Source organism: Nicotiana attenuata, unplaced genomic scaffold, assembly GCF_001879085.1.
Source record: "Nicotiana attenuata strain UT unplaced genomic scaffold, NIATTr2, whole genome shotgun sequence".
NCBI classification, from domain to species: Eukaryota; Viridiplantae; Streptophyta; class Magnoliopsida; order Solanales; family Solanaceae; genus Nicotiana; species Nicotiana attenuata.
In genome coordinates, this window is record NW_017671138.1 from 271,238 (window position 1) to 343,326 (window position 72,089).

A 72,089-nucleotide genomic window follows, 5' to 3' on the forward strand; every position below is an offset into this window, starting at 1 on the left:
AGGAACTCACACATAAGAAGAAACAAAACAACAAGGAAGTCAATAACTTCAACTAAGGCAAATAAGGCCAAACAACGAGCAATAGGTAAATAAATGCTAACAACATCATATAGAGCATGTAAGTGTAGGCTAACAACAAGTTACACATATTATGACTATTTGATTAAAGGCATGGAAAAAAACTAGGCAATCTAACCGGTCAACACCACATATAAACTGTGTACCCACTCATCATCTTGCGTACACGGCTTTCCTATATCGAGATAGCACAATTGACTCAATTCCTATGGGGTGGTCTCCCCTACATAAGGTTAGGCAAGATACTTACCTGAATTCGGCCAATTCAATACTCAATTTAGCTTTTCCTTTACCAATTCATCAACGCTTGTCTCAATCTAGCCAAAAACGACATAAATACATCAAACAATGCAAGAGAAAATAATTTCAATTAACAAAGCTATGATTCTTATACAATTTGCAAAAATTCAACAAAAGTCAACTCCCCGGGCCCGTACCTCGGAACCCGACAAAATTTACAAGACCCGAACACCCATTCCGATACGAGTTCAACCATACAAAAATTATCAAGTTCCGATACCAATTCGTCCTTCAAATTATCATTTTTTATTTTTTGAAAGATTTTGCAATTTTCCCTAAATTTTCCTTTAGATTCTCATGAATTTGATGTTATTTCCAAGATATAATCACAAAATATAGTTGGAAATTGATTAGAGATACTTACCCAATGCTTTGGTATGAAAATCTTCTCTCAAAGTAGCCCACTCTCGGACTTAGGGTTCGAATTATGGTAAAAAATGAAGCTAAGATTCGGAACGCCCAGCTTTTAGTAGGCTGCAGATGTCGCATTTGCGACACTGGGTTCGCAAATGCGAAAAATTCTTCGCAAAAGCGAAGCCTGGACTATCCTGTCTCTATTGCAACTGCACGAGACACTTCGCAAATGCGAAGTAGGGCCTTCGCAAAAATGGCCCAAATGTCCGCAAATGCGTACTTCCCTTGCCCAACCCATCTTCGCAAATGCGATAATTATCTAGCAAATTCGGTCATCGTAAATGCGATCAAATCCTCGCAAATGCGAGAACAGAAACACTAGCACAACTGAACCTTCTTTCAAACACCCCGAAATGCGTACAAAACTCATCCTAGCCCTCGGGGATCTAAACCAAACACTCTCACAAGTCTGAAAACATAACACGAACTCTCTCGCGCGATCGGAATAACAAAATAACCACTAAAATTACGAATCGGACGCCAAAAAACATGAAAATCACATTGAACTTCAAGAACCTCTATAATCGCAATCGAGGTTCCGAACCATATCAAATCAACTCCAAACGACACCAAATTTTGCAGACAAGTCCCAAATAACAAGACAGAGCTGTTCCAACTATCGAAATCGCATTCCGACCCTGATATCACAAAAGTCAACTATGGGTCAAACTTCTCCATTTTCAAAAACTTCAACTTTCCAATTTTCACCAAAATGCTTCAAATTGCCCTACGGACCTCCAAATCCAAATACGGATGTACGTCTAAGTCCAAAACCACCAGCCAAACCTTTAGGAACCATCAAAACCCCAATCCGTTCTCAAATACTCAAAAGTCAAATGTTGGTTAATTCTTTCAACTTCAAGCTTCTCAAATGAAAGCCACTTCTAAAAATCCTTTCCGAACTTCTCAAAAACCCGAACCAATGATGCACGCAAGTCATTATACACTTTGTGAAGCTAGTCGTGGCGTCAAACTGCCGAACCGGACGCAATTGCTCAAAATGACCAGTCGGGTCGTTATAATAGATGTCACTATACAAAATATATACGAAAAAGACTGCCACTATACAAAAAATATACAAAATAGATGTCACTATACAAAACAGACCGTTACTGTACAATTTATATACAATAGACTGTCACTATGCAAATAATATACTAAATAGGTTGTCACTATACAAAAAAAATACAAAATAGGCTATCACTATATAAAAAATATATAAAATAGACTCTCACTATACAAAATAGACATTTCGGGATATTAGATGTAATATGTTTGGGCCGGAGGTCATTTCGTGTCAATGGGAAAAAATATGGGCTATTAAAATTTTGAGGGGCTATAGAGTGTCATTGTTTCTTTAGTTTTTCCAACCTCCTATTTTTAGGCCCATCGGTTATTTTTACTTATTTTATTTAGGTGAAAGGGCCATAGTTTATACTTCTACTCTCGGATATTGTCTACATTTAACCTTTGTTATGCTATTTGGCCAAATTTACCCATGATATTAACAATGTTTTTTACATTGCCCCAACCCTAATGGAACCCCACCGGATTAATTAAAGTGTCCATTTTCTTTTAATTAACCTGTAATCCATAACCCCACCATATAAATACAAGGAACCTTTTATTTTTATTCCCCATCCCATTTACATATCCCATATGTATCAAACATGTATCCTCTATATATCCCTATTATATTCATGTATACTGTGTATGAGATACATATTAGATACATGCGTCATAGAGAATTTTAAATTTGATATAAACTACGTATGTTGACTCCAAATCAGTCCAAATCGCCTATATTTTTCTTAAATTAGATATTTTACCTCATCTATATATTTTCAATAAATTTCAAGCATACTCATTCAAAAAAATCTTGTATACCTAAGTTTTTTGAATAATGTATAACATTATAACAAATTTTGACTCCAAATTACCTCTAAGTTTCCTCAAATTTTATGTATTGTCTCTCATCTATGTGTTTCTAGTGAATTTCAATCATAGCCATTGAAGAAATCCTCTTTAACTAATTATTTTTAATGTTGTATATGTGGAAATTGTTATAGCTATTTTTGGTAGCATGAGTTAATGGTTAATTATTGGTAAGTAAACCCTATTTGTGACTTACTAAATTTTTCGGGGCCTGAGGATAAAATTGAAATAGAGGGAGCATAAGATGCAACAGCCCTGGGCCAGGGCCAATGACAGGGTCCAAATTAGCGAAAAATCTACAAATAGCCATTTTTACGCCCGGTCAATCAAATTTAGCCACATAATCAAACGTCAACTATATTTAGCCACTAAGTTAGCACACGAATAATTTGTTGACTAAAATACCCGTACTCTCTTTATAAAATTTACGCGACTTGACCTCATATTTTAATTTAGCAGAATCTTGCGGCGTCAATCTACAGATCGAAGTAAGCTCTCTCAATTATTTTTTTGATTATTTGAATTTTCTGGTTTGATCTTTGTATTCTTCTATGATCACAGACTCCAACATGATAATCTACCATTCTACTCATTTGTAATTCAAACATGAAAATTTAAAGAATCAGTAAAAAAATTGAGTGAAGTAAGGTCTCAATTATTCTTTTGATTCCTTGAATTTTCCGGTTTGATCTCAATGCTTTAATCTGTGCTAATCTCGAATTTTCTCAATGCGTTAATCTGTGCTTAATTGTATTATATATCTTCTTGTTTGTAATTCAGATCGTAACTAATAAAATTTGCATTGTTCTGATATTATTATTAATTTTATATGAAAAACTACACAGTCTCCAGCATATAGTATTGGAGGTATACTGGAATATCTATGCATAGATTATACTGGAAGTATCTGTGATTACACATCTAAAATTTTTAAGGTTCGACTGATGTTAAATGCTATAGTGCTGGAGGTATGATTACAGTGCTTGATTCAAAACCCGAACAAAACACAAGTACAATACGCCGGAGCTTTATGAATTAATATGTAGAACTTATACAACTCCAATGTATTATACTAAAAGTATCTTTCATTCAAACTACTATAAATAATTATAAATAAAATGGTATAGAATAAAACACCAGTATAAATATTGCACTTTTCTTAATTAAATATGTAAAACTCAGAAAATTCAAGTAGATTATACTGGAAGTATCTGTGATTCAAACCAGAAGAAATACATCTAAATTTTTCTGGTTTCCCTGATGTTGTGAATAAAATGTTAAGTTTTTGTGATTACATATGTGAAAGATACAAACTGTGCAGCCTATAATACTGGAGGGATCTTTAATTAAAAATCAGAAAAAATAATACATAAAATGGTACAAAAGATAACCCCAATATAATATGCCGGACTTTTTTTAATTAATGTCGAAAACTCAGATTCTTCCAGCTTATTATACTGGAAGTATCTGTGATTCAAATAAGAAGAACACATCTAACTTTTTAAGGTTCCCCTACTTTCTTGAATAAAATGCTAGACTTTTATGATTATATATGTGAAAACTATAAAGTCTGCAACACAAAATGGTGTTACAGTGCTTGATTCAAAACCAGAACAAAACACAAGTATAATATGCTGGAGTTTTCTGGATTAATATGTAAACTCATAAAACTCCAATATATTATACTGAAAGTTTCTTTCATTCAAACTACTATAAAAAATTAAAAATAAAATGGTATAGAACAAAACACCAGTATAAAATACTGCACTTCTTTAATTTAATATGTAAAACTCAGAAAATTCCAGTAGATTATACTGGGAGTATCTGTGATTCAAACCAGAAGAAACACATCTAAATTTTTAAGGTTTCCCTAATGTTGTGAATAAAATGCTAAACTTTTATGATTACATATGTGAAAGATAAAAACTCTGCAACATATAATACTGGAGGGATGTTTAATTATGTCACGACCCAAAATTCACTAGTCGTGATGGCACCTAACCCAATCCGCTAGTAAGCCAACTATGCTATCCAATTCCCATAATATTAATAAGGCAGTTTAAACAAGAGAAATTATCTAAATTATATACACTTTCCCAAGGACTGGTACTACAAATCATGAGCTTCTAAGAATAGAGTTTACAAAGCTGATATGAAGAAAATACATCTTCTGTTGAAAAGTACATAAATAGAATTTTGTAATCTAAGGCTACCGTGAACAAGAGGCAGCTATAGCAGGAACGCAGGTACGCCTTCAAATCTAGCAACCCTCGAACGCAGCAACATCGGCATCCGGGATCTGCACGCAATGTGCAGGAAGTGCAGTATGAGTACAAGCGACCCCATGTACTCAAAAGTAACAAACCTTACCTTAGGTTGAAAGCGGTGACGAGCTGGAACATAGGTCGGGTCCAACACCAATAACCCATAGCAGTTCATAGTAGTGTAAAGCAAGTACGTAAAGAAGTAGCTCAGAGATAGAATGCTTAGACTGTTCATATTTTTCCAAAAATAGCCCGCCTTTCAAGAATATCAGTGAAAAATCCAAATTCTTTACCAAAAACGTCATGAAATATGAGATAGTTTGAAAACTGTAATTTTTCTAACGAAGTTCCTTTCACAATAAATAAGATGTTTTATTTTCTTTCCAAATAACAAGTGTAAAATACCTCTCGATGCCACATATCAATGTGTGTAAAAGTCATGAATGACGTGATGCCGTACAACATGAGAGAAAAATGCATCTCTATGCCTGTATGTCTTGTATGCATGCCAATGCCATGTATCCCAGAGATGAATCATGTACTCACACTCTCAGAGTACTCAACCTCACTGTATCACACTTTCCACTCATCACACTCAACCACTCGGTACAATATATGGCCCACACGGCCCAGGAAAATCCATCCCAGAACATATACAACACTGACTATAAGCCACCCAGTACCCAGGAAAGGCCATTTAAATATACATATATATATATATATATATATATATATATATATATATATATATTCTCAACCACTCGCAACTGTATATGGCTCATACGGCCCAAGGAATATCCATCCCGGAATACATACATCACTGACCATCAGTCTCCAGTACCGAGGAAATAGGCCAATCCAGCCTCATGGAGAAGATCCATCTCCATACTAAGGGAAGATCCATCCCTGAATATAATCAACCGTGCTCACTGGGAGTGTGTAGACTCCGGAGAGGCTCCTTCAGCCCAAGTGATAACTAGGGATTATGATGCATTTTACACTCCTTCTTACTTGAGTTTTGATTAGAAAGGTGTACGAAATTGTCCCAAAGGCTCACATGTTGTACATGATTGAAGGGTTTGGTCAACGAGGTGACAATTCATCAAAACTAGCTCAAAAAGGAGTGAAACATGCACAAGTACCAAGAACAAGTCCAAGCTCAGTATAACAGGACCAATACGGACGCACTCCATTCTGTGCGGTCCGCAAAGAGGAGGTTCAGAGAGTGCTCATTTCAGGCAGCCAAGCAATGCGGCTGCAAAATATTTCATGCGGACCGCATTGACTTCATTGCGGCCGCACTCGATTTTGTGTGGTCCGCAAAGCTCAAGTTCAGAAGTTTCCAAGTTGGAGGAACATTGCCAATGCGGTCCGCGGTCCATTTTGTGCGGATCTCAACAAAAGCCACCGCGGTCGCGGTGCATTTTGTGCGGCCCGCGGTGGCCAAGTTCAGAGAGCAGAAATTTCAGCCAAGATCCTTAGTGCGACCGCACTCGATTTTGTGCGGTCCGCACTAGCCCCGCGGGGTATTTTTGTCCAGAGTTTTCGGCCTAGTATAAATAGTTTCTTTTCCCATTTTTAGGTCATCAGTTATAGTTTTAAGCTGAGCTGTGCTCGTGAATAGTGTCCTTTTTCCATTTTGAGTAATTTTACAATAGTTTTATCATTGAATCTTCAAATTTTAGTTAGTAATTAAATATTATGGGTTTTTCTTCATCTATTTCTTTGTTTTCCTCTATTATCATGAGTAGCTAGACCCGTCAGCTAGGGTTGTGGCTCAACCCTGGTGTGGGTAATTGATGGGTCTTGTGTTTTAAGGCTTGAATGTTTATGGGTGTTTGATATTTGGACTAATTTATGATTTTAATGTTGAATTGGTGGTTGCAAACACTAGTTTATGCCCAGTTGACTTGGGCTCTTCTTGAGAAAGAGTGCCTAAGTCTATAAAAATTAGTCCAACAAGGAATTGGGGCGTACTCAAGAGATTGATAGCCCCAATTAAATGGTTAAACCTAGAGATAGTAATACCCAACTTGAACCTCAATTACTTGCACAAATGATCATACCCAATTGATCTTGAGAAAGTCAATTAGGGCAAAATCACTCGAACTACCGAGAGGTATAGAGTGAGTAGAATCGTGCAATGGTTATATCGTAATACCCAAATATGACAACCTAGCCTTAGACACGAGAACCCGTCAAGTATCCACCTAGGAGAAAGTCACTCCCCTAGCGCCTTTTAACTAATTAGACAACCTTCAATAGTCTACTCTTAGCTTAACTTAGCTTAATTTAGCATCTTAGTACTATAAACATAGAAGTAATATCAAAACCAAATATGTTTAGAAGTGCAATTAGAAACAATTACGCAACTCCAATTTAGATAGAAACTCAATTCCCATCTCTAGCTTCTTGTGGAAATCGATCCCGACCTTCTCGGGTAAAAGCTGCTTCGACCACTCTTGCTACTTTATAGTAGTACAGGGTTGGCCTCGATCACTTTTTGGCACAGTTGCCTGGGAGCTAACGGTTTTGGCTATCTATCTATATAGTTTTATGTATTGTTCTTCTTTCCTTCTATGTTACTAATTTGTGTGTGTCATAACTTCAGGTACAAATGGCAGCAAACAACAATGACCCTCTTGGAAATGTGATTACGGGGGATGAGGTGGATGATGTCGGAGATGATGAGGTGCCTCTTGTACCTCAAGGACAACGTAGAGGCCGCCAGGCCAATGCAAATGAAAATATTCAAGACCCTCCTCCGCCACCTCCAAGGGTGGCTCCTCGAGTACTTCCTAAACAAGGCTATGCTAGTGTAATTGTCCCGCCCCGGATCTGGGCGGGCAATTTTCAAATTACTAATGTGATGCTAACATTGTTGGAGCAGCGAGGGTATTTCACGGGTGCTCCCACTCAGAATGCTTACAAACATCTCAAGGGTTTCGTGGATACCTGTTGGGGGAGCAAGCAAACTAATGTGTCCGAGGATGCACTTCGGTTGAGACTCTTCCCATTTTCACTTAGAGGGAAGGCATTAGATTGGCTTGAGCGACTTCCCAACCATTCCATCACTACTTGGGATGAGTTGGCGGATAAGTTCATTGCAAAAGTTTTCTCACCGGGGCACATGGCAGCATTGAGGGATGAGATCTTAGCTTTCAAGTAGGAGCCTACCGAACCATTACATGAATTTGGGAGAGATATAGAACCATGGTGAAGGAATGCCCCAACAATGATATGACTGAGGCGATGATTCAACAGACCTTCTACCGGGGCATCAAGACAACAAATCGATGCATAGAGAATCAACTTGCTGTGGGTAATTTCATGAAGCTGCCTTATGATGAGGCTTGTGCCATTCTTGACAAGATGGCTGACACGTCCTCCGCTTGGCAAAGTAGAGCCAATGTGCCCCAGGGTGACCCCACGGTCACTCACTTGTACAAAGAGCTACATGACCATGGGCAGGCTATAGCAGAACTGACGACAACAACGAACTAACTAGCAAAGGCACAGTTGCAACAAGTTCAAAATCTTCGCCAAGTGAATGCCATGGAGCGTGTCAACATGCTAGCGAACAATAGAAGACAATGAGGTTAACAGAACCAAGGGAGTTTGGATCAATTTGACAATGATTGTGGTAGATTCCAAGATGATGGTTATGATGGGTAGAATGAAGAGGTACAATACGTGAACAACTATCAAGGCCAAAGGGGCAATTCTTCTAACCAACAGCAATAATGGAGATCCCAAGGAAATTGGGGTAACCAACAACAAGGCAACCACAATTGGAATAATCAACAACAAGGGAACAACAATTGGGGCAACAATAATCAAAATCCGAATTGGGGCAATCAAAACAACAATCGGAACAATCAAGGACTGGGGTAACAACAACAATTGGGGTGGAAACAACAACCAGGGTGGATGGAACAACAACAACCAGGGAAATCAGGGGCAAGGCTTTCAAAGGCCCCCAATGTATCAACAGCCGAGCAACCCACCGCCTTTTCTATCCCAAGGACCTAGTTCATCCAACAATGACATGGGGAAATTAAAATGATGTTTGAACAGATGATGAAGAAGAATGCTGACTTCGATGCGTAGTTGGCATCTCACAACACTTCAATCAGAAATTTGGAGGTTCAGCTAGGCCAAATCTCACAGTCCTTGAATACTCGCCCTAAGGGGGCTCTACCGAGTGATACGGTAGTTAACCCAAAGGGTGGGAACATTCATGTTATGGCGGTAACTACAAGGAGTGGACGAGGCGGTGATGTGAATGCCTCCAAACAAAAGCAAATTTTGAGTGATGAAGTTGAGTTGCAAGAAGATGAAGTTCCTTTGGTGGTTAAAAATGTGATTGATGAAAATGTGAATGAAGAAGTGAGGATTGATATTCAAGATGCCGAGGTGGAAACACAGAATGACGTGAACCCGTCTAGGGAACACGAAATAGACATGCCAGAGCCGGTTGTGCCAAAAGCCAAGGCACCCTTGCCTAGGCCACCTCCACCTTATCCTCAGAGGCTAGCAAAGCAGAAAAATGAGAATCAGTTCAAAAAGTACATTGACATGATGAAGAGCTTATCCATTAATGTGCCTTTGGTGGAGGCTTTGGAGCAAATGCCTGGCTATGCTAAATTCATGAAAGATTTGGTGACGAAGAAAAGATCCATGGAATATGAAACCATCAAGATGACCCACCAAGTTAGTGCTATAGTACATTTAATGGCTCCAAAGTTGGAGGATCCCGGTGCTTTCACTATTCCTTGCACTATTGGGAGTGCAGACTTTGCCAAAGCTCTATGTGATTTGGGGGCGAGTATCAACTTGATTGCCTACTCAGTTTTCAAGACTTTGGGTATTGGGCAACCGAGGTCGACTTCCATGAGATTGCAAATGGCGGATAGATCGATGAAGAGACCATTGGGTATTATTGATGATGTGCTTGTCCGGGTGGACAAATTTATCTTGCTAGCTGATTTTGTGATCTTGGATTGTGAGGTAGATTATGAAGTTCCGATCATATTGGGGAGACTGCTACGGGGAAGGCCTTAGTTGATGTGGAAGCAGGGGAATTCACCTTCCGGGTGGGTGATGAAAAAGTGTTCTTTCATGTGTGCAAGTCAATGAAGCAGCCCAATTGTACCGAAGTGTGCTCATTTGTGGATCTTGTCACGGCTGTGATAATGGATGATACTAGTGCAGTGATCAATGTGGAGGACCCTCTGGATGCCGTATTGTTGAATCTTGATGTCAATGATGATGAGGGCCGAGTGGAGTGCGTGAATGCTTTACATGGAATGGGCTCTTATTCTTATGAGCCTAGGAAACTCTCTTTGGATCTTGAAAATAGAAAAACTCCTCCAACAAAGCCTTCAATCGAGGAACCTCCGGTGTTGGAGTTGAAGCCATTGCCTCCACACCTCAGGTATGAATTCTTAGGACCTAGTTCAACTTTGCCAGTTATTCTTTCCTCTTGTCTTACTAACATGTAGGTAGATGCCGCATTGGCAGTGCTCAAAAAGCGGAAGAAGGCAATTGGATGGACTTCAGCTGATATTCGGGGAATAAGCCCTGCATTCTGTATGCATAAGATTATTCTTGAAGATTATCTGGAACATCAAAGGAGGTTGAACGAGGCAATGCAAGAAGTTGTGAAAAAGGAGGTGATCAAGTGGTTAGATGCCGGGGTTGTGTACCCCATCTCTGACAGCTCGTGGACTTCGCCGCTGCAGTGTGTACCGAAGAAGGGTGGTATGACCGTGGTGACCGATGCTCAAAATGAACTAATTCCAACCCGGACAATTACCAGATGGAGGGTGTGCATGGACTACCGCAAGTTGAACAAGGTGACCCGCAAGGATAACTTCCCATTGCCTTTCCTTGACCAGATGCTTGACCGTCTTGCTGGGCGTGCCTTCTACTGTTTCTTGGACGGATATTCTGGGTATAACCAAATCTTGATTGCTCCAGAGGATCACGAGAAGACCATGTTTACTTGTCCATATGGCACCTTTGCCTTTTCTCAGATTCCTTTTTGGTTGTGTAATGCTCCGGCGACATTCCAACGGTGTATGATGGCCATTTTCACCGATATGGTGGAAGATATTTTGGAGGTGTTCATGGACGATTTTAGTGTTGTGGGTGATTCATTTGATGAAATTTGAAAAATCTGGATAGAGTGTTGGCCTATTGTGAAGACACCAATCTTGTGCTCAATTGGGAAAAATGCCACTTCATGGTTGAGGAGGGCATAGTGCTCGGTCATAAAATTTCAAAGCATGGCATAGAGGTGGACAATGCTAAAATAGAGGTGATTTCAAGGCTTCCTCCCCACTTCTATCAAGGGGTTTAGAAGTTTTCTTGGGTATGCGGGGTTCTACCAGAGATTTATCAAGGACTTTTCGAAGGTAGTGAATCCTTTGTGCAAGCTACTAGAAAAGGATGCCAAGTTCGTGTTCGATGAGGGATGTATGCAAGCGTTTGAACTTCTCAAGTATATGTTGACCACCACCCCTATCATTACTGCACCCAATTGGAGCTTGCCTTTCGAGCTCATGTGCGACGCGAGTGATGTGGCAGTTGGGGCAGTTTTGGGTCAAAGAGTGAGCAAAATGTTTCATCCGGCATACTACGCGAGCAAGACAATGAATGAGGCTCAAAGGAACTGCACGGTAACTGAGAAAGAGTTGTTGGCTATTGTGTTCGCAATGGAAAAATTTCGACCTCTATCTCATGGGATCCAAGGTCATAGTGCACACCGATCATGCATCTCTTAGGTATTTGATGAGGAAGAAAGACTCCAAAGCTAGGCTGATGCGATGGGTCTTATTGCTTCAAGAGTTTGTTTTGGAAATTGTGGACTGGAAAGGTAGTGAAAACCAAGTGGCGGACCACATGTTCCGCTTGGAGGAGGAAGTGACGCCGTGTGATGGCCTAGAGATCAATGGTGCATTTCCTGATGAGCAACTACTTTCTGTGTCAATGAATGATATGCCATGGTTTGCAGATGTTGCTAACTACCCTGTGACTGGTATAATCCTGTGTGAGCTCTCTTCTAACCAAAGGAAGAAGCTCAAACGGGATAGTTTGGATTTCTATTGGGATGAGTCGTACTTATTCAAGATTTGCACCGACGGAGTGATCCGGAGGTGTGTCCCTGAGGAGGAGCAGTTGAGTATCTTAGAGGCTTGTCATTCCTCTCCCTATGGTGGCCTTCATGGCGGGGCGAGGACAGCTTCGAAGGTACTTAGTTGTGGGTTTTACTGGCCAACATTGTATAATGATGCAAGTGATCTTGTGAAGAGGTGTGACAAATTTCAAAAAGCGGGTGGTATTTCGAAGAAAGATGAGATGCCTCTCAAAACCATTGTAGAAGTGGATATTTTTGATGTGTAGGGTATTGATTTCATGGGCATATTTGTAAGCTCATGTGGGAACACCTACCTTCTAGTGGCGGTTGGGTATGTTTCAAAGTGGGTAGAGGCCGTGGCTTTGCCCAACAATGAAGCTCAGAGTGGTTGCGTTTCTCAAAAAGAGCATTTTTACAAAGTTTGGCACTCCTCGTGCAATCATAAGTGATGGGGGGTCGCACTTTTGCAATAGAGCTTTTGACACCTTGCTTGCAAAGTATGGTGTCAATCACAATGTTTCTACTCCTTATCATCCTCAAGCGAGTGGCCAAGTTGAAGTCTCAAACAGGGAAATCAAGAGTATACTGTCTAAAACAGTTGATGCAAATAGGACCGATTGGTCTAAGAAGTTAGATGATTCTCTATGGGCTTACAGGACTGCTTACAAGACTCGGATTGGTATGTCTCTGTACCTGTTGGTGTTTGGGAAAGCTTGCCATCTACCGATTGAGTTAGAGAACAAGGCCATGTGGGCTTTGAGGAAACTGAATCTTGCATGGGATGTGGCAGCAAATCTTCGTGTGGAGCAGCTTAATGAACTTGATGAATTCCGATTCCATGCCTACTCCAGTTCATCCTTGTACAAGGACAAGATGAAGTACCTTCATGATAAATATGCTCGTGGCAAGGAGTTCAAAGTGGGTGATTTGGTTCTCTTGTTCAACTCTCGGTTACGTCTGTTTCCGGGAAAGCTTTAGTCAAAATGGAGTGGACCTTTTGAAGTGGTATTTGTGACTCCGTTTGGTGCACTTGACTTGAAGAACAAAAATGGGGAGGTTTTCAGAGTTAATGGGCACAGGGTCAAGCACTACTTGGGAAAAATTGATGAAAGCCACGTGGTGGCACTTCTTCATCTAAAGTGATTTGATGGTAACCTGCATCGTGCCGCAACGTTAAATCAGGCGCTTCTTGGGAGGCAACCCATGTATTTTTCTTTTCATTTTTCTTTGATTTTATTCGTAGTATAGGATGTGTTTTTGGACTGACTGGTTGTGAGATGCTGTAGGATTGTGTTGATGCAGTGCAGGACCAAGTTGAAAAATTGATCACTCTCGGAAGTTTGCAATGCGGACCGCATTACATTTTGTGCGGCCGCAAAGGACTTAGTGCGGGGGCACAAAATCAGTGCGGACCGCAATGATGATTGATGTTAAAAAATGGTTCTCTGAAGTTTGCCACCACAGTCGCATTGCATTTTGTGCGATCCGCGGTGGACCACTGCGACCGCGAAGCATTTTATGCGGTCCACAGTGGTTGCCTTCTCAAATCTTCATGTGTTTTGAGTAATGCGGACCACGGTGCCATTTTGTGCGGTTCGCGGTGGGTAGGTGAGCTGGGGCCCAGGACCTTTTTCTATCAATAGGACCTGAGGCCCTCCATTTGAACTTTTTAATCTTTTTACTCTCAGAAGCCAAAAAAAATTACTGTTCACTCTCTAAAATTGCACGAATTCACTTGATTTGTCTCGATTAATCATCAGTGCATCTCATTTCTGGTAACTTTATTTCCTTTTTAGTTGTTTAATTTTGCTAGTTTCTTTTGACTTTCATTTTTCTCTTAGTTTTTCTTCTTTTCTTCCCGTTTTTCTTTTAATTTAGTAGCATAGGTTAGTTAATCCTATTTTAGTTAGGCATAATTAGTTACACCAGTGAGGCAACACCTAGGGAATCACTAATAGGTAAAAATTTGGACTAAAAATGGACAAAACATTGAACCCTAGGTTGGTGTTGCTGCTGGGCACTCAATGCGGACTGCGGTGGATTTTGTGCGGTCCGTGGTGCCTTTGTGCGGTCCGCAATACTATTTTGTGCGGACCGCGGTGGAATAAGTTCTGAAGCTAAAACTTGAGGACCGCGGCCACAAAGGATTTTGTGCGGTCTGCGGTGCCTCAATGTGGACCGCAATGCATTTTGTGCGGTCCACGGTGCACAGATTCAGAGCGTGGGTAGTCTGAAGCCCACCTCTGTGCAGACCACAATGGATTTTGTTTGGTTAGCAGTAGCTTCTTTGCGGCCGCAATTCATTTTGTGCGGTCCGCATTCTGCAATTTTTTTTTAAAGAAACTGTCTGCAACAATTTTCCTGCAACTTTGAATTTCATTGATTCTATTGATACTAACAAAGCATAACTGAATGTTGCTTGCAGACATGGTGAGATCACGAGGCAAAGGTGATAAACAACCAGGACGAGGAGAGTCCTCCCGGGGGAGGGGACGTGGAAAAATAAAGTTGATCCCCCAAGTTTGGGAAGCAATAAAAGCAACAAGAAAGGCAATCCGGGCTGCTGATAGAGCTGCTTCCCATTCATCGGGAAGTGAGTGTGAGCCTTCCCGGGAGGCGTCTGATTCTGACTCCGTCCCGGAGTATATAGATGACTTCCCAGACAGGTTTAGACTGACAGATGACTCTACTCCTCCAGGCCCTCATATTGCCCAAGCATCAGTGCGTGTATCTTCTGAGTCGTCTGAGGTCCCAGCCGCTGGCAGTGGCAATGAATATTCCACCTCTCCTACAGCTTCACTATCCGGAGAGGGTCTCGTTGCAGAAGTAGGGGAAGAAGTAGAAGGGGGTGAGCCCCAAGTAGGTGGGGGTAGATAGGACTAGAAATTCGGAGGCATTGCAGGACCGGTTTGTGAGTGAGGTTGCCTATCATAAGTTCAGAGAGTGGTGGCCCGAGAGGAAGCTAATACCCGAGCGTAAATTCATTATACAAGACCTCAGCCTCACAACCCCAATGTGTTGAGGCAGTTCAGAGTGAGAGCTGGATGGGATTATTTCATAGGCCAGGTGGAGGAGGCCAATGAGCACTTGGTGAAGGAGTTCTACACAAATGTGGCCCACATCAAAAAGGGCACCACATTCACCAAAGTGCGTAACTTGACGGAAAAAGTGATCGAGGCCAACCCTGTACTACTATAAAGTAGCAAGAGTGGTCGAAGCAGCTTTTACCCGAGAAGGTCGGGATCGATTTCCACAGGGAGCTAGAGATGGGAATTGAGTTTCTATCTAAAGTTGCGTAATTGTTCCTAATTGCACTTCTAAACATATTTGGTTTTGATATTACTTCTAAATTTTTACTGCTAAGATGCTAAATTAAGCTAAGTTAAGCTAAGAGTAGACTTTGAAGGTTGTCTAATTAGTTAAAAGGCACTAGGGGAGTGACTTTCACCTAGGTGGATACTTGATGGGTTCTCGTGTCTAAGGCTAGGTTGTCATATTTGGGATTACGATATAACCATTGCACGATTCTACTCACTCTATACCTGTCGGTAGTTTGAGTGATTTTGCCCTAATTGACTTTCTCAAGATCAATTGGGTATGAGCATTTGTGCAAGCAATTGAGGTTCAAGTCGGGTATTACTATCTCTAGGTTTAACCCTTTAAATGGGGCTATCAATCTCTTGAGTACGCCCCCAACTCCTTGTTGGACTAATTTTTATAGACTTAGGCTCTCTTTCTCAAGAAGAGCCCAAGTCAACTAGGCATAAACTAGTGTTTGCAACCACTAATTCAACATTAAAACCATAAATTACTCCAAATATCAAACACCCATAGACATTCAAGCCTTAAAACACAAGACCCATAAATTACCACACTAGGGTTGAGCCACAACCCTAGATGATGGGTCTAGCTACTCATGATAATAGAGGAAAACAAAGAAATAGATGAAGAAAAACCCATAATATTTAATTACTAACTAAAACTTGAAGATTCAATGATAAAACTATTGTAAAATTACTCAAAATGGTAAAAGGACACTATTCAAGAGCGCAGCTCAGCTTAAAATTATAACTGATGACCTAAAAATGGGAAAAGAAACTATTTATACTAGGCCAAAAATTCTGGACAAAAATACCCCTGCTGGGCTAGTGCGGACCGCACAAAATCGAGTGCGGCAGCACTAAGGCTCTTGGCTGAAATTTCTGCTCTCTGAACTTGGCCATCGCGGGCCGCACAAAATGCACCGCGGCCGCGGTAGCTTCTGTTGCGGTCCGCACAAAATGGACCGCGGACCGCATTGGCAATGTTCCTCCAACTTGGCAACTCTGTGAACTTGAGCTTTGCGGACAGCACAAAATCGAATGTAGCTGCCATGAAGTCAATACGGTCCGCATGAAATGTTTTACGGCCGCATTGCTTGGCTGCCTGAAATGAGCACTCTCTGAACCTCCTCTTTGCAGACCGCACAGAATAGAGTGCGGCCGCATTGGTCCTGTTATACTGAGCTTGGACTTGTTCTTGGTACTTGTGCATGTTTCACTCCTTTTTGAGCTGGTTTTGACGAATTGTCACCTCGTTGACCAAACCCTGCAATCAAGTACAACATGTGAGCCTTTGGGACTATTTTGTACACCTTTATAATCAAAACTCAAGTAAGAAGGAGTGTAAAATGCATCATAATCCCTAGTTATCCACTCCCCTAAACTTAAGCTTTTGCTTGTCCCCCAGCAAACAAAATCAGACCCACCCCTTAAGAGTACATCCAAGAAAATTCAGCTGACCTAAAGTAACCTCAACTAGCATCAATTGGACTAACAATTGACCTCAATTCAAATGAATCATTAACAACATTCACTCTTTTAAACACCATGGATTTAGTGCGACACAGGAGCATCAAGAGTTGGCTCAACACATCAAAGAAATTCTTTCTATTACTTTGGTCCTTGTGGAACCCAAACTCACACATCCTCGACTATCCCTAAGCAAACCTCACCTTTAGGATAGTAGCACTCAGAACGAGGTTAATGGAAATACACTCATCTCTCTCAAGGAAAAGTCACAAGTCCGGCACTAGGTACCATATGCTTTCCCCTTATGTGAGTCACCACTAATGTAAGGTTCATTCAAATCAAGATCATATAGGGCTTTTGTAGAGACATAGTGAAGGCTTTTGGTTTAGGGTAGGAAATGTTTGGTCTAAGTAGGTTCCATCATCCCTTTAGCACTTCTTTTGCTTTATTTTGGCACATATTCACTTGACTTTTTAAGTCATTTCACTTCTTTCTATGGGGTTAGAGAGACACACTGTCACTCTTTCTTGTTCATTTCAAATCTTTTCTCCTTTCTAAACTTTCCGCACCTTTCATCTTTGCTTTTATTGAATCCCTTCATTATTTTCTACATTGAACATTCTTTTTGTCTTTTTGATTTTCTTTCTTTTTCATTGCCTTTCCTTTTCTTCATTTTGTACCTTTTTCCACTTTGTTGCAATCCTCATCTCTCCCCCAAAACTTATACTTGTGCCATGTGATAAGGAAAGATCGGGTGCCAAGAGAGGGTATCTTTAGAACGGGTAAAGGCTTGTATCGTGGTTCTTGAAGGAAAAAGGTCTAAGGCTCAAAATGGCTGACTAGGGATTTTATCATTGGTAGGCTATGGAGGTGTTCAAGGTATCATTCGGATCAAGGAGAGCCTACAATCACGTCTCAGGTCAAATTACACTTACGATTTCGCCTAGACAAACATTTAGGGCAAGGTCTAGACCAATGGCTCGGGAATTGGACTTGCAATTCAAATTCTCACCATACAAGCTTTGGGATTGCTAAAGACACGGAGTCGGGGGCCCACAACAACCTTAGATAAGATTTGAGCAACACAATGGTCCCGAAAAACCACTTGATGATTATCGGCCAACACAAGAGTCTCAAGGTCACAACTTTCACCATCCTACACACACCGTTTTGTTTTTGACCATGGGATCAAAGGAAAATGTGTTAGGCCCAAGTGAAGCTTTGCTTGAGGCACCCTTACCAACTAACTACTAAAAAGCAAAAAGAAAACAGACTCAAACCCTTAAGAAGGTTGTCATGCCATCCATCATCGGGACGAGCCACCCGGTTCACACAAATTCCACCTTTGGAAAGAACCGTGGCATTAAGAAAACCAAAAGCTTATTGCAAAAACTCAAAACAAGAAGCTACGAAGATAAAATAAGAAGCTAAGAAAGGAAAGTACGGAAAGTAAAATGAATATGTACAAGAGGGGATTTAGACGAATATACAGTAGGGAGAATGAATATATACATAAGAACGTAACTTTATATACAGACCCAAAGTAAAAAGTACGAAAAGTGTAATGAAAATGATAAAATTATATACATACCAAAGATAAAAAGAAAGAAAGCATAGAATACTATCATATATACAGTCATCCATATATCCAAATAGGGCTACCCCCTCAAATGAAAGCTGGCATTGTCCTTAATGCCAACCAACCAAAATAAGCACAAAATAAAGAGGAGAGGAAAAAGAAACTCCCTATAGGTCCTCCGTCTGCATAGGATCCTGAGTCTGGGTCCCTGGGTCCTCTGTCTGCTCGGGAACCTGTGACTGGCTCCCTGTGGTCTGTGGAATTTTGTGCGGTCCGCATTCTACAAGGGAAAAGCCACTGCTTCAACTGGCCAGTCTGAAGAGCCAGTAGTGGTAGTGGCTCCTACTCAGCCTCCTTTCACCTCAGCAGACATGGCCCCAGGTCCATCCACTTCTACAGTTCCAGAGATACCCTCCACCACGGCATACCCATTGACTGCCCACCGTCTGAGTTAGGCCCTCGCCAGTCACAGGTTCCCGGCTGCGATTGCCAAGTTCAGAGAGCAGAAATTTCAGACAGGAGCCTTAGTGCGGCCGCACTCGATTTTGTGCGGTCCGCACTAGCCCGCAGGGGTATTTTTGTCCAGAATTTTTGGCCTAGTATAAATAGTTTCTTTTCCCATTTTTAGGTCATCAGTTATAATTTTAAGCTGAGCTACGCTCGTGAATAGTGTCCTTTTACCATTTGAGTAATTTTACAATAGTTTTATCATTGAATCTTCAAGTTTTAGTTAGTAATTAAATATTATGGGTTTTTCTTCATCTATTTCTTTGTTTTCCTCTATTATCATGAGTAGCTAGACCCATCATCTAGGGTTGTGGCTCAACCCTAGTGTGGTAATTTATGAGTCTTGTGTTTTAAGGCTTGAATGTCTATGGGTGTTTGATATTTGGAGTAATTTATGGTTTTAATGTTGAATTAGTGGTTGCAAACACTAGTTTATGCCTAGTTGACTTGGGCTCTTCTTGAGAAAGAGAGCCTAAGTCTATAAAAATTAGTCCAACAAGGAGTTGGGGCGTATTCAAGAGATTGATAGCCCCATTTAAAGGGTTAAACCTAGAGATAGTAATACCCGACTTGAACCTCAATTGCTTGCACAAATGCTCATACCCAATTGATCTTGAGAAAGTCAATTAGGGCAAAATCACTCAAACTACCGACAGGTATAGAGTGAGTAGAATCGTGCAATGGTTATATCATAATCCCCAAATATGAAAACCTAGCCTTAGACACGATGCTCCATCTTCGATAACGAAGCACATCTGAGACACCAGAAAACCAGCAAACACAGCAAGGCAAAATGAAGGAAAAATGGCTCGAAATCAGTCCGAAACGCGCCCGGGCTCCCTTGGACCACGTCCAAGCATACCAACAAGTCCCATAACATAACACGGACCTACTTGAGGCCTCAAAACACACATAACAACATTGAAACGAAAAATCACACCTCAAATTCGAAATTATTGAACTTTGAAACTTCAACTTCCACAACCGATGCCGAAACCTATCAAATCACGTCCGATTGACCTCAAATTTTGCACACAAGTCACATTCAACATTACGGACCTGATCCAACTTTTAGAATAGAAAATCCGACCCTGATATCAAAAAGTCCACTCCCGGTCAAACTTTTCAAAATTCCAACTTTCGCCATTTCAAGCCAAATTCCACTACGGACTTCCAGATCACGATCCGGACACACTCCTAAGTCCAAAATCACCCAACGGAAGAATCGAAAATCTAATCCGAGGTCAAATACTAAAAAGTCAAAACTTGGTCAAACTTTTCAAATTTAAAGCTTCAAGCTGAGAAATATTCTTCCAAATCAATCTCGAATAACTTGAAAACCCAAACCGATGATTCACATAAGTCATAATACATCACACGGAGCTACTCATGCCCGAAAACTACTAAGCGAAGTGCAATTGCTCAAATCGACCGGTCGGGTCGTTACCATCCTCCCCCACTTAAACATACATTCGTCCTCGAACATGCCCAGAGTTGTTCCAAAAGCCAACAAATTGCTGTATTACTTTACCATGCACATACCCGGGGGTGATCCCAAATCAATCTATCCCATATAGGTCTGATAACACAACATGACTGAAATTTCTTAATCCAACCTAACCCATAAGTCTTAGAACCTAATTTCCAAATATCCGGAACTTTCTATAAGATCAGAATCTCGCATCTGCACACCGTATAAGTCTGAACAAGCTGTATCAAGCCATATCCATAACCCAAGATAGAATTATATGATATACCATATAACTCAAACACTTATAGCGATAACTTCTAATCACAGTAGCTGCTCAAAATAACCCAACACCGGTAACGAACCTCTTATCAAACAAAGCCTCATTCTAACACCTTCATATCCTGCCAATGATGAAAGAAACACACAGAAACTCATAACCATACATCACAATAACAAGTGGTGGTACTCCCTCTCCTTCGACAAGGACAATAGTAAATTTTTAATTCAACTTCCGATATTATTCTGCAACCATGCTGTAATCAATTCCGATAGTATTCATTCTAGGTTCAATGACCCCATCTCATCCAACACGATCACTCTAGTGACATGACACATCAATACAATCTAAAGCCGCCACTCGTGCAATCCGTGCACCAATAAGCAACATTCCAAATGTACTCAATCATGGAAAAATTATATCAAACAAGAGAACTGTCCCGCAAGCTCAATGGGTATCACCACAACGCAATGCTAAGAACTCATCACACACCGTAGAACCAAAACTCGTGAATCTAACACAAAGGGGAATACCTCTACATGACTCCGCTACAATGCGTGACCCCATCCAAACGCTAGTCCATATTATATACCTCCAGCCACCTGCTCAAAATCTATAGCCACTCGAAATTCGGCATCAAGTACCCAAAGTGCATTACCCTAACCACAGAGAGCAACTAGCATAATGCCGCCATACAGAAAGAACATAGCCAACACACAATCAATCACGCAATACCCGAATACTCATCTTGCTCAAATTTCTTCTATAAGCCTAAACAGAACCGCACCATGTGTGCATATAACCAACGATTCACAACTCTTCGTAACATAGAAGGGTAACTCATAGATCATTGCAGAACACGAATAAGCTCAACAAAAACTGAATGGCACATCCCTCAACAATAGCAGTTCGGAGTCAACAAATCCTACCCGGTGTAGAATGCACATTAATTTTGGCCTACCAATGAACCCCATATAAACTCTGGTCACCCACAATAGATAAATAACCCTTCGAAAGTCCACAATTCCTGAATCACAACACATACTATCCTCTGCCCAACCTTGGCTACATTTTCACAGTCCACAACCACGAAACAATCTACTCATAAGAACTCCCAGTCTCCAAATTCATAGAGCACACAAATCACCATATCTGATCTCAACTTCATTGCCTGAATGCCTAATGCTTCTCAAATTATACGGTCATCCCACGAGGAATACTTTTATAATTTTTGTGCCACAAAGGAAATTTGAACATCAGCAATCGATCAACTAGGAGAGCACCGCAATACCAATGAAGTATCCATAAATGAAAACACATCGCCCCTTCTGAAATGTATACTCTAATCACGCCATACCAAATAGTAACGCCATTTACCTAGTCATCTAGAACCGTCCAACTGCTTAAGAATTTATGACCTTCCTTTCAAAACTGAATCGTGACCTTGCACATGCAAATCTCAATCCTACACAACACACTGCATATAACATGCCATCCTATGATAGATATGAGAACTTCATAATCCACTCCGAGTCACAAGCAACTGCATACTTAATTAGCTAAGTGCTTTCCATTTGATTCCATCCAGGAGAAAATAACTACAAATCACATGCTCGTCGCGCCAGTAGGAAATATACATCTCTAATCGTGGTAAAAACCATCAAGAACTCTGCGAATCTATTTGCACAAAACCAAACTGTCAGGACTGAATCCCTCTACTCAACCAAGCTACGCAAGTCACCAAAAACTCAAGAGCAATGCCACGAAACAACTATAGAAACCCACCACATCATAAGTACCCAAAGAACCGATCATATCCATTACCATGCCGATTCAACCTACTACCAAGCTGTCGTATTCCTCCGAGTTACTTCTGAATTACCTTCAAATTGATACCTTTCCTTGCCAGTACACTACTATCTTTAACCAAAACTTGCCCCGCAAACTTTAGCATAAAACCACACCGCCCTAAGGCTAATAAGCCGCTGAATGCTCTCTTAATCACCCCAAAAGTACCACAACCGAGATACCCACTCTGAAGAGACCTTCTGTGAATTTAAAGTTATTCATCTTACCTTCCTGATACTGAATGTAGAATCCATAATGCTATAGAAATACTGCGAGTCTCAACACCATCCAATGTAACCCTCCGATTCTAGCCATGTACAAATCTGCAAAATTCTCAATTGCCATATGTAGATCTTGAATTCATTAGAACCATTCTCGAGAGTCATCCTCTCTGCTCAAATCTCGATTAGACCGATCAAATCGGACGAATGACCTGTGCCTCATTCACACTCCAACACCCAAGGAAGTGACCCCACCTTAATAAACCAGATCAATTTCTGATCCACGCACTTTACATCCTTCACCGATAACAACTCCAATCATACCGTGATTCTCATATACTCATAAAGCCTAATACATCTCTTACCCCAAAATTCCTTTACTCAAGTCATCCTCGATCTCACACTCTGCAGAACATAACTCATCTGTAAGTATACCTCAAACCGAAACCAATACAACACATAACCGTGCAATCAACTTATCAATAGCAGACTCCCCCACATGGCTCAAAGCCATAGATCAAAACACACAATAGCTCACAATGCCCATACTCTATTACTACCATAATAGCATAGCGAGACTTAACTAAATCCTCCATAAGCTCATGCAACACAAACCATCTAATACCTCAAATTATCTACAAATCTCGCATTCACCCTTGTAACAGCCAAGCCCACTCTCGCAAGCAATGCAAACTCAAATTGCAACACATATATTTCACTGGTAAAAGAGAACTCGCTACAACACAACATAGGGATCACACAACCTCAAGACACCCCACAAGAGATAACCCACATGCTTTGCTTCAAGCTGACCTCTCTCTATACCCATCCACAGCGATAAACATTTTGCAATCACTTAATCTTCCTGAGTCTGAACTCATCACGTAGCCATACTGCCACAAGCTCCACCAATAGGGACACTACCGGACATATAAGTCCAAAAGCACATGCTCAGATAATCGACATCTCTATGCTCAAGCTACACTCAAAATCCGGCCTCAAGTCCTCCGTACTGGCCCATTATAAGCATACTGAAATCACATCTCGCACCTCATCCAGGGAATCACAAGCCGTCGATGCACAGCTGATACCGAGAGCTCATGTGCACATACAAATGCGTGGACGGAATTCAAAAAGTTATGTTTCAAGCTGAACCAATGCCGCACGATACGGAAGGAAAGATGGGTACCATATCCTAAATGTCCTGTAGCCTCTCGAAGATAGGTATGGACGTCATCATACCGATCCGCAAGACTCTACTAGACACTTGCTCATGACTTCTACAACCTATGAACCTAGAGCTCTGATACCAAACTATCACGACCCAAAATTCACTAGTCGTGATGGTACCTAACTTAACCCGCTAGGTAAGTCAACTATACTATCCAATTCCCATAATATTAATAAGGCGGTTTAAACAAGAGAAATTATCTAAATCTTCTACACTTTCCCAAGGACTAGTATTACAAATCATGAGTTTCTAAGAATAGAGTTTACAAAGCTGATATGAAGAAAATACATCTTCTGTTTGAAAACTACATAAATTGAATTTTGTAATCTAAGGCTATCATGAACAAGAGGACTCTACAGCAGGAACGCATGTACACCTTCATCCAGCAACCCTCGAACGCAGCAACATCGACAACCGGGATCTGCATGCAATGTGCAGGAAGTGCAATATGAGAACAACCGACCCCATGTACTCAAAAAGTAACAAACCTAATCTCAGGTTGAAAGTAGTGATGAGCTAGAACATAGGTCGGGTCCAACACCAATAACCCATAGCAGTTCGTAGCAGTGTAAAGAAAGTACGTAAAGGAGCAGCTTAGAGATAGAATTCTCAGTCTTTTCATATTTTTCCAAAAATAGCTCGTCTTTCAAGAATATCGGTGAAAAACCTAAATTGTTTACCGAAAACATCACGAAATATGAGATAGTTTGAAAACTTTAATTTTTCTAAAAAAAATCCTTTTCACAATAAATAAGATGTTTCATTTTCTTTCCAGATAACAAGTGTGAAATACCTCTCTATGCCACATATCAATGTGTGTAAAAGTCATGAATGACGTGATGCTGTGCATCATGAGGGAAAAATGCATCTCTATGCATGTATGTCATGTATGCATACCAATGCCATGTATCTCAGAGATGAATCATGCACTCACACTCTTAGAGTAATCAACCTCACTGTATCACACTTTCCCCTCATCATACTCAACCACTCGGTACTGTATATGGCCCATACGGCCCCGGGAAATCCATCCCGAAACATATACAACACTGACTATAAGTCACCCAGTACTAAGGAAAGGCCATCCGACTCCATGGAGAAGATCCATCTCCAGGTATATATGTATAAATGCTCAACCACTTGGTACTGTATGTGGCTCATACGGCCCAAAGAAGATCCATCCTGGAATATATACATCTGTCATGACCCAAAATCCACTAGTCATGATGGCACCTAATCCAACCCGCTAGGTAAGCCAATTATCAATTATCCATTTCCATCTAACTAAATAAAACAATTAAACAACAGAATTATCTAAATCTTATACATTTCCCAAGGACTGGTAGTAAATCATGAGCTTCTAAGAATAGAGTTTACAAAGCTGGTATGAAGTAAATACAAAATATGTTTGAAAAGTACATAAACAGAGTTCTATGGATCTAACGCTACCATTAACAAGAGAAACTACAACAGGAATGCATGCACATCTTTAAATTCAGCAACCATCGAACGTAGCAACATCGGCATCCTGGATCTGCACGCAATGTGCAGGAAGTGCAGTATGAGTATAACCGACCCCATGTACTCAAAAAGTAACAAACCTAAACTTAGGTTGAAAGCAATGACGAGCTGGAACATAGGTCGGGTCAAACACCAATAGCATTTCGTAACAGTGTAAAGCAAATAAATAAAGAGATAGCTTAAAGATAAGGTGTTCAGCTTTTTCACAGTTTTCCAAAAATAGTTCCGCTCAAGAATATCAGTGAAAACCCAAATCCTTGATCGAAATCATTGAAAAATTATGAGATAGTTTGAAAACTAAAATTTTCCTAAAAATCCTTTCCACAATAAATAAAATGTTTCATTTCCTTTCCAAATAACAAATTTGAAATACCTCTCTATAACCACGTATCAATGTGTGTAAAAAAGTCATGTATGACGCGATACCGTACATCATGAGGAAATGTGTCTCTATGCACGTATACCACATATGCATGCCAATGCCATGTACCCTAGAGATGAATCATGTACACACACTCTCCACTCATCATACTCAACCACTCGTTACTGTATATGGCCCATACCGCCCAGGGAATTCCATCGCGGAACATATACAACACTGACTAGAAGTCACCCAGTACCGAGGAAAAGGGAAATACATCCCTGTGGAGAAATCCATCTCCAGGTATCAAGTACTTCGGATAAATCCATGTCCAGGAAAATCTACCCCTCAATAATATATAAATGTTCGACCACTCGGTATTGTATATGGCCCATGCGGCCCAGGGAAATCCATCCCTGAACATATACGATACTGAGTAGAAGTCATCCAGTGCCGAGAAAAAAGGGCAATCCAACCCTTTAGAGAAATCCATCTTCGGATATCAAATATTTCGGACAAATTCATGTCCAAGGGAAATCCATCCCTCAATAATATCATCCGCGCTCACTGGGGGTGTGTTACAGACTTCGGAGGGGCTTCTTCAGTCCAAGCGCTATCATATTCATCAATATAACCGTTGCGGCGTGCAGCCCGATCCCATTGCTATCACTCATAATCAGGCTCTCAGCCTCACTCAGTCATCAATCTCTCCAGTCTTACCCACGGGCTCACAATGTCATGAAAACTGACCCGGAAAAATGATACGATGTATCAATAAGTAACAACTGAGACTGAGATATGATATGAATGCATGAATGTGACTGAGTACGAAATATCAATGAAATCAACACTACTAGAAAAAAGACCTATGGGAACACATCAAATACCGTTGGAATATATAGGCAGACCGTTGCAATAGCCCAATTGCAACGGTTTAGGAACCGTCACATCCGGTCGCGTGCCAATAGGCCTACGACAACGATTTTCTGCGACGGTTACAAATCCGTAGCCATAGGATTATCTATGGTAACGGTTTGTAATCGTTGCCATGGGAGTATCTATTGCAACGGTTAGTTACTCGACTGAAACGGTTCAATATTGTTGCAATATCAATTTTATGCAAGATATATTGAGGTATAGCAACGGTTTTTATGGTGATTAAGGACTATGGCAACAACTTTGAGGGTATTGCAATGCTAAATTATACAATAAAATATAATATATTATAATTTATATAAACCATAAGGGGAAACTATTCATCAACAAAATCACAATCCAAAATATACAACCTTTGTTATCCCAGTATATAAGTATAATATACATTAATATTATTTGACAATTCAATGGTATACATCAATTTGCAAAAAGTTTAAAAATAAAAGTCAGAGAACATTTGAAGATCTAGGAACAATCAAGTAAGGTCTTCACGATTTTTGTCTTTCCCTTTGTCCACTTGCCTCACCTACAAAATTCAGCAGGCACATAATATTCAGAGGTTAGCAAACGAAAAAGGCTTCTCAATATCACCATTACTATTTAAATCATCATAAAATATTGTTTAGGACTCTGGACAAAAACAAAAACAAAAAATAGTTTTGCCACCAAAAAATAGTGCATCTTAATATGCACTATCTATTTTTTACACATAAGTAATAAAAGAAGAAAAAGAATAAGGAAAGACAAAATATGCAAAGAACCACCGGATAGTCATTACAACAATAATAACAATAACATACCCAATATAATTTCACATATGGGGTCTGGGAAAGGTAATGTGTACGCAGATCTTACCCCTAGTCATTAGTCTAGGAGTATTACTTGTACTTGAAAACAGTAAATATAACTTGGAAAAATATACGATCACAAATTCAATAAGCATCAACGTTCATATCACCAACTGAAACCGCTAAGGAGAAATGCAATTATAACTTCTCTTCGAAGTGATAATGCGATGTGCAGGATACTAATAAAAAAGAAAAGCTCTGATCCATGTGTCAGTCATAGGAAAACAATTCAGGTTTCACAAGTCATGTTCTATGCTGCACACAATTCATAGTAGAGGGGATATATACCTAGGCCTGAGATGGTAGTCGAACTGCAGCCAGTCCCAAAGCAGTTGATTACTACAAGTCCATTCGTCTGACTTACTAGAGCTAACAATACAATAACCAATAGAGGAGTTGATCATATAAAAAACTATGAAAACAAATAATGGAGCAACGGAAGATCTTCTAAGGTATATAGAGCTGCGATTTTACTCCTCAATAGTGATATTTTTCCAACCACTTGGTGTGCGAATAATAATTTTTCAACCACATAGTGTGCAAATGATGATCTTACACCTCAACATTGATATTTTTCAAACAAATAGAAATAAAGAATAATATAAGATAGTAAGGTCCCAGAGTATCCAATCTCGTAGCACAAGAACAAAATCTACCATATGAATTTATGGCATAACTAGTGTTATGTGAAACGCTTGTTCTCATAATAGATCCAAAATATTTATCAACAAGATCTACATTATCTTAAGTAAAAATTGAGCAAACGCAAAGATGATAAAGACACATATGCCTTCTAAAAGTGATTCTTCAAGTGCTTTTATTAAGTAATATTTAAAAGCCATATGATTGATAGTACTACTTGTAATATACAAGGTTAATTTCTCATCATGTAGCCCCACGATGAATAAGTGAGTGATTATTATTAACACCACCACCAGAAAAATAGAATTTAACTAGTAAAATTTAAGAAGATTAGTAGTAACAGTACCTTAGATATGCTAAATCAGATGTAATCTCTTTGATGTTTACTACCAGCTCCTAGCCTGCACTGATAAGATGCAATCAGCAGTTACAGATAGGTCACTTGCTTCTGTGTTATTTCTAGAAATAGGACAATCAAAAAGAAATCATGGTATTATGCCCTGTAGTGCCACATAATAAAAGCCTAACATACACTGATTACAGTTTGATCCACCTCTCGACAATGCTCTTTAATACTCATCTATATCCGCTCCTGTTAAAATTCAAACACAACAGCAAGAAAATAAAAAAACTGGGCATTGCGAGCAGTATCACCGATCTATTTTGAAGTATTATTCAGGTACTAATACATAATAAAGAAGATAGCAGTAATTGTAGCTAGATATATAGTTACTTCTGCGCATCGTTAAGAGGCAAATTGAGATCCAACTGGACAGCAGTGCTCTAGAGCTACTAAGATTAGAACTTATGATAGTGATCTAGATTGTGGTCTTTTAGCTACTAAACTATCCCTTGGTAATGAATACCCTATGAGTGGGAAAAAACCCCACTGAAAACGAATTACTTGTTATCTTATTTTCTGAAACAAATGGATATCATTTTGTACCACTTATATCAACGTTTATGCTCCTTCTTTGCATTTAGTAACCATGTACCTAACTATTCCTTCTTTCACATAGTAAATCTTGTCTCTTTACTATATTTATATTGTTAAATAGAAACACATAGTATAATATTTCTATATGATGGGCTTTGAATGGTCCTAGTACCAAGACATTATTATTTGATTTGCTTAAAAGTATTATTGAAGTCAGGATTGCAGTCAAAAATCTCATTTGGTTAACCTTTTAAGACCTTCTCAAAACCTTTTGATAACTATCAAAGCCCCATATTATTTTGCTTGTACAAAACATCCATCAATGGGAAAAAGATAATTACATTCAATTACTACAACCAAACAACAAAGGCAAAATATGCTTCATTAGTAAATATATAAATTATCAAATAGAAAAGAAATAATTGAAAAAACAATTGAGTCTACGTACATGTACGAGATTTTGAGCAGGAAGCTATGTGTTATTCCATAAATGTATTACTTAAAGAAAGAAAACTCTTACTATATCTTATAACATCATGTTGGGGAGTAAACAGAGTTCTATGCCACAATGATGTCAATAACTGCTGCAAAATAGATTTTTTTAGGACAACCTTTGATGAGATTCAAATCAAACACACTTTCACTGATTTAATTGCCAAACCAAATAGAGATTCAAAAAAGAATCTAACAAAAGAAAGAAAAGGCATCCCTAAGAAAAAGAACCAGCATTTGGAAGAAAAATTTCTAAATATTAAGCTACAAATCTGTAAAAAAAAATAGAAATTGGCAGATTTACCTCAAATAGCAACTATTAGATTCCTTTTTCTCTAGTGGTAATTTAAGCAATCCCTGAACATTTCGAACAAAATCAGAAGAAACACTTGACAAATAAGTTTATGAACCTTATAACGGCAAAAACTACAAATAAATCGAAATAACAAAGTCTCCCTCAATTCTCGCCTTCAAAGTTGGTTTATGAAAGGGACTAGGGTTTGAGGGTACAAAACACGATTCGCCTCGGTAAGATCACTTGAAAAGGCTGAACCTCCCTAAAGTCTTTTGAAAAAGATGGACCTCTGGAGGTTTTCCATTGCTGGAATATTTTTCAGATTATTGTGTTGATCGCTAAGCTTGAACTGTGTTTTAGGGGGTTGTTAGCAGAGTCTCTTTAGGTTTCTAGGTTTTTACTTAGAGATACAGAGAAAAGACTCACCTAGGGTTTAGCAAAATTAGAATGGGGAAAATAAGGAGGGAAAGTCATTCGTTGCTATAAGCCTTTATTTAGAGAACCGTTGCCACATACAGATTTATTGCCACGGTTCATGTAAACCGTTGAAATAGGATCATCTATCGCAACGATTCTATATCTACTGCAACGGTTTAGTTGTAAAAGTGTCCATATAGAACTTGTACGTTGATGCGACGATTGTAACCGTTGCGATAAAACTCCTATAGCAACGGTTCTACAACCGTTGCATAAAAATCGTTGCCATAGGTCTATTTTCTAGTAGTGCAATGAGATGACAGCAAGAAACAACCACTATGGGTCCCAACACTATCAACATCCGCTGCTTCCGACACCGAGCAAGCCAAGCGATGCTCTAAGAATGTCATCACGCGCGTAGCGACCACACCTCGAAACTCGACAAAACACACAAAATCTGATAACTGATTTAATTACAAGTCCAACCATACTAGTTTCAGTCAAATCCGACACCAAATCGGTGTTCAAAACTCAAAAATTCATATTATTAAACTTTAGGCTAAAACCCCCAATTTCCTCTTTCAATTCATCAACCAAAAGCTAAAATCAAAGATAGATTCATGAAATATAACCAAGACTGAGTGTGGAACACTTACCACAAATCATATGGTGAGAATTGCTCCAAAAATCGCCTTAATTCGAGCTTCGAAATGTCAAAATGAAGCCAAAATCGCGAACCCTTGTATTTGTCATTCTACCCAGCACTTCCGATTCTGCAGACACTTAACCGCATCTGCGGTGTCGCAGAAGCGACCAAAGCTCCGCTTCTACGGTAAAACACTAAAACTGGGCCCCCGCTTCTGCGATCCATACCATGCATCTGCGCAACCACACGTGCGGAAAAGCCCATCGCACCTGCGCAACATCCGCTTCTTTGCCAAAAATCCCGCTTTTGCGACCATGTAGGTGCAGGAGAATCTTCGCACCTGCGACTCCAGCTCACCAGCCCAAACTTTGATTCTGCCATCAACTGTCGGCATCTGCGTGCATTCTTCTGCAGATGCAGAAACAGTAGAACCAGTAGCTTTCAGCAATGTAACATGAAATGTAAATGATCCGAACCTCGTCCGAAACTCACTCGAGCCACTCGGGACCCCGACTAAATATACCAACAAGTCCCATAACAAAACACGGACCTACTCGAGGCCTCAAAACACACATAACAACATTGAAACGATAAATCACACCTCAATTCGAAATCATTGAACTTTGAAACTTCAAACTTCTATAACTGGTACCGAAACCTATCAAATCATGTCCGATTAACCTCAAATTTTTGCCCACAAGTCACATTTGACATTACGAACCTGCTCTAACTTCCAGAATCGGAATATGACCCCGATATCAAAAAGTCCACTCCCGGCCAAACTTTCCGAAAATTCCAATTTTTGCCATTTCAAGCTAAATTTCACTACGAACCTCCAAATCACGATCCGGACGCGCTCCTAAGTCCAAATTACCCAACTGAGCTAACGAAACCATCAGAAACCCAATCCGAGGTCATATCCTAAAAAGTCAAAACTTGGTCAAACCCTTTCAAATTAAAGCTTCAAGTTGAGAATATTCCTTCCAAATCGATTCCGAATAACCTGAAAAATCAAAACCGACGATTCACATAAGTCATAATACATTATACGGAGCTACTCATGCCCTCAAACAACCGAGCGAAGTGCGAATTCTCAAAACGACCGGTCGGGGCATTACATCCTCCCCCACTTAAACATACGTTCGTCCACGAACATGCCCATAGTTGTTCTAAAACCAGCAAATCACAGTGTAACCTTACCACACTGTATAAGTCTGAACAAGCTATATGAAGCCATATCCGTAACCCAAGATGTAGTCATATAATATACCTCAAAACTCAAATACTCATAGCGATAATTTCTAATCACATCAACTGCTCAAAATAACCCAATGCTGATAATAAACTTCTTATCAAACAAAGCCTCATTCTAACACTTTCATATACTGCCAATAAAGAAAGAAACACGCAGAATCTCCTAACCATTCGCCAGATCAACAAGTTGTGGAACTCCCCCTCCTTCGATAAGAACTATAGAAAATTTCTAAGCCGATCAACATCAATATCCTTCCAAATATTCCGCAATCAGATCCGTTAGCATCATTCTAGGCCCAATGACCTCATCACATCCAACACTACCACTCTAGTGACATGATACATCAATACAGTCTAAAGTCACAACCTTTGCAATCCGTGCACTAATTAGCAACATTCCATATGTACTCAAACAGGGAAAATGACATCAAACAAGAGAACCGTCCCGCAAGCTCAACGGGTATCACCACGACGCAATTCTAAGAACTAATCACACACCACAAAACCAAAAATCACGAATCTAACACAAGGGATCATACCTCTACATAACTCCGCTACAATGCGTGATCCTATCCAAACGCTGGTCCATATTATACACCTCGAGCCCCCTTGCTCAAAATCAATAACCCCGCAAAATTCGGCATCAAGCACCCAAAGTGCATTACCATAACTGCGGAGAGCAAATAACAAAATGCCACCATCCAGAAAGAACATAGCCAACGCGCAATCAATCACGCAATGCCTAAATATTCATCTGGCTCAAATTTCCTCTATAAAGCCCTAGTAGAACCGCACCATGTGTGCATATAACCAACGAATAACAAATCCTCGTAACATATAAAGGTAACTCACAGATCATTTCAGAACATGAATAAGCTCAACAACAACTGAATGCACATCCCTCAATAAAGGCAGTGCGGAGTCAACAAATCCAATCCGGTGCAGAATACACATCCATTTTGGCCTACCAATGAACCCCAAATCAACTTTGGTCACCCACAATAGATAAATAACCCTCCGAAAGTCCACAATGAGTGAATCACAACACATACTATCCTCTGCCCAACCTTGGCTCATTTTTACAGCCCACAACCACGAAACAATCTACTCATGGGAACTCCTAGTCTCCAAATCCATAGAACACACAAATCACCATATCTGATCTCAAGTCCATCGCCTGAATGCCTAACACTTCTCAAATTACTAGGTCATCCCATGAGGAATATTTCTATAATTCTTCTCTGCCACAAAGCAAAATTCGAACATCAGCAGTCGATCAACTAGGAGAGCACCGGAATACCAATGAAGTGTCCATAAATCAAAACACATCGCCCTTTCTAAAATGTATACTCTTATTAAGCCATACCAAATAGTAATGTCATTTACCTAGTCATCTGAAACTGTCCATGATGCCTAAGGACTCATGTCCTTCCCTTTCAAAACTGAATTGTGACCTTGCACATGCAAATCTCAATCCTACACAACATACCGCATATACAATGCCATCCTATGATAAATATGAGAACTTCATAATCCACTCCGAGTCATAAGCAATTACATACTCAATTAGCCAAGAACTTTCCGTTTGATCCCATCCAGGAGTCAATCACTATACATCACATGCTCCTCGCGCCAGTAAGAAATATACATCTCTAACCGTGGTAAAAACCACCAAGAACTCTCCGAATCCTATTTGCACAAAACCAAACCGTTAGGACTGAATCCCTCTAACTCAACCAAGCTACGTAGGTCACCAACAACCCAAGAGCCTTGCCACGAAACACCCGCAGAAACCCACCACATCATAAGCACCCAAAGAGCCGATCATATCCATTACTATGCCGATCCAACCTACTACCAAGCTGTCATATTCCTTCGAGTTCCTTCTGAATTACCTTCAAATTGATACCTTTCCTTGCTAGTACCCTATTATCCTTAACCAAAACTTGCCCCATGAACCTTAGCATAGAACCACACTGCTCTAAGGCTTATAAGCCGCTGAATTACCTCTTAAGCACCCCAAAAGTACCACAACCGATATACCCACTCTGAAGAGACCTTCTGTGAATTTAAACCTATTCATCTTACCTTCCTGATACTGAATGTAGAATCCATATGGGTATAAAAATGCTGCATGCCCCGACACCATCAAATGAAAATCTCAGTTTCTAGCCATATATCAATCCTGAAAATTCTCAATTGCCACACATAAATCTTGAATTCATTAGAACCATTATCGAGAGTCATCCACTCTTCTCAAATATCAATTTGACTGATAAAACGGACCGGATGACCTATGCTCCATTAGCACTCCAACACCCGAGGAAGTAACCCCACCTTAATGCAACCAAATAAATTGCTGCTCCACGCACTTTATATCCTTTACCAATCACAACTCAAATCATTCCATGATTCTCATATACTCATAAAGCCTAATACAACTCGTACCACGAAGTTCCTTTACTCAAGTCATCCTCGATCTCACCCCCTGCAGAACATAACTCATTCGCAAGTATACCTCAAATCAAAACCAATACAACACATAACCGTGTAATCAACTTATTAATAGCGGACTCCCCCACTTGGCTCAAAGCCATAGATCAAAATACACAATACCTCGCAATGCCCACACTCTATTACTGCCATAGCACCACAGCGAGACTAAACTAAATCCTCCATAAGCTCATGCAACGCAAACCATCTAATATCTCAAATCATCTACAAATCTCGCATTCACCCTTGTACAGCCAAGCCCACTCTTGCAAGCGCTCCAAACTCAAGTTGCAACACATATAACTGGTAAAAGAGAACTCTCTACAACACAACATAGGGATCACACAACCTTAGGACACCCTGCAGGAGCCTACCTGCTTTGCTTTAAGTTGACCTCTCTCTATACCCTTCCACAGTCATAAACATTACGCAATCACTTAATCTTCCTGAGTCTGAACTCATATCACGACATGAAATCCACTTCACTCCTTAACTAAACAACATGAAAAGATCCTTCAACACCCCCATAACTCAGGGATATACATCAAATCAAGATGGAAATCAAGCACCAAATAGTTCTTTCTACACCTCAAGTAAACCCTTCTCATCACATTCAAATCGAATGAACACATCTAGCAGTCACATTATACTCATCACATAGCCATCCAACCACAATTCCACTATTAGAGACACTACCAAACATATAAATTCAAAAGCACGTGCTCACACAATCGACGTCTCTGTGCTCAAGCTACAGTAAAAAATCCGGCCTCAATTCCTCCTGACCGTCCCATTATCAGCATACCGAAATCACATTTCGCACCTCATCCAGGTAATCACAAGCCGTTGATGCACAGCTGATACCGAGTGCTCATGTGCGCATACGAATGCATGGAAGGAATTCAAAATATTATGCTTCAAGCTGAATCAATGCCGCAGGATAAGCGAAGAATGATGGGAAGTATATCCTAAATGTCTAGTAGCCTTTCAAAGATAGATATGTACGTCATCATACCTATCCGGCCGAAAATGACACTCGGGCCCACGCCTCGAAACTCGACAAAACTCACAAAATCCGACAACCCATTCAATTACGAGTCCAACCATACTAGTTTCACTCAAATCCGACTTCAAATCGGTTTTCAAAATTCAAAAATTCATATTATGAAACTTTAGGCCAAAACCCCCCAATTTCCTCTGTCAATTCATCAACCAAAAGCTAAAATCAAAGATAGATTCATGAAATATAACCAAGACCGAAGTGAGAACTGCTCCAAAAATCGCCTCAATCTGAGCTTGGAAATGTCAAGATGAAGCCATAATCGCGAACCCTTGTATTTATCATTCTGCCCAGCACTTCCAATTCGGCTGACAATTAACCGCATCTGCAATGTCGCAGAAGTGACCAAAACTCCGCTTCTGCGGTAAAACACTAAAACTGGGCCCCCGCTTCTACGATCCATACCAAGCTTCTGCGCAACCGCAGGTGCGGAAAAGCCCATCGCACCTGCGCAACATCCGCTTCTACGCCTAAAATCCCGCTTTTGCGACCACGCAGGTGAGGGAGAATATTCGCACCTGCGACTCCAGTTCACCAGCTTAAACTTTGCTTCTGCGATCAACTGTCCACATCTGCGTACTCGCATCTGCGTGCATTCTTCGGCAGATGCGGAAACACCAGAACCAGCAGCCTTCAGCAATTTAACATGAAATGAAAATGATCCGAACCTCGTCCGAAACTCACTTGAGCCACTCGGGACCCCGACCAAATATACCAACAAGTCCTATAATATAACACGGAATTCGAAATGATGAATCACACCTCAATTCGAAATCGTTGAACTTTGAAACTTCAAACTTCCATAACCGGTGCCGAAACCTGTCAAATCACGTCCGATTAACCTCAAATTTCGCACACAAGTCACATTTAACATTACAAACCTGCTCCAACTTCCGGAATCAAAATCCAACCCCGATATCAAAGTCCACTCCTGGTCAAACTATCCAAAGTGGCCAAGGAACACAATGAGTGGGTGATTAGGGAATCAGCCTCCAATTGATATTCGAGATTTTGCAAGCTCAACTTCAAAGTCAAAATAAGATTTCGAGTGTAGCTGGACATGAAAACACTCGACGTGCTGAACCAGCGCCAGAGAGGTCAAACAGAAATAACTCGGGGACTGACCGCACCATTATGAGGATGCTTGAAGAGCTCACCAAGAGGATCGAGTCCAGAGAAGAGAAGATTCAAGAGAATTACAAAAAGGTGGAAACTTATTACTCTCGTGTTGACCAAATACCGGGGGCACCTCCAGTCTTGAAAGGATTAGATGCCAAAAAGTTCATACAAAAACCATTCCCTCAGAGCGCGACTCCGATGCTTATTCCTAAAAAGTTTTGCATGCCCGATATACCCAAATATAATAGGACAACCGACCCTAACGAGCATATTACTTCATACACTTGCGGGATCAAAGGAAATGACTTGAATAACGATGAGACCGAATCAGTCTTGTTGAAAAAGTTTGGAGAAACATTGTCGAAAGGAGCTATGATTTGGTATCACAACTTACCTCCTAGCTCTATTGATTCATTTGCTATGTTAGCAGATGCCTTCGTGAAAGCACACGCCGGTGCCATAAAGGTGGCCACGAGAAAATCGGACGTCTTCAAGATAAAACAAGGGAACGACGAGATGTTGAGGGAGTTCGTGTCCAGGTTCCAGATGGAACGAATGGAGTTACCATTGCTCTCGTCACATTCAACTAAATCCACTTCACTCCTCAACTAAACAACATGAAAAGATCCTTCAACACCCCCATAACTCAGGGCTATACATCAAATCAAGAAGGAAATCAAGCACCAAATAGTTCTTTCTACACCTCAAGCAGACCCTTCTCGTCACATTCAAATCGTATGAACATATCTAGCAGTCACATCATACTCATCACATAGCTATCCAGCCACAGTTCCGCTAATAGGGACACTACCAAATATATAAATTCAAAAGCACGTGCTCACACAATCGACATCTCTGTGCTCAAGCTACAGTAAAAAATCCAGCCTCAATTCCTCCAAACTGTCCCATTATCAGCATACCGAAATCACATCTCCCACCTCATCCAGGTAATCATAAGCCGTCGATGCACAGCTGATACCGAGTGCTCATGTGCGCATACGAATGCATGGAAGGAATTCAAAATATTAAGCTTCAAGCTGAATCAATGCCGCAGGATAAGGAAAGAATGATGGGAAGTATATCCTAAATGTCTTGTAACCTCTCGAAGATAGATATGTACGTCATCATACAGATCTGCAAGACTCTACTAGACACTTGCTCATGATTTGTACAACCTATGAACCTAGAGCTCTGATACCAATCTGTCATGACCCAAAATCCACTAGTCGTGATGGCACCTAACCCAACCCGCTAGGTAAGCCAATTAACAATTATCCATTTCAATATAACAAAATAAATAAATTAAATAACAAAATTATCTAAATCTTATACATTTCCTAAGGACTGGTAGTATAAATCACGAGCTTCTAAGAATAGAGTTTACAAAGCTGGTATGAAGTAAATACAACATCTGTTTGAAAAGTACTAGAACAGAGTTCTATGGATCTAACGCTACCATGAACAAGAGGCAGCTAGAGCAGGAACGCAGGCACATCTTCAAATCCATCAACCATCGAACATGGCAACATCGGCATCCAGGATTTGCACGCAATGCGCAGGAAGTGCAACATGAGTACAACCGACCCCATGTACTCAAAAGTAACAAACCTAAACATAGTTTGAAAGCAGTGATGAGTTGGTGATCGCTTCCAACTCCGCATTACTGAAAAGTAGCAAGAGAGGGTCGCAATAGCATTTACCCGATTTTGGGTCGGGATCGAATATACAGAGAGCTAGGATTGGAATCGAGTATCTATCTAGTTTAGGATTGCGTATGTGTTCTTAATTGGTCTTCTATTCATTTTTTGGTTTTTCTTTATATTCTACTATGATCAAACTACAAATTATAATTGCAACTGAATTAGACTAAGAGTAAATTGCTACAAGCTGTATCTAATGGTTTAAAAGGCACTAGGGTAGTGACTTTCACCTATGTGACTAATTGACGGGTAATTGCATCTAAGGCACGATTGACATGATTGGGGAAATATGTTATAACCGTTGCTCGATACTACCCACTCTNGGAATTGTGAACTCAGATGGTATTCTGTGTTCGTGTGTAAAAGTGTAGAAGGATAGCCTCTTTTATAGTGTAGAGAAGCAAACAAGAAAGGTAAGAAAACCCTTTTAAAAAAAATCAGTCTCAAATATTCTCCCTTTAGTCAAGAGATTTAATTTCAAACGGAAAAGTGTAAACAAGGAAAGGAAATTTGAATAAAATCCTTCACAGTAGCATAAGAAGGGAAAATACACGAGGTATATTTAAGGAAAGGTTTCAATAGTACTTGATTTGTAAAGAGAAAGGAAAGGGAATCAATCAAACAATTAACAAAATCAAAGTACTAAGTTTAAATTGAATGAACCAAACCAGAAATAGGTAAAGAGGGCTTAACCAAAGAAAATCAGTGGCAATCAATCAAGACCCTATCAAAGGGATCCAAAATCAATCAAGCAATCACCAAAAACCTTGGAAGAGGAGCTTTTTGCATATAAAGCAAACAATTCATACAGAAGAGTGTAACATTGAAGTGTTTAGAATCGTAAACAAAAGAATACGAGTTCAACCAGAGACTCATAGTGAGTCTGAAGGTACAGGGTCCCCAAAGGGGAACCCTAATTCAATTTACCAAGAAAAACCCCCAAATTATAGGGTTTCCCCATCAAATCAAACACAGAAACGAGAAGGCAAGTGAACAGACTCAAGGAGTCTCATGAGAATCAGGCAAATACAATGGCGGGCTTGAAACATTCAAAGAAAGTAAACCACTTTAAGGCATGAAGGACATGCTCAGAAAAACTTTGGCATTTATGAAAACATGCTTAACAAGAACACAAACATAGTTTAGGAAAGCAAAACATCAAGTAACTCAGTAGTAAATATGCATGGTAGAAGAGTGAGAAAAGTAGACTAATCATGTGAGCATACATATAAAAGTAGAAAGACAATACATGCGTAATAGAGGAGGAAAACAGACGAGCATAATACAGACAAACATCTAAAAGAAAAGAACAACAAGAATCGAAAGACTTTCAGAAACCCTAATTTTTAAAAACCAACGATTTTGAAAAGGAAATTTGGGGAAAACACTCAAAACGTCAAATATAGCATAGGTTCAACACAGATCTAGGCAAAAAGAACCTCAAATAGTTTAGGGTTTCTGAGAAACCTTAGAAATGAGAAAGCGTAGAAAGGGTCTGGTCTCGAACAGATCTGAGCCATAGCTAGGCTCTTAAAGCTCGAACACACCGGGACATGGCCGGAGAAACCATAGAACCACAGATCTACAACAGATCTGAACGGACTTTATCGAGGTCAGGCCACGAAATCTCGAACAACCACGGTTTGGGGGAAAGGAAGGTAAGCACAGGATGTCCATTGTCGGAGAAGCCATGGACTCCGATGAGATTGCTCGGAGAAGACGGCGGAGGCGATTAGGGTTTCGAGTGCTAGGGAGCGTTTGAGAGAAGAAGAGAGTTTGGGGGCGGCTGTCTGAGAGAAATGAGGGTTAGGGTTAGGTCGTTTGGAATTAAAAAGGAAAGGGTTATTTGTGGCCATTGATCAAAAGGATCAACGGCCTGGATTTAAAGGGATCCCGGGCGGGTTTAGTTTAATGGGTCAGGGGTTGGGTTAAATTGGAATTGGGCTGGCCCAATTGGGCATTAGGATTGGGGCCAATTGAGTTTAAGATTAAAATGAAATTGAGGCTATAATTGAAATGAAATGTGGCCAAAATTGAAATAGCTAGTTTTTCCCCTGTTATTTTATAAAAATAGTGAAAATGATTTTAAAAGAAAATTGAAGATGCTGAACCAATTAATAATACATATGTATTAATTTAAAAATATTAGAACTAATTTTACAGTTATAAAATACTATTAATCGTAAAATAGGCTATAATTGCCTTTATATGCAATTAGCTTTAAAAATACCAAACAAATTTGTAAAAATATACAAAAAAATTACCTTAATTATATTTGGTGTACATATGAGAATAAAATAAGTTATTCACAAAAATGATAATTTTGGGAATAATTATTGGATTTTGTACTGTTAAAATAGACAATAAATTGATTTAAAATAAGGAAAAATACCAAAACTCTTGGGAATGCTTATATATGCATGTATATGCTATTTTGAGGATATTTTGAGTACATTAAAATACTTAGGGAAAAATTGGGTATCAACACTTACTACTTGAACTCAGTCATCTTATTTTCCACTGTTTTACTACTCAGCCATTTTTACTCAGTTTGAGACTTACATGATATTTTAAATGATGTTTGGGCTGAGAAACACTATTTTACTATTGCCCGAGGGGCTTGTGAGGATTTTTGACTAAGTAAGGCCGAGGGCCTATGTTATGAGGAAACACTGATACTGATTTGAGGCTGAGGGCCTGAGAAATGTATGCCACGAGGTGGCTTGATTGATATGAGGCCGAGGGCCTAGATTTGATGCCACGAGATGGCTTGTTATTGCGCTTGGGCCGTAAGGGGCCCCTCCAGGAGTCTGCACACCCCCAGTGAGCGCGGGGACCCATTGTGATGTGAGATATAGCCAGAGGGGCTAGTATTGTTCTATGTGATTGCCCGAGGGGCTGATATTGTTCCATGTGATTGCCCGAGGGGCGGATTTCTGTGCTTATCTGCACTAGTCGTTCTGCATTCATTTGCGTAACTGTTGAAAAAGTCATTTTTAAAGAAGTTCAAACTGAGCTAAAATGTTTTAAGGAAACTTTACAGCTTCATTGCTTTCTTACTGGTTTTTGAACTGCTTCTATACAGCATGTTGATGCACTTTTCGTGATTTCTTACCATTCAGACTTTAGTAATGATTATTACTCACCGAGTCGGAGTACTCACTTTACTCCCTGCACCTTGTGTGCAGATTCAGGTATTTCAGCACCCGGTAGTGGGTATTTGCTGAGCTGAGGCAGAATCATTGGAGTCATAGCAAGGTAGCTGCCGGCGTTCGCAGCACTGCTTTTCTCTCTCTTCATTCTATTAGTCTGTACTTAGTACATTTCAGACTTTGTCAATTGTATTTAGACCTTAGTAGATGCTCATGACTAGTGACACCCCGGTTTGGATTGTGTTAGGGTTGTACTTCCGCATTGTTATAATATTATCTGCTACTTAGTATTATTAAATCATGTTTTAGCCTGTTTTATTGTTGTTTAGCTATTTAACTTCGAATTGGAAATGTGTCGGCTGGCCTTGTCTTCACGAGAGGCGCCATCACGACCGGGTCTGGGTTTGGGGTCGTGACAACCAGACACCAAGACCAGCAGTTGCAAAATTAGGGAACACACCCGAGGCCCCCGGGATCCTATCCAATCACACCAATCAGTCTCAAAACATAACACGAACCTGCTCGAGGCCTCAAATCACACCAAACAATATCAAAACTTCGAATCGACGATCAAAATCCTTCTGTCAACTTTCAATATTCAAACATCGACGAACGCGTCCCATTCATACTTAAACATTCCAAAATGATGGCAAACTTTACGTACAAGTTATAAATCACGATACGAACCTATTTCAATGCTCGGAACCTTAAACAGACATCGATAACGCCAAAGTCCACTTCAAACCAAACATAAGAAATTCTTAAACCTTCAAAATTCCAACTTCCATAATAAGCGCCGAAATGCTCCCGGACCACCTGATACTCAACCCAAACATACGCCCAAGTCCGAAATTAATACGAACCTGTTGGAACCTTTAAATCCCGATTCCGAGGTCGTTTACTCAAAAGTCAAACCTTCGTCAACTCTTCCAACTTAAAGCTTCCGAATTTAGAATTTTCCTTCCGAAGCAACTCTGATCTTCCCGAAATTCAATTCCGACCACACGTACAAGTCATAAAAAATAAAGTGAATCTATTCACAGCCTCAAACCCCCAACTGACATACTAGAGCTCAAAACAACCGGTCGGGTCGTTACACGAGTGGTTGCTGCTCAACACACTAGAATTCATGGGATGACAACTCGCTCTACGACGGGTTCTTTGAAGCCAAAAGTTTAACCTTCTTTACTTGCAGCGTCCTCCCCTGTTTCACATGAGCCATCTCGTTACTCTAAAGCTGCAAAAGATCCATCTTGGAGAGATGCCATTAGCGTTAAATAGGCGGCTCAAGAGGATTGGTGGCCTAAAGGTAATTTTTAATCTGGGCCTTTCAGAAAGAAAAAAAATCATTTATCTTTTTTTTAAAGTTTATTTTTCAATCTTTTTAAGATGTAAAGTTGTTAATAATTTTTTTTATGAATAATTTAATCTCTTATAAGATAATAGAACCATATTAGAGAAGTTGATAATTTGATATTGAAATAGTTTTTAATGTTCTAATATACTTGTTGAAATGCTTGAAACCTAGAAAAAAACAAAAACAGAAAAGAAAAGAATGCGCAATATAGTTTCATTCAATAATACTCTTCAGCTCTTGCTTTTTATAGAAAACATAACTTTTTTTTTACAAAACAATATAACTTATCAAAAACTTAAGATTTTTTGCAGAACCCAAGAAAGAGAATATAGAATGTAGTACATGTTTTCTGATGAGAAAGATAAAAAATAAGTCTTGGACTAGTGAAGATACCATAAAAATGGACTATAAAAGTTCATTACACATATTTAGTGAGAAATGTAAAAAGGAGAATAATAATATAGGTACCTCATTAATGATGTAAACCGTAAAATTTAAATAATAAAAAATTATATATTTGCGGTAAGGGTTTATGGGGAGTGATTCTCTTTCTCCGATTTTTGCTCAAACGGTTACATCAATACTAAAATTAAAGTTATCTTTACTTTTATAAAATATTTCACTTTTTTTATTTTGAAATACTCAATATAATTATGCTCTACCTCTAAATATTGTGGTGAGATAGATGTGATCCAACTTACGTTAATTAGATGTTTCAGGTTCGATCCCTGTGGATAGAAAAAATCCTGTTTAAATGTGTTCTCTTTTTTACTAGGCCTTACGCGGCATGAATCCAAATTAGTCGATGTCTCAATACAAATACCGAACACGGGTAGAAAACAAAAAGAAATATCTGAGGCCCCCAAATTGCCCTTGATTTAATTGTTTGACCCTTTGGCTGCTCCTACAGGCGTTAAATATAACTTTCTAATTTTGAAGGAATTTTTACCTAGCTATACTATATTAGAAACTTATTTACATATTTTCTCTATGTTTTGTAGTTTTTAATAAGTATCTAGATTTTTCTTATAAATTATGTGGATTACTCTTTAAAAGTCTCTCACCCTATTATTAGTGGCTTATATTAAGGGATTCAGTTAAATCCTTTCCTTTTTTTTACCCCTCTCTTCTTCTCTTCCTTTTTTTACATCAAAATCCCTTAAAGTTACACCCAGAATCTCCATCTTCTCTCTTCCTACCATTGCCGGCAGCTTTATATTATTAAAATTCGTCAATTGCATTGTTGTTTTGTTGGAAGACTGCACAACATGAAAATGGAAGAATTATTCCCAATGTCGTTCCACAAAAAAGCTTTGAAGCTTTGAATTGGATATTCATATATTCACATTTTGTGATTTATTTGGATTGGATATTCTTGCTAATGATTGAGATTATGCTTTGGAGTTTATATCTCGATTTTGAGAGCGATTAGTTAGGTATAGATTTGATTTTCGGCGAAATTTCATATTGAAACTCAAAAAAGAAGAAGTTGTAGGAATTGTATGATAACTGTATCATAATTGTATTTGAATTGTATCAGATACATCAATCCTAAAATATAATTGTATCATACTTGTATCACAATACTTGTATCTGATATTAATATCCAAAATAACACCTAATACAATACTAATAAGTTAATATAATGTTATCACATATTTGTGATACAAACTGTTAAATTTATCACGAACTCTCCACTGCTCGTAATAATATACAAGGAATATATAATTATCATACATTTGTAATATAATTTTTGCGACAATAATGATACATATGCAATTATAATACAATCGCGATGCATTTCTAAAAAATGGGGATACAATTATGATCTTCAACTTCTTTAAGTTTCAATCATAAGTCATAACTCTACACTAAAATATAATATGATTGTTTTATAATTGTGTTTGTATTGTATCAAGTATTGTTTTGGATATTGATGTATCATATACAAGTCACATACAATTTTGATAAAGTTGTGATACAATTCTAAAATAAATATGATACAATTATCATATAAATCAGATTTTTTACCTATCAGTGAAGATAGCGCGCAGCTGCAAATCGAAGTTCAAACCCGTAAGATTTTAGTGAAGAGATAGCAAATTGAGAAAATTTCTATAAAAAAAGTCATACAAATAAAGAATGCCGAGAATGATAGAGTTGAACGAGTTATATAAGAAGAAGGATCCATTAGACTTTCGTTAATGTATAAAATATAAATCAAGTGGACCACTTTCTACAGAAAATAAATGCTAGCATAAAAGGAATAATCCATTATTTTATAATTACCTTAGAGGACTCAGACTTTTAAAAATTTGAAGCAATAAACAAGTTGGGTAATTGTGAGATACTATAATTATTTGGTATAAAGCTATAGGGTGCACTTTTGGTAAGTAGTACTTGCTTTAGACTTTTTGAAGAGAAAAAATTGTGGTAATAGGAGATAATTAAACTGATTAATGTGGGGAATTGGGGGATTACAGTTTAATCCATAAATTTAAGGAATCCTTCTTTTATCATGATTTTGTATATAAATAGTAAATATAGATACATAATGTAATTTTTAAGGAACCTAAAAAAAGTGGTAAATAAGTTTCTTATATAATATAGCTAGGTAAAAATCCTCATTTTGAATAAGACTTGTATATTCATTCCTCCTTCTCCTCATAACAATTTGATTGGAAATAAATGGGTATTCAAGATCAAAAGAAAAGTCGATGGAGAGATTGAGCGCTACGAGGTCCGTTTATTTGCCCAAGGTTTCTCATAACAACCTGGAATCAATTATGATCAAACTTTTGCTCCCGCTGTCAAACCTTATATTGTATGCTTGTTTCTTTGTCTTGCACTTTCTCAGAATTGGACTATGCAGCAACAAGACATCTCTAATGCCTTCTTAGATAGAAATTTAGCTGAAACAGTTTATATGCGCCAACCTCGAGGCTACATCCATCCAAATTTTCGTGATTATGTCTGCAAGCTTAATAAGGCGTTATATGGGTTAAAACAATCTCCTCGCGCTTGGTTGAGCGCCTTATCAAATATATTTTTGAATTGGATTTCAAGAAAAGTCGTTCATATCATATAGCATGTTTTTGTACTCATCTGCAAGTACTCATATTATTATTATTCTCGTGTACGTTGATGACATCGCTATCTTTGGTTCTTCTTCTCATCTTATTCAGAAGATAATTGATGCTTGTATATGGTTAAAATCGGGCCTGCCCGATTTTACTGGTTTACCGAGACCAGTGTGAAGGATCGAAGATGTCACGATCCGGATTTCACACCTTCGGGAATCGTGATGGCTCCCTACTTGTGAAAGCTAGGCAAGCCGAAAATTATAATTTTACTACCATTATAATTAACCAAATAGGAACAGATAATAGTTAAAACAAGATAATTAAGAAGTGCGGAAAATGATGTAACCGTGCCACGACTCAAGTACATAACTACCCCATAGATCTGGTGTCACAATCCACGAACGAATAAGATTTACTACAAATACAAGTCTGAAAGAAGTACAACTGTTCTCGAAATAGAAGAGACAGCAGAAAACTAAAGCAGGGAAAGGGGGACTTCAGGTTCTGCGAACGCCAGTAGATCTACCTTGGTCTCCCTAGACTGAAGGAAGCTACCTATAGCTACTCACAAGGTCCGGCACCAAAATCTGCACAAAAAGTGCAGAGTGCAGTATCAGTACAACCGACCCCATGTACTGGTAAGTGTCAAGCTTAACCCCGGTGAAGTAGTGACGAGGCTAGGACACGACAACCATATAAACCTGTTGATCGCTGCCAACTCAGCACCACTAATAAGTAGCGAGAGAGGGTCGCAATAGCTTTTGCCTGATTTTGGGTCGGGACCGAATCCACAGAGAGCTAGGATTAAAATCGAGTATCTATCTAGTTTAGGATTGCGTGTGTGTTCTTAATTGGTCTTCTATTCATTTTTGGTTTTTCTTTATATTCTACGATGATTAAACTACAAATTATTATTGCAACTGAATTAGACTAAGAGTAAATTGCTACAAGTTGTATCTAATGGTTTAAAAGGCACTAGGGTAGTGACTTTCACCTAGGTGACTAATTGACGGGTAATTGCATCTAAGGCACGATTGACATGATTGGGGAAATATGTTATAACCGTTGCTCGATACTAACTACTCTACACCTCTCAGTAGAAAGAGTGGTTTTGCCCAATTGACTCTTTATGCATATTTGCCCAAGCAACTAGGGTTCAAGTCGGGTAATTACTCTCTCGAGGTTTAACCCTTTAATTGGGACTATCAAATCTCTTGAGTCCATCCCAATTCCTTGTTGAGTCAATTTTGGAGACTTAGGTTCTCTTTCTCAAGAAGAGCCTAAGTCAACTTAGCACAAACTAGTGTTTGGAACCACTAATTCATAAATTAAACCATAAAATTGACCCAAATAACAAACACCCATAGTCAATCTAACCTTAAATCACAACACCAATCAATTACTCATACTAGGGTTGAGCCACAACCTTAGCTAATGGGTCTAGCTACTCATGCTTGAAGAGAAAATCAGAGAAATAGATGAAGAGAAAGACATATTAATTAATTACTAAAGTAACTAAAAGTTTCAATGATTAAAACCACGTAAAGATGCCAAAATGGCAAAGAAATATCGTCTCACGCAGCTACAGTACTGTAATATCTGATACCCAAAAAATGAAAAATGTTCTATTTATACTAAGCTGGAAAAACTGGACAAAAATGCCCCTACGGGGTCAGTGCGGACCGCACAAAATGGTGTGCGGCCGCACTAGGCTCTTGACACTGAAAAATCAACTCTCTGAACCAAGGCTCCGCGGACCGCACAGAGTGGACTGCGGCCGCGGAGGCGTCTAGCGTGGTCCCCACAAACACGACCACGGACCGCACAAGGTTGAACCTTGGCACTTGACATCTCTCTGAAGTTTGCTTCCGCGGACCGCATAAAATGGTAGTGCGGCCGCGGTGTCTTCAGTGCGGACGCACAAAACCTACTGCGGCCGCACTACTTTGATGCCTTAAAATACAGGTCTCTGAATCTCCCTAGTGCGGACCGCACAAAGTGTAGTGCGGCCGCACTAGGCCTGTTTGTCCTGAGTTGTCTTGTCTTTGGTACTTGTGCAGGTTTCACTCCTTTTGAGCCGATCTTTGACATCTCGTCACTTTGTTGATCAAACCTGCAATCAAGCACAACTTATGAGCCTTTTAGGACTATTTTGTAAGAATTCATAATCAAAGCGTAAGCAAGAAGGAGCATGAAACACGTCGAAATCCCTAGTTATCAACTCCCCCAAACATAAGCTTTTGCTTGTCCTCAAGCAAACAAAATAAGACCCACCCCTTAAGGGAAAATCCAAGAAATTTTCAGCTTTACTAAAGTAACCTCAACTAGCCTCAATTGGGACTAACAATTGTCCTCGACACACATGAGTCATTAACAATATTTAACCTTTGAAAAACCATGGATCAAGTGCGACACAAGAGCATCAAGAGTTGACTCAACACATCAAAGAACTCTTTCAATTACTTCGGTCATTGTGGAACCCAAACTCACACATCCTCAACTCTTCCTAAGCAAACCTCACCTTTAGAATATTGGCACACAAAACGAGGTTATTGGGAATTCACTCATCTCTCTCAAGGAAAGGTCACAAGTCCGGCTCTAAGTACCATATGCTTGCCCCTTATGTAAGTATCCACAAATGTAAGCTTCATTTGACTTAAGATCATATAGGGCTTGTGTGGAGTCACTGTGAAGGCTTTTGGTTTAGAGTAGGACAAGTTTTTGTTCAAGTGGGTTCCATCTTCCCTTAAGCACTTCTTTTGATTCATTTGGCAGAATTTCACTTGACTCTTTGAGTCATTTCACTTCTTTCTAAGGGGGTAGAGAGACTCTTTGTCACTCATTCTTATGCATTTCAAACCTTTTCTCCTTTTTTCAAGTTTCCATACCTTTCATTCTTTGCTTTTCTTGAATCCCTTTTTATTCTTTTTCACGTTGAACAATTTTTTTTTTGACTTTTTTGCTTTTCTTTCTTCTTCATTGCCTTTCCTTTTCTTCATTTTTGTGCCTTTTTGCCACTTTGTTGCAATTCTCATCTCTCCCCCCAAGCATATACTTTTGCCATGTGCTAAAGAAAAGATCGGGTGCCAAGAGAGGATATCTTTTAGAACGGGTATAGGCTTGTATCATGGTTCTTGAAAGAAAAGGGTCTAAGGCTCAAAAGGGTTAACTAGGGATCATATCACTGGTAGGCTATGGAATTGTTCAAACTATCATTTGGATCAAGGAGAGCCTATAACCATGTCTTAAATTAAAATTCACCTAGGATTTCGCCTCAACAAACATTCAGGGCAAGTTCTAGACCAATGGCTCGGGACTTGGACTTGCAATTCAATTACTCACCACACAAGCTAAGGGATTGCTAAAGACATAGAGTCGGGGGCCCACAACGACCTTAGATACGATTTGAGCACACAATGGTCCCGAAAAACCACTTGATGATTATCGGCTAACGCAAGAGTCTCAAGGTCACAACTTTCACCATCCAAAACACAACAATTTGTTTTTGACCATAAGATCAAAGGCAAATGTGCTAGGCCCAAGTGAAGCTTTGTTTGAGGTACCCTTAACTACTAACTACTAAAAACCAAAAAGAAAAAGAAAAACGGACTCAAACCCTTAAGAAGGTTGTCACGCCATCCATCATTGGGAAGAGCCACCCGGTTCACACAACATTCCACCTTTGGAAAGAACCGTGGCATTAAGAAAACCAAAGATTTATTGAAAACTCCAAAAAGAAGAAGCTACGAATCACAAATAAGAAGCTAAACACGAAAAATTTTGTGGAAAATAGAATAAATATATACAATAGGGGATTTGAATATACAACGGGGGATGAATATATACAATATGATGTAACTTTATATACAGACCAAAAGTGAAATAAAAGTGCGATAATATCAAATTATATAAAGACCAAATGTGAAAAGTCAAGAAAGCATAAAAATATCAATATATACAGTTATCCAAAATGTAGGGCTCACCCCCTCAAATGAAAGTTGGCATTGTCCCCAATGCCAACTAGTCCAAATAAGCACCAAAAAGATAGAAAAAGGATATAGAGGGCTCCCTAAGCCGTGTCTGCCTGCATAGGATCATGGGTGGTCCCTGGGTCCTCTGTGTGCCCGAGGACCTCAGACTGGTCCCTGGTGGTCTGCTCCTCAGATGCTAGGACCTGGGCCTGGACCTGGACAGGCTCTGGATCTGGTACACCCTGTGGCTGACTGGAAGAAGCCTCTGGTGGGTCCGCCAACTGAATGATGGCATCATATGCTCTAGGGATCGTCCTCCTCCTCTTCGGAGGCCTCTGGGTCTGCTCCGGTTGTGGATGAGCTGCTGGGACTGGATCAGCAAGCAAAAGGTCCAAAGGCAGCTGGTCTGCCTTCAATCTATCAACATCTGCCCGTAGTTCCTTCACGGACTCCTTGGAGGCCCGTGTCTTCCGTAGCTTCCTATGCTCCTTAGCAAGCTCCTTGAGAGCCTTGCTATGTGAATCCACTGCCTTTGTCAATGCATCCTGAGTATCGAGGATTTTCTTCTGGTTCTCAAGAATTTCCTTCAAAGTATCCTCTATTGATTGTGGGACCTGTGCTGGCTGAGGTGCCGACTGAGCTGCTACAGTAGCAGTCAATGTGGACAACTTAGATGATGTTGTGGACATCCAGTTGTTGATACTGGCAAGGGCCTGGCTCAGTCGGTGGGCAGTGATGGGATGGGCCCGGCTAGATGGAATCTCCGGGCCTGCTGATGTGGAAGGGCCAGGAGGAATATCAGCAACAATGGAAGTAGGCTCAGCAGGGACCTCCACCACAACTGGCTCTTCAGACTGGCCAGTTGGAGCAGAAGTAGGGGCTTTGTAGTTCTTATCCTTGGGGTTGTCATTCCCCTTCAAACTATACCAGGAGAACGGGGATGTCGCCTTGACCTTGACGTCATAGGTCTTCTTGTCCACCTTCAGGTCCCGAAAATACATGGTGAGAGTGCTAGGAAAGGGGTAGTTCCGGTCATGCTCCACTCCCACTAACGAGATAATGTGGGACATCACATTCCCTATATTTATGGGGTATCCTGCCATAATTGAAGCAACCAACACAGCCCGGTGGAGAGGAAGGGTCTGATCGTGTGTAGTAGGGTCCAACCGGCTGCAAACAAAAGTCTCCCAGCCCCTAGCCTCAAAGTTCAGGGTCCTCCTCAATACTTTGACCCCAGCAGTCAACCAATCAGGAACGGTACCTGGGATTGCCAGGTACTGAGCTAACCATGGACGGACCTCCTCGCCCATCTCCAACTTCGCCATGTACAAAGTTTCATCCTCCTCATTTAAACCCAAGTATTCATTAAGGTATTTCCCGTCAAACAACACTGTCTTGTTGCGAACCTTGGTCACTTTGGAGCCCTTTTTGATATGGGCTACATTGCAGTAGAATTCCTTGACCATGTGTTCATTAGCATCTACACAGTCATCTAAGAAGTACTCCCAACCCACTCTAGTTCTGAACTGTCTCTGCACGTCAGGGTTGTGGGGTACTAAATCTCTGTCAATGAAACTCCGCTTTGGTATCAACTTTCTCACCGGCCACCACTCCCTAAACTTGTGGTACGCTACCTCACTCACGAACCTATCTCTCCAAACTCCGGCTTTCTGGTTCGGGCAATGCCTCCCACCTGAGGCTCACCACCCTCAGCTATCTCCTCATCCCCTTGTACCTCCTCCACATCTCCGTCTGCACCTTCCCCGGATAATGAAGTTGTGGGGGAGCTGGAGTAGTCACCACTGCCAGCTGCTGAGCCCTCAGATGACTCAGTGGGAATATGCTCTGGTGCTTGGGCAGTGGGTGATGGTTGAGGGGTATCTCTTAGTCTAAATCTCTCCGGCCAGTCTTCAACATATTCTGGCACGGAGTCTGAAGAAATTTCCGGTGATGGTTGACACTTACTCCCCGAGGAATGGGAAGCAGCTCTGTCTGTAGCTTTGATTATTTTTCTGGTCTTTTTTATGTTCTCCTGAGCTTGGGGAGTGAGTTTTACCATCTTCTTCTTCCCTCCCCGGGAGGGTTCTCCTTTGCCCGGTTGTTTTGAGCCTTTTCCTTATTGTCTCACCATTGTCTGCAAACACAATTGAAATAACTTGTTAGTATCGATGGGTTCACATAAAACAGTGTTGCAGACAAATGAAAATGTTGCAGGAGTTGCCTAGTGCGGACCGCTCAAAATTATAGTGCGGCCGCACTGAGGCCACCGCGGACCGCACACAAATGACCGCGGTCCGCACAGGTTTGGGGTTCCAAAAACCTGGTCTCTGAATCTCACTAGTGCGGACCGCACAAAACTAACCGGGGCCGTACTGGGCCAGTACGGACGCACAAAATGTAGTGCGGCCGCACTGGGCAAAGGTCACCTGGACAAAAGATGGCACCGCAGACCGCACAGCAATGACCGCGATCCGCGCTACGTGCCCGGACATGGCACTGAGTTAAGGTTCATCAGATTTTGCTTTTGAGTCTAAATTTTTACCTAGTTAGGGTCCCTAAATGTTTTTCTAGTCCATTATACTCACTAAATCCACATGAATCACCCATTTAAACTAACTTAACCTAAAAATCTAACTAATTACGGGAAGAAAAAGAACTATAATCTAAAAAAATGAAAATAAAATGAAATTAGACAATTAAACAAGGAAAAATTGAGGGAAATGTTACCATATATAGAGATGAAGTGCAACTAATCAATGTCAAGCAAGAATTACGATGAAGATGCAAAAATGAACAATAAAAAGTAGCTCTGAGGTTCGATTGTGCGAAAAGGGTAAAAGGAGGCCCTCAGGGTCTATTTATAGAAAAACCCCTGGAGCCCATTCTCACCTACCAGTGCGGACCGCACAAAAATGGACCACGGTCCGCACTGGGTTGTTATGATCAATTCCAACTCAATAACCCACCGCGGTCCACATAAAATGGACTGCGACCGGTGTGGTCCACCGCGGACCGCACCAAATCAACCGCGGCCGCGTGGCAAACTTCATAGAGCAATTTTTGTCACCCTGTACCAGTGCGGACCGCACAAAATGGTAGTGCGGCCACACTGGAAACTTCAGAGACCTGTGTAATTCTTCAATTATGTCCCGCACTGCATCAACTCAATCATGTAACATCTCACAACCAGGTAGCCCAAAAATAAATCCTATACTACAAAGAAAATCAAAGAAAACAAAAAGAAAAACACATGGGTTGCCTCCCAAGAAGCGCCTGATTTAACGTCGCGGCACAACGCATGTTACCATCCAATCATTTGAAATGAACAATAGCCACCATATGGCTATCATCAAACTTCCCAAGATAATGCTTGACACAGTGCCCGTTCACTCTAAAGACTTCACCATTTTTGTTTTTCAAATCAAGAGCACCAAAGGGGGTCACCAACACAACTTCAAACGGTCCACTCCATTTTGATTTAAGCTTTCCCGGTAACAGACGTAATCGGGAATTAAACAAGAGAACCAAATCACCAACTTTGAACTCGTTTCCACGAGCATATTTATCATGAAGGTATTTCATCTTATCCTTATACAATTACGAACTAGAGTAGGCATGGAACCGGAATTCATCAAGTTCATTGAGTTGCTCCACCCGAAGATTAGCAACTACAACCCAATCAAGATTCAACTTCTTCAAGGCCCACATAGCCTTATGCTCCAACTTCACTGGTAAATGACATGCTTTCCCAAACACCAACCGGTACGGCGACATACCAATTGGGGTCTTGTAAGCGGTCCGGTAAGCCCATAGAGCATCATCTAACTTTTTAGACCATCGGTCCTATTGGCATTGACAGTTTTGGACAAAATGCTCTTGATCTCCCTGTTAGACACTTCTACTTGGCCACTTTCTTGAGGATGATAAGGCGTAGACACTTTGTGGTTGACACCATACTTGGAAAGCAAGGCATCAAAAGCTCTATTACAAAAATGCGATCCTCCATCACTAATAATTGCTCGAGGTGTACCAAACCTTGTGAAAATACTCTTCTTCAGAAATGCCACCACACTCCTAGCTTCATTGTTGGGCAAGGCCACGGCCTCGACCTATTTTGACACATAATCAACCGCCACAAGAATGTAGGTGTTTCTACACGAGCTTACAGAAGGGCCCATTAAATCCATACCCCATACATCAAAGACATCAACTTCAAGAATGGTGTTTAGAGGCATCTTATCTTTCTTGGAAATCCCGCCCGCTCGTTGACATTGATCACATCTTTTTACTAGATCACTTGCATCTTCGAACAAGGTTGGCCAATAAAAACCACAACACAGAACTTTTGAAGCCGTCGTCGCCCCTCCATGATGGCCACCATAGGGGGAGGAATGACAAGCCTCTAGAATGCTAAATTGCTTCTCCTCAAGTACCACCTCCGGATGACTCCGTTGGTGCAAATCTTGAACAAGTATGGCTCATCCCAATAGAAGTTCAAACTATCCCGTTTGAGCTTCTTCCTTTTGTTAGAAGAGAGCTCACACGGGATGGTGCCAGTCACAAGGAAATTAGCAATGTCTGCAAACCATGGCACATCACACATCGACACAAAAAGTAGTTGCTCATCGGGGAATGTATCATTGATCTCTAGGCCATCACACGGCCTACCTTCCTCCTCCAAGCGGGACAAATGATCCGCCACTTGGTTTTCACTACCTTTCTGGTCCACTATCTCCAAATCAAACTCTTGAAGAAGTAACACCCATCGCATCAACCTTGCCTTGGAGTCTTTCTTTGTCATCAAATACCTAAGGGCGGCATGATCGGTGTGCACTATGACTTTAGCTCCCAAAAGATATGGCCGAAATTTTTCCATGGCGAACACAATAGCTAACAATTCCTTCTCCGTCACCTTTGTAGTTCCTTTGAGCTTCATTCATAGTCTTGCTTGCATAGTACACGAGATGAAACATTTTGTTCACTCTTTTACACAACACTGCCCCAACCGCAACATCACTCGCGTCGCACATGAGCTCAAAAGGCAAGCTCCAATTGGGTGCAGTAATGATCGGGGTGGTGGTCAACTTATGCTTAAGAAGTTCAAAGGCCTCCACGCATTTCTCATCAAACACAAACTTAACATCTTTCTCTATCAACTTGCAAAGAGGATTCACTACCTTCAAAAAATCCTTAATAAACCGCCGGTAGAACCCCGCATGCCCAAGAAAACTCCTCACCCCTTTGACAGAAGTGGGGGGAGGAAGCCTTAAAATTACCTCTATCTTGGCTTTGTCTACTTTAATCCCATGCTTTGAAATTTTGTGGCCCAACACTATGCCCTCTTCAACCATGAAGTAGCATTTTTCCCAATTTAACACAAGATTGGTGTCTTCACACCGGGCCAAAACTCTATCCCAATTACCCAAACATTCTTCAAATTAATCACCAACTACACTAAAATCATCCATAAAGACCTCCAAAATGTCTTCCACCATATCGGTGAAAATAGCCATCATGCATCGTCGGAAGGTCGCGGGAGCATTGCCTAACCCGAACGACATCCGAGAGAAAGCAAAGGTGCCATATGGACAAGTAAAGGTAATCTTCTCTTGGTCCTCTGGAGCAATTAAGATTTGACTATACCCCAAATATCCATCCAAAAAGCAATAAAAGGCTCGCCCCGCAAGGCGATCAAGCATTTGGTCGAGGAATGGCAACGGGAAATGATCCTTGCGGGTCACTTTATTTAGCTTCCGGTAGTCCATGCAAACCCTCCAACCGGTAATGGTCCGAGTGGGAATAAGTTCATTGTTGTCATTTGTCACCACAGTCATCCCACCTTTCTTCGGCACACATTGCACCGGAGAAGTCCATGAGCTGTCGGAGATTGGATACACCACACCTGCATCTAACTACTTGATCACTTCTTTCTTCACCACCTCTTGCATTGCCTCATTGAGCCTCCTTTGATGTTCCAAGGAGGGCCTTGCATCATCCTCCAAAATAATCTTGTGCATGCAAAATGCGGGGCTTATTCCCCGAATATCGGCCAAAGTCCATCCAATTGCCTTTTTCCGCTTTTTGAGCACCGCCAATGTGGCATCTACCTGCATGTCAGTAAGACAAGAGGAAAGAATAAATAGTAAAGTTGAATTAGAGCCCAAGAATTCATACCTGAGGTATGGAGGTAATGGCTTCAACTCCAACACCGGGGGTTCCTCGATTGAAGGCTTTATTGGAGGCGTCTTCCGATTTTCAAGATCCAAATAAAGTTTCCTAGGCTCATAAGAATAAGAGCCCATCCCATGTAAAGCATTCTCGCACTCCACTCGGCCCGCATCATTATTGACATCCAAATTCAACAATACGGCCTCCAAAGGGTCTTCAACATTGATCATTACACTGGTATCATCAATTATCACAGCCGTGACTAAATCCACAAATGAACACACTTCGGTACAATTGGGCTGCTTCATTGACTTGCACACATGAAATACTACCTTTTCATCACCTACCCTGAAGTGAGTTCCCCTGCTTCCACATCAACTAGAGCCTTCCCCGTAGCAAGGAAAGGCCTCCCTAATATGATCGGGACCTCATAATCTACCTCACAATCCAATATCACAAAATTAACTGGCAAGATGAATTTGTCCACCCGGACGAGCACATCATCAACAATACCCAATGGTCGCTTCATAGATTGGTCTGCCATTTGCAATCGCATGGAAGTTGGCCTCGGAGGCCCAATACCCAAAGTCTTGATAACTGAGAAGGGCATTAAATTGATGCTCGCCCCAAGATCACATAAAGCTTTGGCAAAGTCTGCACTACCAATAGTGCAGGGGATAGTGAAAGCACCAGGATCCTCTAATTTCAGGGCCATTGAATGTACTAAGGCACTAACTTGGTGCGTCGTCTTGATAGTTTCACAGTCCATTGATCTTTTCTTTGTAACCAAATCCACCATGAATTTAGCATAACAAGGCATTTGCTCCAAACCCCCCACCAGAGGCACGTTGATGGATAAGCTCTTCATCATGTCGATGAACTTTTTGAATTGATTCTCACTTTTCTGCTTGGCTAGCCTCTAAGGATAGGGGGAGGTGGCCTAGGCAAAGGTTCCTTGGCTTTTGGCACAACCGGCTCCGGCATGTCAATTACGTGATCCCTAGACAGGTTCACGGCCTCTTGAGTTTCCACCTCAGTTTCATTAATGTCAATCCTCACTTCATTGTTCACATTGTCTTCAACCACATCTTCAACTACCAAAGGAACCGCATCTTCTTGCAACTCAACATCATCATCAACAACTTGCTTTTGTTTTGAGGCATTCACATCACCGCCTCTCCCACTTCTTGTTGTAACCGCCATAACATGGTTGTTCCCACCCTTTGGGTTCACTACCGTATCACTTGGTAGAGCACCCTTTGGGCGAGTATTCAATGATTGAGAGATTTGGCCTATTTGCACCTCCAAATTCCTAATTGAAGTATTGTAAGAAGCCAATTGCGCATCGAAATCCGCATTCTTTTTCATCATTTGTTCGAACATCATTTCAATTCTACCCATTTTATTGTTAGATGAACTAGGGCCCTGGGATGGAAAAGGAGGTGGATTGTTCGGTTGTTGGTACATTGGTGGCCTTTGAAAGCCTTTCCCTCGGTTTCCTTGGTTCACATTGTTCCATCCACTTTGGATGTTATTGTTACCCCAATTGTTGTTATTACCATTCAAATGCCCTTGGTTGCCTTGATTGTTGTTCTGATTGCCCCAGTTGTTGTTTTGATTATTGTTCCCCCAGTTACCATTGTTTTGTTGTTGATTGCCCCAATTGCCCTGGGGTTGCCACTGTTGTTGGTTGGAAGAGTTGCCCCGTTGGCCTTGAAAATTGTTTACATATTGTACCTCTTCATTTTGCTCATCATAGCCATCATTTTGAAACCCATCACAATCATCATCAAATTTCTCGGAATTCCCTTCGTTTTGTTGCCTTCATTGCCTTCTCTTGTTGACAAGCATATTCACACCCTCCATGGCATTCACTTGGCGAGGATTTTGGACTTGTTGCAACTGTGCCTTAGCCAATTGGTTCATAGAAGTTGTTAACTCCGCTATAGCCTGCCTGTGGTCATGCAATTCCTTATGCAAATGAATAACCGTAGGGTCACCTTGAGGAACATTGGCCCTACTTTGCCATGCGGAGGATGTATCCGCCATCTCATCAAGAATCTCACAAGCTTCGTCATAAGTCAACATCATGAAATTACCCCCAGCCAATTGATTGACTATGCATTGATTTGTAGTATTGATGCCCCGATAGAAGGTTCGCTGAATCATCGCCTCGGTCATATTGTTGTTTGGGCGTTCTTTCACCATTGTTCTAAACCGCTCCCGAATCTCATGCAAAGGTTCCGTGGGTTCTTGTTTGAAGGCAAATATCCCATCTCGATGTGCCGCCATGTGCCCGGGTGAGAAAAATTTAGCAATAAACTTATCTGCCAACTCATCCCAAGTAGTGATGGAATGGTTGGGGAGTCTCTCGAGCCAATCCAATGCTTTCCCCCGAAGTGAAAAAGGGAAAAGCCTCAACCTAAGAGCATCCTCGGACACATTCGTCTGCTTGCTACCCCAACATGTATCCACGAACCCCTTGAGATATTTTTAGGCATTTTGATCCGCAGCGCCCGTGAAATACCNGGGGAATGTATCATTGATCTCTAGGCCATCACACGGCCTTCCTTCCTCCTCCAAGCGGGACAAATGATCCGCAACTTGATTCTCACTACCTTTCCGGTCCACTATTTCAAAATCAAACTCTTGAAGAAGTAACACCCATCTCATCAACCTTGCCTTGGAATATTTCTTGGTCATCAAATACCTAAGGGCGGCATAGTCGGTGTACACTATGACTTTGGCCCCCATAAGATATGGCCGAAATTTTTCCATGGCGAACACAATAGCCAACAATTCCTTCTCTATCACCGTGTAGTTCCGTTGAGCTTCATTCATAGTCTTGCTTGTATAGTACACGGGATGAAACATTTTGTTCACTCTTTGACCTAACACTGCCCCAACCGCAACGTCACTTGCATCGCACATGAGCTCAAAAGGCAAGCTCCAATTGGGTGCGGTAATGATCGGGGTGGTGGTCAACCTGTGCTTAAGAAGTTCAAAGGCCTCCATGCATTTCTCATCAAACACAAACTTAGCATCTTTCTCTAGCAACTTGCAAAGGGGATTCACTACCTTCGAAAAATCCTTGATAAATCGCCGGTAGAACCCTACATGCCCAAGAAAACTCCTCACCCCCTTGACAGAAGTTGGGGGAGGGAGCCTTGAAATCACCTCAATCTTGGCTTTGTCTACTTCCATCCCATGTTTAGAAATTTTGTGTCCCAACACTATGCCCTCTTCAACCATGAAGTGGCATTTTTCCCAATTAAGAACGAGATTTGTGTCTTCACATCGGGCCAAGACTCTATCCAAATTTCTCAAACACTCTTCAAATGAATCACCAACCACACTAAAATCATCCATAAAGACCTCCAAAATATCTTCCACCATGTTGGTGAAAATAGCCATCATGCATCGTTGGAAGGTCGCCGGAGCATTGCACAACCCGAACGGCATCCCAGAAAAAGCAAATGTACCATATGGGCAGGTGAATGTGGTCTTCTCTTGGTCCTCCGGAGAAATTAAGATTTGATTATAACCCGAATATCCATCAAAAAAGCAATAAAAGGCTCGCCCGGCAAAGCGATCAAGCATTTGGTCAAGGAATGGCAAAGGGAAATGATCCTTGCGGGTCACCTTGTTTAGCTTCTGGTAGTCCATGCATACCCGCCATCCGATAACCGTCCGAGTGGGAATAAGTTCATTGTTGTCATTTGTCATCACAGTCATCCCACCTTTTTTCGGCACACACTGCACCGGAGAAGTCCATGAGCTATCGGAGATTGGATACACCACACCTGCATCTAGCCACTTGATCACTTCTTTCTTCACCACCTCTTGCATTGCCTCATTGAGCCTCCTTTGACGTTCTAAGGAAGGCCTTGCATCATTCTCCAAAATAATCTTGTGCATGCAAAATGCGGGGCTTATTCCCCGAATATCGGCCAAAGTCCATTCAATTGCCCTTTTTCGCCTTTGAAGCACCGCCAAAGTGGCCTCAACCTGCATGTTAGTACAAGAAGAAAGAATAACTGGTAAAGTAGAATTAGAGCCCAAGAATTCATACCTGAGGTGTGGAGGAAGTGGCTTCAACTCCAACACCAGTGGCTCCTCAATTGATGGATTGGTTGGTGGAGTTTTCCGATTTTCAAGATCCAAAGACAATTTTCTCGGCTCATAGGAATAAGAGCCCATCCCATGTAGAGCATTGACACACTCCACTCTGCTTGCATCATCATTGACATCAAGATTTAATAGCACGGCCTCAAGGGGATCCTCCACGTTAATCATAGAACTTGTGTCATCCACAATCACAGCTGTGACAATGTCCACAAATGAGCACACCTCGGTGCTATTGGGTTGGTTCATGGATTTGCAAACTTGGAAGACGACCTTCTCATCCCCCACTCGGAAAGTTAGTTTACCCGCTTCAACATCAACCAATGCCTTCCCCGTTGCAAGGAAAGGTCTCCCTAATATGATTGGGGCCTCATAGTCGACCTCACAATCCAAAATCACAAAGTCCGCTGGCAGGATAAATTTGTCCACCCGGACAAGCACACCATCAACTATACCCAAAGGTCGCTTCATTGATCTATCTGCCATCTGTAATCTCATGGAAGTTGGCCTTGGTGGCCCAATACCCAGAATCTTGAAAACTGAGAAGGGCATTAAATTGATGCTCACCCCAAGATCACATAATGCTTTGGCAAAGTCTGCACTACCAATAGTGCAGGGGCTAGTGAAAGCACCAGGATCCTCTAATTTCGGGGCCATTGAATGTACTATGGCACTAACTTGGTGGATCATCTTGATAGTTTCACAGTCCATTGATCTTTTCTTTGTAACCAAATCCTTTATGAATTTAGCATAACCAGATATTTGCTCCAAAGCCTCCACCAGAGGCACGTTGATGGATAAGCTCTTAATCATGTCGATGAACTTTTTGACTTGATTCTCACTTTTTTGCTTGGCTAGCCTCTGAGGATAGGGGGGAGGTGGCCTAGGAAAAGGTGCCTTGGCTTTTGGCACATCCGTCTCCGGCATGTCAATTACGTGCTCCCTAGACGGATTCACGGCCTCTTGAGTTTCCACCTCGGTTTCATTAATGTCAATCCTCACTTCATTGTTCACATTGTCATCAACCACATCTTCAAGTACCAAAGGAACCACATCTTCTTGCAACTCAACATCATCATCAACAACTTGCTTTTGTTTCGAGGCATTCACATCACCGCCTTTCCCACTTCGTGTTGTAACCGCCATGACATGATTGTTCCCACCCTTTGGGTTCACTACCGTATCACTTGGTAGAGCACCCTTTGGGCGAGTATTCAATGATTGAGAGATTTGGCCTATTTGCACCTCCAAATTTCTAATTGAAGTATTGTGAGAAGCCAATTGCGCATCGGAATCCGCATTCTTTTTCATCATCTGTTCGAACATCATTTCAATTCTACCCATTTCATTACCCGAAGAACTAGGACTTTGAGAAGGGAAAGGGGGTGGATTGTTCGGTTGGTACATTGAGGGCCTTTGAAAGCCTTGCCCCCGGTTTCCTTGGTTCCCATTGTTCCATCCACCCTGATTGTTATTGTTGCCCCAATTGTTGTTATTACCATTCCAATGCCCTTGGTTACCTTGATTGTTGTTCTGATTGCCCCAGTTGTTGTTTTGATTATTGTTCCCCCAATTACCATTGTTTTGTTGTTGATTTCCCCAATTGCCCTAGGGTCGCCACTGTTGTTGGTTGGAAGAGTTGCCCCGTTGGCCTTGAAAATTGTTTACATATTGTACCTCTTCATTTTGCTCATCATAGCCATCATTTTGAAACCCATCACAATCATCATCAAATTTCTCGGAATTCCCTTCGTTTTGTTGCCTTCATTGCCTTCTCTTGTTGACAAGCATATTCACACCCTCCATGGCATTCACTTGGCGAGGATTTTGGACTTGTTGCAACTGTGCCTTAGCCAATTGGTTCATAGAAGTTGTTAACTCCGCTATAGCCTGCCTGTGGTCATGCAATTCCTTATGCAAATGAATAACCGTAGGGTCACCTTGAGGAACATTAGCCCTACTTTGCCATGCGGAGGATGTATCCGCCATCTCATCAAGAATCTCACAAGCTTCGTCATAAGTCAACATCATGAAATTACCCCCAGCCAATTGATTGACTATGCATTGATTTGTAGTATTGATGCCCCGATAGAAGGTTCGCTGAATCATCGCCTCGGTCATATTGTTGTTTGGGCGTTCTTTCACCATTGTTCTAAACCGCTCCCGAATCTCATGCAAAGGTTCCGTGGGTTCTTGTTTGAAGGCAAATATCCCATCTCGATGTGCCGCCATGTGCCCGGGTGAGAAAAATTTAGCAATAAACTTATCTGCCAACTCATCCCAAGTAGTGATGGAATGGTTGGGGAGTCTCTCGAGCCAATCCAATGCTTTCCCCCGAAGTGAAAAAGGGAAAAGCCTCAACCTAAGAGCATCCTCGGACACATTCGTCTGCTTGCTACCCCAACATGTATCCACGAACCCCTTGAGATATTTTTAGGCATTTTGATCCGCAGCGCCCGTGAAATACCCACGCTGCTCAAGTAAAGTCAACATCACATTGGTTATCTGAAAATTGCCCGCCTGGATTCTGGGAAGGACAATAGCTCTTGCATAGCCTTGGTTCGGTAGCACCCGAGGAACTGGTCTTGGAGGTGGCGGAGGTGGGTCTGGAACGTTGTCATTAGCATTGGCCTGGCGGCCTCGTCGTGGTTCGGGAGGTACAAGAGGCACCTCATCGTCTCCAATATCCTCAACCTCCTCCCCCGCAAGCACATTTCCAAGAGGGTCATTTGCATTTAAATCCATTTTGGTACCTGTAGTATTGACACACGCAAATTAGTAACAAAGAAGGAAAGAAGAACAACACACAAAACTAACTAAATATAAAGCCAAAACCGTTAGCTCCCCGGCAACGGGGCCAAAAAGAGATCGCTGCCAACTCAGCACCACTAATAAGTAGCGAGAGAGGGTCGTAATAGCTTTTACCCGATTTTGGGTCGGGATCGAATCCACAGAGAGCTAGGATTGGAATCGAGTATCTATCTAGTTTAGGATTGTGTGTGTGTTCTTAATTGGTCATCTATTCATTTTTGGTTTTTCTTTATATTCTACAATGATTAAACTACAAATTATATTGCAACTAAATTATACTAAGAGTAAATTGCTACAAGTTGTATTTAATGGTTTAAAAGGCACTATAGTAGTGACTTTCACCTAGGTGGCTAATTGACGGGTAATTGCATCTAAGGCACGATTGACATGATTGGAGAAATAGGTTATAACCATTGCTCGATTCTACCCACTCTACACCTCTCGGTAGAAAGAGTGGTTTTGCCCAATTGACTCTCTCAAGATCAATTAGGTATGCATATTTGCCCAAGCAACTAGGATTCAAGTCGGGTAATTACTCTCTCGAGGTTTAACCCTTTAATTGGGACTATCAAATCTCTTGAGTCCATCCCAATTCCTTGCTAAGTCAATTTTGGAGACTTAGGTTCTCTTTCTCAAGAAGAGCCTAAGTCAACTTAGCACAAACTAGTGTTTGCAACCACTAATTCATAAATTAAATCATAAAATTGACCCAAATAACAAACACCCATAGTCAATCTAACCTTAAATCACAACACCAATCAATTACTCGCACTAGGGTTGAGCTACAACCCTAGCTAATAGGTCTACTACTCATGCTTGAAGAGAAAATCAGAGAAATAGATGATGAGAAAGACATATTAATTAATTACTAAAGTAATTACAAAGTTTCGATGATTAAAAACACGTAAAGATGCCAAAAATAGCTAAGAAATATCGTCTCACGTGTGCGGCCGCACTAGGCTCTTGACTCTGAAAAATCAACTCTCTGAACCCAGGCTCCGCGGATCGCACAAAATGGACTGCGGCCGCGGAGGCGTCTAGCGCGGTCCGCACAAACACGACCGCGGACCGCACAGGCTTGAACCTTGGCGCTTGACATCTCTCTGAAGTTTGCTTCCGCGGACCATATAAAACGGTAGTGCGACCGCAGTGTCTTCAGTGCGGGCCGCACAATATCTACTGCGGCCGCACTGCTTTGATGCCTTAAAATCCAGGTGTCTAAACTCCCTAGTGCGGACAGCACAAAGTGTAGTGCGGCCGCACTAGGCCTGTTTGTCCTGATTTGTCTTGTCTTTGGTACTTGTGCAGGTTTCACTCCTTTTTAGCCGATCTTTGACATCTCGTCACTTTGTTGATCAAACCTGCAATTAAGCACAACTTATGAGCCTTTTAGGACTATTTTGTAAGAATTTATAATCAAAGCGTAAGCAAGAAAGAGCATGAAACACGTCAAAATCCCTAGTTATCACCTGTACAATTAAATCATATACAAACGGAACAATAATAATAGGAAATAACAGATAAAGATGGGAAGGGAACATACTGCGGGGAATATCAAATTCTAACAGTAATTCAATAGAGAAACATAATTAATACCATATTTGTATCAACAGTAATAATGAAACAGTAACACGTGCACGGCATCACCCTTCATGCTTTTACTCTCGTTCTCGCCATAAGAAATAATAGAAACGGCACGGCATCACCCTTCGTGCATTAACTCTCATAATCATGGCACGGCATCACCCTTCGTGCATTAACTCTCACAATATCCGCACGGCATCACTCTTCGTGCATTAACACTCACAATATCAGCACGGCATCATCCTTCGTGCATTAACACTCACTCACAATATCATGCACGGCATCACCCCTCATGCTTTACACTCTTCCTCACCCAAACAATAGAGACAATACATCCCGGCAAGGGAATCAACAATAGAAACAATAATATCCCGACAAGGGAATCATCTAAAACCAATCTCGTTTCAACAGTTAATTCTATGAAATAAGTCTCAACTTGAGTCAATACTCATCAATGATCAAATACTCAACAATATCATAAAACTTGCTCAACATAGAGAAACATCATTTATAAGCATGAACAGTACATGATAAGAGACATAACGGTCATTATAGAACATTCACTTGCATGCTCGACACCAACGTATAGATACTCGTCACCACACCTATACGTCGTACTCAACACTAACACATAGAAAACAAGACCACAACGCGTATTCCCTCAAGCTAAGGTTATGCCAAACACTTACCTCAACTCCACGGGCAAAATCAAGCCTCAATTATCGTTTTACCTCTCGGTTCCACTTCCAATCCGCTTGTATCTAGTCATAATTTACTTAATAACATCAATAAATGCTAAACAAACCAATTCCAATGCATGAATGAAGATTTCCCAATGTTTTCCCCAAAAAGTCAAAATCTGGCCCCGGGCCTGATTGGTCAAAACTCGAAGTTCGAACCACAACCCGGTTACCCATTCACCCATGAACTCAAATATGCAATTGGTTTTGAAATCCGACCCCAATTTGAGGTCCACATCCCCAAAATTCGAAAATCCTAATTTCTATCCAAGAACACCCAATTTTCCAGGAAAAACCCTAGATTTTGAAGTGAAATCATGTAAAAAGATGAATTAGATTGAAGAAGATGAGTTAGAAATCACTTACCTATGATTTGGAGAAGTTTGAGTCTTTAAAAAATCGCCTAGAGATGATAGGGTTCGAAATTTTGAAGAATGAAGTTGAAATCCCGTCCAAATGATGTTTTATTCAGGTGCAAATGTTGCAATTGCGACTGGAGCTTCTCAATTGCGAAGCTCGCAAATGAGAGACAGGCTTCGCAATTGCAAACCTACTGCATGTCCGCTCCTCTCGCAATTGCGAGCATTTTGTCGCAATTGCGATGACTAGCCCCTCCCTGATGACTTCGCAATTGCGAAGGGAGGTTCGCAAATGCGAACAAGACAGGTCTGGGCTTCTTCGCAATTACGTTAAAGACCTCGCAATGGCCAAGCCTGTTAGGCTTGCAATTGCGAAGACTGACCTCACAATTGCGAGATGAGAGCCTGCAACAATACCAGATGCAGCAGCCAATTTTCTCTAAGTCCAAACTCACTCCGTGGACTATGCAAAACTCACCCGAGCCCTCAGGCTCCAAATCAAACATGCAAGCAAGTTTTAAAATATCATACGGACTTGCTCGTGCGATCAAATCATCAAAATAACATCAACAACTACGAATTTAACCTCAAATTCATGAAATTCGTAAGATGGTTCAAAATTTCTATTTTTTCAACCTAGGGTCCGATTTATATCAAATCAACTCCAATTCTTACCAAAATTCACATGTATGACTTAAATATTATATTAAACCTGTACCGGGCTCCGGAACCAAAATACGGGCCCGATACCATCAAGATCACACATCATTTCATTTCCAAAATTTCTTATATTTTCCAGCAAACAATTTTCATTAAAAAAAATTTCTCGGGCTAGGGACCTCGGAGTTCGATTCCGGGCATACGCCCAAGTCCCATATTTTTACTACGGACCCTACGGGACCATCAAATTACGGGTCCGGGTCCGTTTACCAAAAATGTTGACCGAAGTCAACTTTAACCAATTTTAAAGTCCAAATTCAATATTTTTCTTAAATTTCACATAAAAGCTTTTCGGACACGTGCCCAGACAGCGCACACAAATCGAGGAGAAAGAAAATAAGGTTTTCAAGGTCTCGGAACCCGGACTCGGGTTTTAAAACAAAAGACGACCCTTTGGGTCATCACATTCCCCACATCTAAAACAATTGCTCGTCCTCGAACGGATATAAAAAAGTACCTGAGTCAGTGAAAAGGTGGGGATATCGGCTCCGCATATCGGACTCGGACTCCCAGGTCGCTGCCTCAACAGGCTGACCTCTCCACTGCACACGAACTGAAGGGAAATTCTTCGATCTCAACTGACGAACCTGCCGGTCTAGAATAGCTACCGGCTCTTCCTCATAGGTCAAGTCCTTGTCCAACTGGACAGTTCTGAAGTCTAACACGTGGGATGGATCGTCGTGATGCTTCCGAAGCATGGACACATGAAACACTGGATGTACAGCTAATAAACTCGGCGGTAACGCAAGTCTGTAAGCCACCTCTCCCACTCGATCAAGTATCTCAAGAGGCCCTATGAACCTAGGGCTTAGCTTGCCCCTCTTTTCAAATCTCATCACGCCCTTCATGGGCGACACCCGAAGCAACACTCGCTCTCCGACCATGAATGCCACATCACGAACCTTACGGTCGGCGTAACTCTTTTGCCTGGACTGAGCTGTACGAAGCCTATCCTGAATGATCTTAACCTTGTCCAAGGCATCCTGTACCAAATCTGTACCCAACAACCGAGCCTCCCCCAGCTCAAACCACCCAACTGGCGATCGACACCGCCTACCATATAATGCCTCATAGGGAGCCATCTGGATGCTCGACCGATAGCTGTTGTTGTAGGCAAACTCCGCTAATGGCAAGAATTGATCCCAAGAACCTCCGAAGTCAATAACACAAGCGCGGAGCATATCCTCCAAAATCTAAATAGTACGCTCGGACTGTCCGTCCGTCTAAGGATGAAATATTGTGCTCAACTCGACCCGTGTACCCAACTGGCGCTGAACTGCCCTCCAAAAATGCGAGGTAAACTGCGTACCTCGGTCAGAAATGATAGACACGGGCACACCATGAAGACGAACAATCTCCCGAATATAGATCTCAGCTAACCTCTATGAAGAATAGGAAACTGCCACAGGAATGAAATGCGCTGACTTAGTCAGCCTATCAGCAATAACCCAATCCGCGTCGAACTTCCTCTGAGTTCGTGGGAGTCCAACAATGAAGTCCATAGTGATACGCTCCCACTTCCACTCAGGAATCTCAATCTTCTGAAGCAAACCACCAGGTCTCTGATGCTCGTACTTTACCTGCTGACAATTCAAACACCGAGTTACATACGCAACAATATCTTTCTTCATCCTCCTCCACCAATAATGTCGCCGCAAGTCCTAATACATCTTGGCGGTGCCCGGATGAATAGAATACCGAAAACTATGGGCCTTCTCTAGAATCAACTCACGAAGTCCATCCACATAAGGCACACAAACACGACCTTGCATCCTCAAAACTCCATCATCTCCAACTGTAACCTGCTTGGCACCACCGTGCCGCACTGTGTCCCTAAAGACTAGAAAATGAGGATCATCATACTGTCGATCCCTGATACGCTCAAATAATGAAGACCGAGCGACTGTACAAGTTAAAACACAGCTGGGCACAGAAACATCCAACCTCGCGAACTGATTGGCTAACGCCTGAACATCCAAAGCAAGTGGCCTCTCACAGACCGGAATATACGCAAGGCTGTCCATACTGGCTAACTTCCTACTCAAATCATCGACCACCACATTTTCCTTCCCTGGATGATACAAGATGGTGATATCATAGTCTTTCAGTAGCTCCAACCACCTCCTCTGCCTCAAATTTAGCTCCTTCTGCTTGAACAAATACTGTAGACTCTTGTGATCTGTGAACATCTCACATGTCACGCCATATAAATAATGCCTCCAAATCTTCAGCGCGTGAACAATGGATGCTAGATCCAAATCATGAAATGGATAGTTCTTCTCGTGAATCTTCAATGGCCGCGAAGCATATGCAATAACCTTACCATTCTGAATCAACACCGCACCAAATCCAATACGAGATGCGTCTCAATGTACTGAATATGGCCCTGAACCTGTGGGCAAAACCAACACCGGCGCCGTAGTCAAAGCTGTCTTGAGCTTCTGAAAGCTCACCTCACACTCGTCCAACCACTTGAACTGGGCACCCTTCTGGGTCAACCTGGTCATCGGGGCTGCTATAGATGAAAACCCCTCCACAAACCGACGGTAATAACCCGCCAAACCCAAGAAACTCCGGATCTCTGTAGTTGATGTGGGTCTAGGCCAGTCCTTGACTGCCTTTATCTTCTTCGGATCCACCTGAATACCCTCTACTGATACAACATGACCCAAGAAAGCAACTGAACTCAATGAAAACTCACATTTTGAAAACTTCGCATACAACTGAATGTCTCTTAGAGTCTGAAGAACGACTCGAAGATGCTGCTCATGCTCCTCTCGGTTGCGGGAGTAGATCAAATTACCATCAATGAAGACAATCACGAAGGAATCCAAATACGACCGGAACATTCGGTTCATCAAATCCATGAATGTTGCTGGGGCATTTGTCAACCCAAATGACATCACCAGAAACTCATAATGCCCGTACCGAGTGCGAAAAGCTGTCTTAGGGATATCAGATGCCCTAATCCTCAACTGATGGTAGCCCGATCTGAAATCGATCTTCAAAAATACCTTGGCACCCTGAAGCTGATCAAAGCAATCATCAATCCTCGGCAATGGATATTTGTTCTTGATGGTGACCTTGTTCAATTGCCGATAATCTATACACATCCTCATCGACCCATCCTTCTTCTTAACAAACAACACCGGCGCACCCCAGGGCGAGACACTAGGTCTAATAAAGCCCTTATCAAGCAAGTCTTGCAACTGTTCTTTCAACTCCTTCAACTCTGGAGGGACCATACGATATGGCGGAATAGAAATGGGCTGAGTGCCCGGAGCCAAATCAATGCAAAAGTCGATATCCCTATCGGGTGGCATCCCCGGCAGGTCTGCAGGAAATACCTCTGGAAACTCCCGAACAACTGGCACGGAATCCATAGAAGGAACCTCAGCACTAGAATCACGAACATAAGCCAAATAATCCAAACACCCCTTTTCAACTAACCGCCGAGCCTTCATATAAGAAACAACCCTACTGACAGAATGACCACGAGTCCCTCTCTACTCCAATTGAGGCAACCCCAGCAAAGCTAAGGTCACGTTCTTGGCATGACATTCCAAAATAGCGTGGTAAGGTGACAACCAATCCATCCCTAAAATAACATCAAAATCAACCATATCGAGGAGTAGGAGGTCTACACGGGTCTCAAGACCCCCAATAAATACCACACATGAGCGATAGACACGATCTACAATAATAGAATCACCTATCGGTGTGGACACATTTACAGGAGCACTCCAACAATCACGAGGCACAACCAAATATGTTGCAAAATAAGATGACACATAGGAGTATGTAGACCTTGGATCAAATAGAACTGAAGCATCTCTACCGCAAACTTACACCGTACCTGTGATAACGGCATCGGATGCCTCAACCTCAGGTCTGGCTGGGAAAGCAGAACATCGGGGCTGGGCCCCACCACTATGAACCACATCCCTGGGACGGTCTCCTGTTGGCTGGCCTCCACCTCTAGCGGCCTGACCTCCACCTCTAGCGGCCTGACCTCCCCTCTAACACCTCTACCTTCACCCCTAGCTGTCTGACTCCTGCCCCCAGCTGGCTGAGCCGGCGGTGGAACACCCGATTCCTGAACCATGGCACGGGAACCCTGATGCCTAGAACTGCTCGACGCTCGAGGGCAAAATCTAGCAGTGTGCCTCGGATCGCCACAAGTGTAACAAGTCCTCGGCTGCTGGGACTGCTGACCCTGAAACTGACCCTGACGGCCTGAGTAACCACCCTGAAAACTTTGGAGCGGAGGTGCACTAATAGAAGTTGGTGATGCACTGTAGGGTAGCTGATCTGAATACTGCATATGAGAACCACGAGCTCCTGGAGCACCATGAGAAGCCTAAAGTGCTGAATGAAACGGCCTGGGAGGATGGCCCCTACCAAAAAAATCCCTGCCTTTAGATGAGGCACCACTGAATCTACCAGAATGACTAGGCCTCTTGTCAGACCCCTGACCATTCCCCTGAGCTAGAACCATCTCAACCCATCTGGCCATATTGGTCGCATCCTGGAAAGAAATCTCGCTCCCTGTCTCCTTGGCCATCTGCAATCGAATATGCTGAGCGAGTCCCTCAATGAACCTCCTCACTCTCTCTCTCTCGGTGGGGAGTATAAGAAGAGCATGACGAGCCAACTCAAAAAACCTAGTCTCATACTGGGTGACAGTCATAGAACCCTACTAGAGGCGCTCAAACTGCCTCTGATAATCCTCTCTCCGAGTAATAGGGTAAAACTTCTCCGGAAAGAACTGAGAGAATTGATCCCAAGTCAAAGAAGGCGAACCAGCTGGTTTGGCCAAACAATAATCTCTCCACCGCTTCTTGGCGGAACCTGATAGACGAAAATCAGCAAAGTCGACCCCATTGGTCTCCACTACCCCCATGTTCCGCAGAACCTCATGTCAACTGTCCAAATAATCCTAGGGATCTTCTGAAGATGTACCGCCATATGTAGTAGTAAAAGCTTGGTGAACCTGTCCAACCTCCACAAGGCATCAGCAGACATAGCTGGCCCATCATCGGTCTGTGCCACAACACCCGGCTGAACTACCCCAACTGCTGGCCTATCCATGAACAACTAAGATTTACTACAAATACAAGTCTGAAAGAAGTACAATTGTTCTCGAAATAGAAGAGACAATAGAAAACTAAAGCGGGGAAAGGGGGACTTCAGGTTCTGCGAACGCCAGCAGTTCTACCTTTGTCTCCCTGACTGAAGGCAG